At 38.8% G+C, this 72,089-nt stretch overlaps 2 protein-coding genes, 1 long non-coding RNA gene and 1 pseudogene across 3 annotated transcripts; 3 read left to right on the forward strand and 1 right to left on the reverse strand.

Annotated features, from left to right (window-relative positions):
* Window positions 1-11,436: 11,436 nt before the first annotated feature.
* Window positions 11,437-13,332, forward strand: LOC130471714 (uncharacterized). Its single transcript, XM_056841985.1, has one exon. The coding sequence runs from the start codon at window positions 11,437-11,439 to the stop codon at window positions 13,330-13,332; it is 1,896 nt and encodes a 631-aa protein (XP_056697963.1).
* A 5,186-nt stretch (window positions 13,333-18,518) lies between these two features.
* LOC130471715 (protein DETOXIFICATION 43-like) lies at window positions 18,519-21,110 on the forward strand (annotated as a pseudogene).
* Window positions 21,111-37,795: 16,685 nt separating this feature from the next.
* LOC110778704 (uncharacterized) lies at window positions 37,796-46,814 on the forward strand. The gene is made up of 3 exons (XM_021983258.2): window positions 37,796-38,158; window positions 40,702-40,725; window positions 45,948-46,814. Exons 1-3 carry the CDS (start codon window positions 37,927-37,929, stop codon window positions 46,292-46,294), a joined length of 603 nt encoding a protein of 200 aa, XP_021838950.1. The 5' UTR covers window positions 37,796-37,926; the 3' UTR covers window positions 46,295-46,814.
* On the reverse strand, window positions 38,835-40,003 carry LOC130472459 (uncharacterized). The gene is made up of 2 exons (XR_008932768.1): window positions 39,752-40,003; window positions 38,835-39,643 (listed from the first exon to the last, which is right to left on the reverse strand). It is a non-coding gene; the product is annotated as an uncharacterized lncRNA (long non-coding RNA).
* Window positions 46,815-72,089: the final 25,275 nt, after the last annotated feature.

Genomic DNA, 72,089 nt, shown 5'->3' on the forward strand with positions numbered 1-72,089 from the left:
CTTGCCTGTGACGATCTCAGCTCCCACTGAAACCAAGATCCGTCGGTTCCGAATATCCATAGATAGAGTATTTAATGCCATTAAATACTTGATCCGTTTACGTACTATTTGTGTGACCCTACGGGTTCAGTCAAGAGTAAGCTGTGGATTAATATCATTAATTCCACTTGAACTGAAGCGGCCTCTAGCTAGGCATTCAGCTCACTTGATCTCACTGAATTATTAACTTGTTAATTAATACTGAACCGCATTTATTAGACTTAACATAGAATGCATACTTGGACCAAGGGCATTATTTCCTTCAGTCTCCCACTTGTCCTTAGGGACAAGTGTGCATTTTCCTAATTCCTTTGTCGCTCGATGCTTGCTCTTGAACATAAGGTAAGAGTTGTCATCCTTATTATGTCCAGAGGTGTTCCTCGGTTTCAGAGTTCAACTGATCAAATAAACAGATAATCATAGCCTATGATTCATCCGAGCACGGCCATGCATTTCACAGTTTCTAGCTCTCCGAGTGGCCTTGTACAACTTTTAAGCATCTCATCCCGATTTATGGGAGGACAATCCCAATCTTGCGATCTTGAGATTAGACTTCGTTTGATAGGTGATTATCTGAGCGTTGCCTTTATAGCCTCCTTTTACGGTGCGACGGTTGGTCAACGTCAAAGCAACCAGTTCTCAAACAAGTAATCTCAAATCACTCAGGTATTGAGGATTTAGTGTCTAATAATTTAATGAAATTTACTTATGACAGACTTTCATCTCTTATAGTAAAGTTTCATAGGTCTTGTCCGATACTAGTCTTCCCAAAGTAAGTATCTATGCAAATGATTATGACATTGCCATGTCCACATAGTTCAAGAAACAGAACTACTAGTCATCTTGCATTCTAATCGTCTAACGTTTTCTATGCGTCCAATTTTATAGAAAACTTCGATTAGGGACCATTTTCAACCTTTGACATTCAAGTTCACTTGATAGACATTTCTTAGTCACAGGACTGGTCCTGACAGTCTATCTTGAATATATCGTCAAATTGAAGGGACTCATCATTTAATAAACCACAAATTAAATGGAAAAATGAATTCTTTTCATTTATTGTGAATGATTAACCAATAATGTTTTACAAAGATTTAAACTCTAAAACTTTAAAACATTAAACAGAGACATCAAAGCCATTCTCCAATATGCTTGATTCCCATAGCTGCAGTGTGCGAGTTGTGCTTCGCTTGCGGCAGAGGTTTAGTTAATGGATCTGATATGTTGTCATCAGTTCCAATTTTGCTTATCTCGACTTCTTTTCTTTCAACGAACTCTCGTAGAAGGTGAAATCTACGAAGTACATGCTTGACTCTCTGGTGGTGTCTAGGCTCTTTTGCTTGTGCAATAGCTCCGTTATTATCACAATACAGGGCTATTGGTCCTTTAATGGAGGGGACTACACCGAGTTCACCTATGAACTTCCTTAGCCATATAGCTTCCTTTGCTGCTTCATGTGCAGCAATGTACTCCGCTTCAGTTGTAGAATCCGCAATGGTGCTTTGCTTAGCACTTTTCCAGCTTACTGCTCCTCCGTTGAGGCAGAAGACAAACCCAGACTGTGATCTAAAATCATCTTTGTCGGTTTGGAAACTTGCGTCCGTATAGCCTTTAACAATTAATTCATCATCTCCACCATAGACCAGGAAGTCATCTTTGTGCCTTTTCAGGTACTTCAGAATGTTCTTGGCAGCAGTCCAATGCGCCTCTCCTGGGTCTGACTGGTATCTGCTCGTAGCACTGAGTGCGTACGCAACATCCGGGCGTGTACATATCATAGCATACATTATTGAACCAATCAATGATGCATATGGAATCCCATTCATTCGTCTACGCTCATCAAGTGTTTTTGGGCACTGAGTCTTGCTTAGAGTCATTCCATGAGACATGGGTAGGTAGCCTCGCTTGGAGTCCGCCATCTTGAACCTATCAAGCACCTTATTGATATAAGTGCTTTGACTAAGTCCAATCATCTTTTTAGATCTATCTCTGTAAATCTTGATGCCCAATATGTACTGTGCTTCTCCTAGATCCTTCATCGAAAAACATTTCCCAAGCCAAATCTTGACAGAGTTCAACATAGGAATGTCATTTCCGATAAGTAATATGTCGTCGACATATAATACTAGGAAAGCAATTTTGCTCCCACTGACCTTCTTGTATACACAAGATTCGTCTGCGTTCTTGATGAAACCAAAGTCACTGACTGCTTCATCAAAACGTATATTCCAGCTCCTGGGATGCCTGCTTCAATCCGTAGATTGATTTCTTTAGCTTGCATACCTTCTTAGCATTCTTTGGATCCTCAAAACCTTCAGGCTGTGTCATAAACACAGTTTCTGTTAAAACGCCGTTTAAGAAAGCAGTTTTGACATCCATCTGCCATATTTCGTAATCGTAATATGCAGCGATTGCTAACATTATTCGAATAGACTTTAGTATTGCAACTGGCGAAAAGGTTTCATCGTAATCCACACCGTGGACTTGCCTGTAACCTTTTGCAACCAATCTAGCTTTGAAAACTTCAAGTTTCCCATCCTTGTCCTTTTTCAGTTTGAAAACCCATTTGCTTCCAATGGCTTGGTAGCCATCTGGCAAATCGACCAAATCCCATACTTGGTTTTCAGACATGGAGTCTAATTCAGATTGCATGGCTTCTTGCCACTGCTTGGAGCTAGGGCTCGTCATAGCTTGTTTGTAAGTCGCAGGTTCATCACTTTCAAGTAATAGAACGCCATAGCTCTCGTTCGTCAAAATACCTAAGTACCTTTCCGGTTGAGATCTATATCTTTGCGATCTACGCGGGGTAACATTTCTAGATTGACCATGATTCTCACCAGATTCTTCTAAAGATCTCTGAGTTTCATCCTGAATGTCATCTTGAGCATTCTCTAGAGTTTGTTGTTCGACTCGAATTTCTTCGAGGTCTATTTTTCTCCCACTTGTCATTTTGGAAATGTGATCTTTCTCCAAAAAGACACCATCTCGAGCAACAAACACTTTGTTCTCGGATGTATTGTAGAAGTAATACCCCTTTGTTTCCTTTGGATAGCCCACAAGGATACATTTGTCAGATTTTGGATGAAGTTTGTCTGAAATTAATCGTTTGACGTATACTTCACATCCCCAAATCTTAAGAAAAGACACATTTGGAGGCTTTCCAAACCATAATTCGTATGGAGTCTTTTCGACAGCTTTAGACGGAGCTCTATTTATAGTGAGTGCAGCTGTATTTAGTGCATGTCCCCAAAATTCTAATGGAAGTTCGGCCTGACCCATCATTGACCTGACCATGTCTAGCAAGGTTCTGTTCCTCCGTTCCGACACACCGTTCCATTGTGGTGTTCCAGGAGGAGTCAATTCTGATAGAATTCCACATTCTTTCAGATGGTCATCAAATTCATAGCTCAGATATTCACCGCCTCTATCAGACCGCAGTGCCTTAATCTTCTTGCCTAATTGATTCTCTACTTCACTCTGAAATTCCTTGAATTTGTCAAAGGATTCAGACTTATGCTTCATTAGGTAGACATAACCATACCTACTGAAGTCATCAGTGAAAGTGATAAAGTAGCTGAAACCACCTCTAGCATTTGTACTCATTGGTCCACATACATCTGTATGGATTAAACCCAATAGTTCATTTGCTCTTTCTCCAACTTTAGAGAAAGGTTGCTTTGTCATTTTGCCAAGTAAACATGATTCGCATTTACCATAATCCTCTAAGTCAAATGGTTCTAGAATTCCTTCCTTTTGAAGTCTTTCTAAGCGTTTCAAGTTTATATGGCCTAATCGACAATGCCACAGATAGGTGAGATCTGAATCATCCTTTTTGGCCTTTTTGGTATTTATGTTATATACTTGTTTGTCGTGATCTAATAAATAAAGTCCATTGACTAATCTAGCAGATCCATAAAACATCTCTTTAAAATAAAACGAACAACTATTGTCTTTTATTAAAAAGGAAAATCCCTTAGCATCTAAGCAAGAAACTGAAATGATGTTTTTAGTAAGACTTGGAACATGGAAACATTCTTCCAGTTCCAAAACTAGCCCGGAGGGCAACGAAAAATAGTAAGTTCCTACAGCTAATGCAGCAATCCGTGCTCCATTTCCCACTCGTAGGTCGACTTCACCCTTGCTTAACTTTCTACTTCTTCTTAGTCCCTGTGGATTGGAACATAAGTGTGAGCCACAACCTGTATCTAATACCCAAGAAGTTGAATTAGCAAGTATACAGTCTATAACGAAAATACCTGAAGATGGAACGACTGTTCCGTTCTTCTGATCTTCCTTTAGCTTCAAGCAATCTCTCTTCCAATGCCCCTTCTTCTTGCAGTAGAAGCATTCGGATTCAGAAGTGGGTTGACTGACCTTCCTCTTTGCAGATTTGGCGCCAGTTTGCTTAGTTGGGCCGGCCTTGTTGCCACCTTTCTTAGCATTCCTCTTCTTTCCAGATTTCTTGAACTTGCCCCCACGCACCATAAGCACATCCTGCTTATCACTTTTGAGCGTCTTTTCAGCGGTCTTCAGCATACCGTGAAGCTCAGTGAGCGTTTTGTCCAGACTATTCATACTGTAGTTCAGTTTGAACTGATCATACCCGCTATGAAGAGAATGGAGCATGGTGTCTATAGCCATTTCCTGAGAAAATTGCTGATCCAGCCGACTCATATTCTCAATGAGTCCAATCATTTTGAGAACATGTGGACTTACGGGCTCGCCTTTCTTAAGTTTGGTCTCAAGAATTTGCCTATGAGTTTCGAATCTTTCGACTCGAGCCAGATCTTGGAACATGTTCTTCAACTCACTGATGATTGTAAAAGCATCTGAGTTGATGAACGTTTTCTGCAGATCCGCACTCATGGTGGCGAGCATTAGACATTTCACATCCTTGTTGGCATCAATCCAACGATTGAGGGCTGCCTGAGTGACCCCGTCGCCTGCAGCTTCGGGCATCGCCTCATCTAGGACATACTCCTTTTCTTCCTGCATAAGAACTATTTGCAAGTTCCTTTGCCAGTCAAGGAAGTTTTTCCCGTTCAACTTCTCCTTTTCGAGAATTGATCGAATGTTGAATGAATTGTTGTTTGCCATATTAAAAACTACAATTGAAAAGAATAAACAAATAAATAACCATTCACAGTTTCTCTTAATAAACTTAAATTCTAGCATACATGCATAATTCAATGTTTATTAAGCATTTTATTCAAGTTATGTGTTCCGGCAGGTGTGAATAAAATGATTCCAAGATCCTAAAATCATTGAAGAACTAAGCACAGTTTGTCGACTTAATCCTAGAACATCTTAGGTAAGCAAAAAGCCTTTTGCTAATAGTCTAGAAACTATTCTTGGTTGATAGGTACGTCTAAGAACTTATTAGGTAAACCTATCGATTTTGCCACGACATAAAAGGACTCCTTACTTATATCGTTGAGTTTCACCAAAACTAACATGTACTCACAATTATTTGTGTACCTTGCCCCTTTAGGACCAATAAGTAACACCTCGCTGAGCGAAAACTATTACTAGATTGATGTAAAGGATATCCAAGCAAGTGTATATTTTGGCATGGCACCTTTTAATTCAATTTTTAAGTTTGGAACTTAAAGCTCTTACTATGTTGGTTAGATTTTAAGTGAACTAAAATCCTTAATCATGCAACATAATCAAGCTTTTGATCTCATGCATTTTAAGACATATTTAAAAGCAATAAATAACTTAAAACATGCATAAGATATTTGTGATCTAGTATGGCCCGACTTCATCTTGAAGCTTTAACTTCAAAGTCCGTCTTGAAAATCTCCGTGGGAGGCACCATTTTCTTCAAATAGGATAAGCTATAACTAATTACAACTGTTTGATGGTACGCAGACCGTATTTGAATTGAAAAATAACTTTGGTACTTCAGACCAATTACATTCAAATTAATGGTACGCAGACCATATTTTCTATCCTATTTGGGCCATACTAGTCACTTCATAACCTGCAAAACAGTACATATACAATATATACCATTCACCCATTCATTATCATGAATGGCCCACATAGCTGGTTAGTAAAACACATTATGCATCACGTAAACATTTGCAGCAATTAATCAAGGGCACCAATAATCTACCAATTATTCAGTCCTTATTAATTCTAATCAAGTTGTTTTAACCTTAAGGATTTGTAGACCTAATCAAGAGTTTATGACTAAAAGGCGCTCCCACTTAAACCAATAAATTCATATGCTTTACCAATTTTAAACATAAAAATGTATTTCTAGTCTAACCGGAAACATACAAATTTAATTAAAATTTAAAGCTCATATAAATTTATAATTGAATCCAAAAAGTTTAATTTAATTTCAGTCGTTATTTAAATTAATTCATGATTTTAATTTTAGTAAAATAATTAGAATAAATAACATTTATTATAATTACAATATTCAAAATTAAAATCCAAGAAAATAATTTAAATTATTAATTTTAAAAATTAATTAAAATTACGTGAACTGAAATTTTCAAATTAAACATTCAAAACGATCTAATCGTAACGCAAACACCCTACGCATTGCACGCCCATGGGCCGCACGCACACAGCCATCGCTGGCCATGTGCGCGCAGCCCATGCGCTCGTCGCATAGCTGCTGCATCTCCATCGCAAGCCATCGCACGCTGCGCGCGCGCCAGCGCTCGTCGCACGCGAGCCATCGCTCGCAGTGCGCGCGAGCCATCGCTCGCTGTGCGCGCGACATCGCTCGCTGTGCGTGCGAGCCATCGCTCGCTGGGCGCGCGACATCTCTCGCTGGGCGCGCGACATCGCTCGCTGTGCGCGCGAGCAACGCTGGGCGCAGCGCTCGTGGCACGCGAGCTTGCGCTCGCTGCGCGCGAGGCTGCGCGCTCTTGCGCGAGGCAGTGCGCGTTGTGGCGCAGCTCGCTTGCTGCCCACACGCGACTGCCTTGGCTCGCCCTTCGCCCATGCCCATTCGTCCATTGCTCGTGGCCCACGACACAAGGCAGGGCTGCTGCCTTGTGCTCGTGCACTACGCCCTTGCTCATTGCATTCGTGCCGCACGGGCGACGAGCTCCCTTGCTCGTCGTCGCATGCCCGCACTATACAACACCCCTTAAGGGTAACACGAAGCGTCCATTGCTTTGTGCGTGCAAGTTATATGAACGAATCGCATAAAAAATTTAAAATTTATAAAATTAATGACAAATTAATAAATATTATTAATTTCATAATTTTAGGGCGAAAAATCGAAAATTTATTATTCAATTGATTTCCGATTTACATGGATTCAAGTCTAGGTCATAAAAATTTAAAATTTATCATAAATTTACAATTTTTATGGTGGTTTTTAATCATAGGTTTCTAATTAAATTATAATTAATTATGAAAATCAAATTAATTCTAAATTATTCTAATTTTCAACAAATTAATCATAATTACAAATTAGATTGCATAATTAACAAGGCTAGGCATTCAAACTTGTTAAACATATACAGTAGGTCAATCAAAAATTCAAGATTTATCAACAAGAATCGCAAATATTTAATTTAACATCTTAAATTTACGAAATTTTGCATTCGAAAAACTAAAACCTTCGAAAAGTCATAGTTAGGCTTCGAATTTGAGAATTCTGGGTTCGGCAGAAAAATACTAATTTTTGTCAAAATTTTAGAATGCCTTTTACATGCGGAATTGACACAAAAATCACTCGATTTGGATGAGTAACGAAGAAACTGCCGAAAAACTGCGTACGTATAATTAAATAAACGCAATTTGCAATTAATTAACAATTACGAAAATTAATCACCCCTTTTAATTCTTGCAAATTTGTAATATTTAACCATGTTTATGCAAATTAGATTATGAAAATAATAAAGGGCTCTGATACCACTGTTAGGTTATGATACATATGATATTACATAAATCATGCGGAAACAACCATTAACCCAGGATTACATATTATTTACACATAATCATATAGCATAATTTAGATGCATACTCTTTGTTGCGTGCCCTCCCTAGCTGCGCCCGAACCGAACAAGAACAAGTCTTTAGGACTCCAAGTGTCGTCCCTCCGTAGATAGTCCACAGCACGTCCGGATCCGCCTTAAGATTGACCAACTAGAATCGCCCTTAAGGTACTAGAATTTTCGGCACTTTTGAGCAAGATGTGTGGCTGAATTTTTCTCTCAAAAACTCACTTTGAATACTTTTAAAACTCGTTATAAATTGTGAACCCAGGCCACATATTTATAGGGGTATGGAAAGGGAATTGGAATCCTATTCAGATACAAATTAATTAAACCTAGAATCCTACAAGAACTCTAATTTAATTAATTTATCAAATAGAATTAGGAATTTAATCATTAACCGAACTCTGCACGTTTTAGGAAACGTGCACGAACACAAACACTTACACACGCACACATGGCAGCCACGATGGGCCGCCCATGCGTGCGCACGAGCAGCAGCCCACGCAGCGAGGCCTGTGCGAGCCACAAGCCCACGCAAGCACCCGCGCGCGCTGCGCGCGCTGTGCGCGCTGCCACGGCCTGCTGGGCCTGGCCTTGCGCTGGGCCTGGCGTGGCTGTTTGTGTGGCGCGCTTGGCTTGCTGGGCGATGGCCTGGCTTCGTGCTGGGCCCTCGTCCGGCAGGCCTCGTCCGATGCTTATTCGTACGATACGCTTCCGATTAAATTTCCGATTCCGGAATTCATTTCCGATACGAACAATATTTAACATTTCCGATTCCGGAATTAATTTCCGTTTCGAACAAATATTTAATATTTCCGTTTCCGGAATTATTTTCCGATTCCGGTAATATTTCCGATTCTGACAATATTTCCGTTTCCGGCAATATTTCCGATTCTGGTAATATTTCCATTTCCGATAATATTTTCCGATACGTACCATGTTTCCGTTTCCGGCAACATCTACGACTTGGATAATATTTATATTTCCGATACGATCCATATTTCCGTTTCCGGTAATATCATCGTTTCCGGAGTATTCATTTCTTGCCTGTGACGATCTCAGCTCCCACTGAAACCAAGATCCGTCGGTTCCGAATATCCATAGATAGAGTATTTAATGCCATTAAATACTTGATCCGTTTACGTACTATTTGTGTGACCCTACGGGTTCAGTCAAGAGTAAGCTGTGGATTAATATCATTAATTCCACTTGAACTGAAGCGGCCTCTAGCTAGGCATTCAGCTCACTTGATCTCACTGAATTATTAACTTGTTAATTAATACTGAACCGCATTTATTAGACTTAACATATAATGCATACTTGGACCAAGGGCATTATTTCCTTCAGAAAAATCACTCCGAGCAGGGGCGCCGATACGTAGATCAACTCACGCATTGAAATTCAGGTACTATAATCTTTCTTATCATTTTGCTGTATTTATTTGTAAATTGATTAATTGGATGTTAGGATTAATTTCTCTCTGATTTTGACCATGTTCTTGTTGTTACTGTTGGTTGTTATTCGCACTTACTTAATCTGGTAAGGATATTCATTGATTTTTTGGGTTTATTCAATTGGGAGAATTAAACAAAATTTTGGGAGTATAAGGATGCATAATTAAAATTGAAAATCGACATTCAAGAGGCATTGATAATTCGGGAGTATAAGGCTGCATAATCGGCATTCAAGATTCTTTGATTTTCTGGCTGTATAATTAAAATTGAAAATCGTATAGAATAGGAATATAGGATTTTCAACTAGTTTTGTTTTCAGTAGCAATCAGACCCAAATATGAGAGTCTAAGTTCCTTTAACCAGACAAACTGAACATATAGTTATGCCTTGGCTTAGTTGGTTTTGATGCTTTTCTTTTTTCTTTTGCTCTGTTTTGTTGTATGCCGTGGATTAGGTGACTTAGGGGGTGTTTGGTTAGCTATGGGTGGGATGGAAAAGGCAGATTGTGATCGGTGACGATGGTATGTTATTAACTGAGGGTGGGCTGTAAAGAAATTTCAAACACTATTGTTATACCATTAAAAAAAAAGTTTTATGCAAGAATTACTCTGTTAAGAGATTAAACGAAGGTTTGCCATGAGATTAATGTTGTCCCTGTGTGGTTATGATCAACTTTTTAAATTGTTATATCACTACTAAATTAGGAAATAACCCCCTCAAAAGAAACAAAAAAAACTCTGGAAATAGGCCTAGAAATTTTAGCAATCAAGCGCGTGCAATCTGAACTGGAGTCTCATTGTTAAATAATAATGGAATATTTGATCAGTTTAACGATAAAATTCATTTACTTGAGGCAGAATACTAATACAAAGTACGTCATAAGATTTATTAGTGTAATTTAATTAATTATCAGGGATAGAAATAACCATTGGACACCCATTATGGTGAGCAAACCACTATTGCATTTCATTGATGTGAAATAAACACCAATAGGCAAATATCTTCAACAACTAAAAACAACCTATCTTATTCTAACTATCAGAATAAATATGAAATCATGTAAGATACTAAGATGATATAGAATATAATTTTTTTTTACAAAGATATAGAATGAGGATGATATAGAAATTAATTAGGGTAGTAGAAGGATGATTAGTGGAGTATGTTCAACAAAAAAAAAATGAGCAACATACGAATATACGATGCCATGGTGGATGATAGGCAATAAATCTGATTGTTTAGGTCAAAATGCATCTCCATTCTCCAGCAAAATCCCTTCTCTTGTAAGATCAAGAAATCTGATTTAACGAAGATAGTGTTAGCATAATGAACTAATACATTATACAAAAGTTTTAAAAGAAGGAAATAAATTATAGGAGGGAGTTTGATGAGTTTCCTTTTTCAAACATACAGAGGAACTAAACTACTTGTAACATGATGCTCAAGTGGAAGACTATAACATTGATGGTGATTAAAGGATGATGATGTTGGCGTTGGGCTTCATTGTTGGTTGGCGATCGTCATTTTTGCCTCGAATGAAAATAACAGCATACAATGGATAATTTAAGTTAGATTTATTTCATTAGAAATTTTGATTGAGCAAGATATCAATATAAAGCATAGAAGATTAGAACAAATTGCAAAAATGACGTACTTAATAGATGATAGATGCAAAAAATCTGAAAATGTAGTGGACAGAGGTTTTTTTTTTCCTCTTGATGGGGTGGTTTTTAGGATCCCGTAGGATTAGGGGTATGGTGGTGGAGGTTAATTTATCAATTTTATGGAATGAGAAAGCTTGGTTGATTTGGAGCATTGTGGTGAAAAATGACATTCTTATTATTATATAGGATAGGATATGTCAATAAAGTTTGTGACTAAAAACCCTAATTTCCCTGAATCTTTTTTTTCATTATTATTTATTATGATCCCAAATATTTGTTTGTTTATGTGTGGACCTAAACGATATAATGGTTATGTACTTATGTGTAGACCTAGAGATGAATCTCGATCGTGATTGGATGTACAAGAGACTTGATAGTGATAATTATCTTAGGGAAACGTTTGTTGAAGGGGTTAAAGAGTTTATAATGTATGCTTGTGAGCAAGAATATTACAAACAATCTAAACTAATGAAATGTCCATGCATCAAATGCAAGTTAGTGCCATATAAGGATGTCGATACTGTTAGGATTCATTTGTACATGCATGGATTTCGTCCGAATTATTATTGTTGGAGTTGTCATGGAGAAGAATACTCTGAGGGCACGAGAGAAGGTGTTGAGTCAAGCTCTAGTGGATTGGATTCGAATCCTTATACGGACATGATAATGGATGCATTTGGCCCTCAATTTGAAGGTTTAAATGAAGAGAGCTTCCAGAATTTAGAAGAAGAGCCACATCCAGAAGCAAAAATGTTTTTTGATATGCTACTAAATGCTCAGAAGCCTCTCTATGATGGGTGCAAAGAATCTTTATTGTCGGTAGCATCGAGGGTTACAAATTTGAAGTGCGAGTATAACATTCCTCATCGAGCCGTGGATGGTTTCACATCATTAATGAGAGACATATGTCCCGACAAAAGTAATATGACAGACACTTTTCGTGCCACAAAAAAATTGCTCAAGGGTCTTGAACTTCCGCATCAAAAGATTGACGTATGCCCTAATGGGTGTTTTTTGTTCTGGAAGGACCAATCACATCTTCAAAAGTGTCCTGTATGCAACGAAGATCGATACAAGAAAAGAGCTAAAGGGAAGCGTGTCGCAAAGAAGCAACTGATATACTTCCCTGTCACACCAAGGTTACAAAGGTTGTATGCTGTTAAGGCCACCGCCACAGAAATGAGATGGCATGTAGAGAATCCACGAGAAGAGGGTATTATGGCTCACCCTTGTGATGGAGAAGCATGGAAGCATTTCGATAACACCTATAAAGAGTTCGCCGCCGAACCTCGCAATGTTCGTCTTGGGTTGTGTACGGATGGTTTTTCCCTGTTTGGCAATTCAGGGAAAAGTTACTCATGTTGGCCTGTTATTCTTACACCTTATAACTTGCCACCGGGTTTGTGTATGAAAAGACCTTTTCTATTCTTGAGCTTGATTATCCCAGGCCCAAAGAGTCCTAAAGGAAAGCTTGACGTATACTTACAACCTCTGGTGGAGGAGTTGAAACAGTTGTGGAATGTTGGAGCTATGACTTATGACGTGTCAAAGAAGCAAAATTTTAACATGAAGGCAGCTCTATTGTGGACTGTGAGTGACTTTCCAGCTTACGGTATGCTATCCGGGTGGAGTACTGCTGGGAGGTTGGCATGTCCTTATTGCATGGAGAATACAAAGTCTTTCACTTTGAAACATGGTCATAAGCAAACATGGTTTGATTGCCATCGTCAATTTCTACCTGAAGATCATGTTTTTCGAAAGAACAAAAGTGGTTTCACCAAAAATAAGGCAGAATACTCCCCACCCCCAACAAGGTTGAGTGGTGATGAACTGTGGGAGCGTGTGTCACACTTGCCAAAAACAATTGATCATTGTGAGTTAGCTCGAGATAAAACACATAATTGGATGAAGCAAAGCATTTTTTGGGAACTTCCTTATTGGGGAAAGCTTTTGGTTCGGCATAACTTAGATGTGATGCATGTCGAGAAAAACTTTTTTGATCAATTAATCCATACAGTTATGAATGTTAAGGGAAAAACTAAGGATAATAAAGAAGCTAGGAAAGATTTGGCTCTACATTGCAAACGACGACGACTACATCTGCACGATGATAGTGGTGCTAGTAGTAGTAAAACGGGAGATAAGATGCCTGATGCTTCTTTTACACTTAGCAAGGAGAAAAGGAAAGCTTTATGTGAGTAGATCAAGAAATTGAAATTCCCTGATGGATATGCATCCAACCTAAGCAGATGTGTAGATTTAAATGAGGGAAAATTATTTGGCATGAAAAGCCATGATTGCCACGTGTTCATGGAGAGGTTGCTTCCAGTTGCATTGAAAGAATTGCTTCCCGTCAATGTGTGGAAGACAATTACTGAAATAAGCCAGTTCTTTAGGGATATAAGCTCATCACTGTTGAAAGTGGAGGATGTGGATATGTTGGAGAAAAATATTCCAGAGATCATTTGCAAACTAGAGAGAATTTTCCCACCCTCGTTCTTCAATGTTATGGAACATTTGCCTGTTCACTTGCCGTATGAGACAAAAGTCGGAGGACCCGTCCAGTATAGGTGGATGTATCCATTTGAAAGGTAAATTATAACTTTCTCGATCACCTATTCTAAAAAACTCTATAATTATAATTTTCAAATTATTAATCATACGTTTTGGGTTTACAATTACTACAGGTTCCTCCATCATTTAAAAAGAAAAATTGGTAACAAAGCTCGAGTGGAAGGTTCTATTTGCAATGCATATCTTACGGAGGAGATATCTAACTTTTGCACCCATTATTTTGAGCCAAACATTGACACAAAGGCTAACGACATGTGTCGAAATGTATATGAAGGTGATGAAGGGCAAGTGGATGTAAATGTTCCTGAGTTGTTCTCTTGCAATACAGGACACACCTCTAAAAAGGGAACTAAAAGCTTTTTGGTTGATGTTGACTATCGTGCGGCCCATGGCTACATCCTTTCAAATTGTGAGCTATTACAAGATTATGAAAGGTAACCACCATTATAACTCACTTAAGAACTCACTTGAAAGAGAAATTCCTTCTTAATACCTTAAAAGTTAAAGTAATTATTCTTTCAAGCAGGTTGTTTGAAGAGGAAATGGTTAAACAAAATCCACGTGTTAGTGTTAATGATGTGTGGAGGAAGTTTGAGCATAAATTCCAAGAATGGTTCAAGCAATATGTAAGCAGAATCTTATAAATCATGGTATTTTTTTAATTTTTTTAATTTTTAGTTAACTCCACAAATTGAAACGTACTTAATATTTTGGTAGGTTTTGAGTTCCGATAATGAGAAAGGAATAATTAGGACTCTTGCTATTGGTCCATCAAGAGCTGTTCAGAAATATAAGCATTATTATGTCAACGGCTATAATTTTCATACTTATGAATATGGGAAGGATAAGTCTACTATGAATTATGGAGTTTGTGTGAAGAGTTTGGAGGAGGTGAGCTATTATGGAATACTTGAGGAGGTGATTGAGTTGATGTATGTGGGGCCAACACAGTGTTATAAAGCCATGTTGTTTAAGTGTTCCTGGTTTGACTCGGGAAATGGTACAAATGTGCATCCGCAATATAAGCTTGTCGAGGTTAACCATACAAAGAAGTATCCTAGATATGACCCTTTTGTGTTAGCCTATCAAGCAGAACAAGTATATTTTGCACCATACCCGAGCTTAAAAAGGGATCGAGATCAATGGTGGGCCGTGTTTCAAATGAAGGCTAGATCAATAGTTGATGCTCCTTTGGACCCATTAGCATTTCAGGAGGAGCGAAATGAGAACCCACCGCAATTATCTGAGCTAAATGAGGATGATTTTGTCCATGCTCACACGAATGAAGATGAAATGGAAGGTGTGAGTGAAGAGGATGAAGACTTGGATGATAATATTGAAGAGGAAGAGGATGAAGACTTGAATGATAATATTGAAGAGGAAGAGGAGTTCAGTTCCGAAATGTCCATAGATGATGAAGAAGATGGATATGAAAGTGATTTAAGCACTACAAGTGGTGATGTGGATTCATAGTGATAGTTGATTTGATTAAAACGTGATTGCTTATATGAGTTTTTGGATAATGTGAAGCTTGGCTAATTATAATCTATTTCATTTACTTTTGTAGTTTCGATAATTGAATCTTATTTATTTGTTATGTCCTTTAGCTATATATTTTTGAAAGTTTTTTTAAGTAGTTAGTTAGATGCCACTAATTATAATAATTATATCAATATGTATTTAGTCATCTTTGGTTTTAGTAGATATGTCTGCAGGAAGAGGTCGTTTCAGGCTTAGAGGAACATCTAGCCAGAGAGCCGACGAGCCTAATGATGAGCCTAATGACGAGAATCCAGAGCTACATATGGAAGAGCAAGAAAATCATGATATCCCAAATGACACTCTTCCTACACTCGATCCTGATGCATTATGGTTTTATCAACTTGCATTGCTTTTACCATTTATCTAAAATTCTTTAAATTTATGATTTCTCTAACTTATAATTATCACTTGCAAATAGGTTTGATCATTACTCTGTTTCAAGTACCATCACAAAAGTCATACAAAGCTTCTATGATGAACCATACACATGCTGGACCAACGCAAAAAAACATGCTAAAGACTACTGGTGGTTTTCATTTCAGGTACTCCCCTCCCCTCCCTTCCCTTCCCCTTCCCTCCTCCTACACCAGCAACACTGTTAGCACCTTCATGTCTGTATCGGCAGCACAACAAGCATCATTCAGCATCTGCATTAGTCTATTTATCAGTTTATGTACTAATGTAGTCTATTTATCAGCATCTGCATTAGTCTATTTATCAGTCATCATCTAGTTTAGATTCTTCATTAGTCCTAACTTAAGCTTTAATCTAATCCTGCTATCATAGTGATAGCAGGCCATTCTTAGTTCCACTAAACTATAGTAATTCAACAAATAAGGGCTTTCTTTGGCTATCTTGTTATGTGATTGGTCTGATGGCCAGGTTCCTGCTCTCCAAACACCTGTCCAACGTAGAGGGATTACTCAACTAGCTATAGATGATTCTCTTGTTTTAGCTAGCAGATTCGAAAATTTTCCTTCATGTTTTGTTTCAGGGAAAGTAATGAAGTATTTGAGAAGTACCATATTCCATATCCCCCCTCTTGTAATTCTGTTGTGTTTAATTTAGGTTTTGAATGTGTTCACTACACTATTGAATCGTGACTCTGTAACGAGTGTATTGTAGTTGTAGATATTGGTAAAATCGTACAAAATAAGATGACATTCATGCTGTCATAATATTGCATTCAGAGCTGTCATAATACTGCATTCAGAGCTGTCTTAATATTGCTGTCATAAAAGATCATAGAAGTCTTTCATCCAGGCTAAGAAAATTTCTAGCCTTCTAGTTCGTAAGGATACTAGATGATTATTGTTGTTCACTGCTAATTATCAGTACATGCTTAGTGTCAATTATCAAAAAAAAGAAGGAAAAAAACACAATGTTCTGTTTAGAAAATAATATTGGCAGGCATATGAACAAGTAAATTGTGAAAGAAACAATATATAGACAGATATACTCACCGAAATTTCAAGATCCTTAACGTGAGGACAACTCTGAATGATCAAGATCAGCATCTGCATTAATCTTTAGTCAATTTTATTATTTCTTATTCTGAGCTAGTGATCGATTTTCTGAGGGATTCTCATGGGTAGGCAGGAAGATAAATGAACTTGGCTTCTTTTTTCAGTTTCTTGTTTGAACTGTGACATGTTGTAAATCAGTTGAGAATGAGATTCATATGTCAGAGTAGCAAAATTGAACAAATAAGTCCAGTTCAGGAATCTCTACAAGATACGAGTCTCGCTCAGATTTATATGGTTTAGATAAGTTCTTTAGCTCTTCTACTCTATAATGTAGCATTAGTGTATTTGCGTGTGTTTTAGCACTCTTCTTCTTTACTAGACTCACTCATAATCTCTCTTGCAATTACAGGATTATATCTTAAACTACTTCTGTACATTGAAATCTGTATAAATATATATCTTATTTGCAGCAAAGTTACACGTGGGATAAGAAACACGCATCATCAGTTGAAGTTAATTTTAGGAAGAAAGCTGCAATATCTCTTAAAGGCATGGCCTCTAGGGCCGGCAAGGCAAAAAACAACACAATTATACCTTGGTTGTCTGCAGAAGTTAGGAGTGAGCTTAAAATTCTTCGAGAATCAGACGATTTTAAGAAGAAATCACAACAATCTATTCTAACTAGGTTGGAGGGAGAAAAGAAAGGTATAAAACATAGTCAGGGATCAGTCTCAGCAACTGAGATAGCTAAACGAGAGGTATATAATATATATGTCATTATTGTAAGTTCCCAAATTTTTTTAATTTTATTTTCTAGTGTCTAATTAAATTTTATGCACATGTAAATATAATGTATAGATAAAAAAGAATGGAAAGATCCTTTCTGCTCCTGATCTGTACTTGAAAAATCATACAAAAAAGGACAATACTATGACAAGTGAGGCGGCACAAAATATATGGGTATGTGTTTCTTTCATACTTTTTTAATTCATAGTATTGAAAGTTTGTTGTTTGGTATTGGTTCAAGTATGAAGATCAATGCCTCTTTTGAACACTCTACAAAAATGTATAACCAGCCATTCTCTTGTAGCGTTAATAACCTGGTAAATACATTTACTTAGCACTGTACACCTGGTCGATGTGAAAATAAAATACTCCGTATATATTACTTGTATACAATAAGTTTCTGTACTCTTGTGTGGCTAAATGTTACTAGCAGACTTCTTATAAGAACTTTTCATCTTTAGTTCTAGCGGATTTCTTATTTTGTTTTCGTTGTTTGAATGATATAAATGTATGAATTTACGTATAACTCTTGGGCTTATCTTCTAATAATGTCACTTGTACAACATTCTTGTGGCAGAATAATTTTCAATCCAAGAAAGCTGCAGCACAAGCAAGTGGCTCGACTAAGGGAGATGATGAAATATTTTATGAAGCGGTTGGTGGATATTCAAAGAAAGGAACTTTTTTTGGATTAGGAAATAGTGCTGGAAACTATTTCACAAGGCCAGGAAAATCAATTACCAATGATATATCAACACCTTCATCGAGCATTGTCTCTCAACTCAAAGGTCAACTTGAATCTACAACTAGTGAGCTCACTGAAACAAACCAAAAACTCTCAGATGCTTTAAACAAGATAGAAGTGCTTGAAAAAGATGAGAAGAGGAACAAGGAAATGATCTTGGAGCTTCAAAAGAAATTCTCTGAATTTTCACAATCTCAAGCTTAGATTATTTCATTTCTGAATAGACTATATTTAGCACCTTCATGTGTTAGGAACTATGTTTTGGTTTTCGTCCTATGCGGTATTTATTTATGTTTTGGATATGGTTACTTTTAGTTGTGAACATGTTGAGAAACTTTGAGTTATTGAATTATTAATTGCGTGTTGAAGAAGCAGGCAGCCTTGTTTGTTTTGTTTGAGCTGCTGTCCAGCTATTCTGTTGCATTTTATAGGTTGAAGTTGGTCTGGTGGTAGTGCTCCTGTTTTGCAGTTGTTGTTATGATGTTCTGCAGGTTTCTGTTTTGCAGTTGGTGTTAATATGTTCTGCAGGTTCTGACATTCTGGTATGCTTCTATACAACCTTGGTTGTATCAGTGTGTATCACCATTGGTTGGTTTTGTGTTGACTCATTAGCTTGTTTGATGGTGTTTTACATATATTCTTTTGGGCTTGTAACAGGGGGAAGAAAAAGATGTCAAATTCAATCACGTCATCTGCGATTTACATGGATGATACAGAGGTAAGATATGGAACATATCTTTGATTTAATATCTCAATATTTTCTTTTATTTGTTACAACGGAAGGAGTGTTTTTTCTTGATTAATTATCATCATGTCACAAAGAAACTATGGAAATAGCCAAGGTCCAATTCTTGAGTGATATATATTGATGAGCTTTGTACTTAAAAATTTAGTATCTGATTTTATTTAAATTTACCTATTTTATCAGTTAGTTAGTGAGTTTGTGAGTTAGAAATATAGGATTTTGTTTTGATCTGGATTTTTCAAGTAATAGCCATTGATCTGGAAGCATTGATCTGCATAATCTTCACTCATGTTCTTCAACTGGTTGTTGTCTGATAAAGCGTAGTTTGAATATTTGTTGTGGTATAAGTTGAAATTTTAATGTCCTCTTGTTTAGGCTCTTTGTAGTAGCCTATGTTTAACATTTTAAAATTTTGATATGAATTCATTACCGACACTTGGTAGCAAATATGGTAGTTTCCCCTACTTGAGACTTGAGATATACATGTAATTCATTTGGGGCTGTAAAGCCATATCATGTGGTATAAGTCATTTTATTGCTGTAGAGTCATAAAATATTATATCAGTCATTTTATTGTTGTAAAGCTATATTATACAATCCTTGGCAAACTATCTTGTAAAGCCATTCATTTTGTTACTTTCAACTCCGTGCAGCTTTGGCTTTAGCTGCTGCTCCTGTTGCCTCTCTGATTGACACCGTTTTTATTGGCCACATTGGTATGCCGCACCTTTCTTTTCCTTGTATTCTCTTTCTCTTTAACTATTTACTGCAACATTAATTGCTAATGCATCATACTTTAAACTATACGGAAACCTTTCGATCAATCATACAAATGTTTGGCTCGTTTATTGTGTGTGTAGGCGCGGTGGAACTTGCAGCAGTTGGAGTTTCCATAGCTATATTCAACCAAGCATCAAAAATTACTATATACCCACTTGTTAGCATTACAACTTCTTTTGTTGCCGAGGAGGAGACAGTGAGTAAAATGAACGCAGAAGTCAAAGATGCTGAAAATCAACATCAGCAAGAATCTGCTGAAACTGGTAACTCTAAAGAGATGATGTCTCAAGATGATGTACTTGGGAAACTAGAGGAGGGTTCTATCACAAATATTAAGAAAGATGACTCTCTTCTCAGAGAAGGTCCTTGCTACATCAGATATTTAACATTTTATCTTCTACAAACTTTTTTTAACATAATCTTTCCATGATTCTGACATTTTTCAGATTACATGGAAGTCAACAAAAGACAAATAAAGTCTCAATCAGTAGTCCTGAGAAGGTTAAAGTAGGAGGAGACAAGCGGCATATCCCGTCAGCTTCTACTGCACTTGTTCTTGGATTGTTCCTTGGTGTGTGTCAAACCATATTCCTTTTCTTTGGAGCTAAAATGCCTTTAGGAATCATGGGTATAAAACATGTAATAAGTTTCTTTGAGCATCATCTTGTTCAGTATATGTTTTCTCACCCACGTATAAACAGTTGCTTAATTAACCCTCATTGATCACTATGATTTTCTGCTGAGTTCTTTCTGTGTTTGGTTATTCTGCAGGACTTCCCGATGCTACAACCAGCTCTTAAGTACTTAACACTAAGATCCTTAGGTGCTCCAGCTGTGCTTCTTTCTTTAGCAATGCAAGGTGTTTTTCGAGGTTTTAAAGATACGACAACTCCCCTTTACGCTACAGGTAAAAAGTCTTATAGTTATAAACATCAATTGCTACTCTTGACAGTAGAAATATTATGTAATTAATGAAGTAGATTTGAATAAGTACTCTGGCTCTCTTCTATTTACCATTCCGAGTTTTGTTTTACAGTTGCAGCAGATGGTGCAAATATTGTACTGGATGCAGTTCTTATCTTTGCATGTCATTTGGGTGTGAGTGGTGCAGGCGTGCAGCCATTGCTCATGTGCTCTCAAAGTAAGCGCGCTGCAATTGAAAGCATTGGTTATCATACTTAGTCTTGTAACTTTTTTTTGTTAGTCTCAGACATTGTTTCGGTGTTATAGGTACTTAATGTCATTTATACTCTTATGGAGGTTGACGAGGGAAGTTTATTTGTTGCCCCCTGGTCTAAAAGCTCTGGAGTTAGGTCGATTTCTCAAAAATGGTGAGGAATAACTGAATTCAATAATCCGTATTCTTTCTCAAAAATGGTGTGAAGCTCTATGCTAACAGCTTTTAATTTACTCGGTTAGCCAGGAGCCGGGATGCAACTCCATAGACGTCGTAAGCCAAATTAAAGCTGCAGAGAAGTAGGGAATTCATAGTAGCTGTTGAAGACCTTAGTTGAAGACCTTATCTGTTCTGTTTGAGCTCAGGCATTTTTTTTTACCATAGTTGACTATGGTTAACTTTGCTAAGAGTTGTATCACCTTTATGGCTTTCAAAGTGTTGTTCGCTAGGTGTTTGTTTGTTTTCACTTGTACAAACGCCATTTTCTTTGAGTTTAATACAATGATTTTTTTACAACAAAAAATAGAACTCATTGGGTTATATAGAGTAATATATATTGCAAATATTATTATCTTAAAAATTCTTCGTCACCAATAAATTAAGAAGGTGGCTAATTTGCAACCGACTTTTTTAGTTGCCACATAGAAACTAATACATTTAGTACCAATTTAGCGACTAAAATCACTTAGTCACTAAACTACGACGGAATTAGCCAGTACCAATTAGTACCAATTTAGCGACTGCTTAAACGTTTGTTGTTAATTTGTCACTATATGATACAGTTACTAAATTGTCACGAGATCGTTGGTTGTTAATTTGTGACCACGTGATACGGTCACTAAATTGCCGCGAAATTGGTGGTCGTTAATTTGTGACTGCGTAATACGGTCACTATATTGTCACGAAATAACCATCACCAATTAGGTACTAATAAAATGTCAGTTGCTACATAGTAACTAGAAAATCCGGTAACAAAATAGCGATGATTACTAATCAGTCATCAAAAAAGCACAGATTTAGTGGTTACCATTTGGTGACTGATAATATTGTCGGTTGCAAAACTGAGACAGTTAAAATTTTGCGACCAGGTCTTTAGCGACGGATCAAATCAGTCACAAATCCGTCGCTAAAGACGTTTTGCGACTGAATTTTAATGTTTAGCGACTGATTTTTCCGTCACTAAATGTCAGTTTTCTTGTAGTGGATAGAAACCTGTCAGAATTAGGTGTTGCACTCCAACATAAATCCTAAAAGAGATAGAATTTGCATTCCTGGAATAATTCGAAAATAAGAGTTACGTATTAATTAAATTCCTAACGAACCTAGAGTTCGTAACGGGCCCAGACGCATTCCGTCATAAGTTAATACGCACTAAAAGACTCGGATAAATCTCAAAAGCTCCGTATTCTAAGAGTCCAAATCTGACAAAGAACTCGGCCCAGATCCCATTTTCAACGCCTGGATCTGGGTGCTGAAATCTTCGGCGCCCAGCCCTAGGCACTGAAAATGCCTGGGGTCGTTTTATCTCCGGATTCTTTTTGGATTCGTATCTTAAAATCTATCTTTCCACACACCCTTTTCCTATAAATACAGCCTAAAATCGACGTGAAAAGGAACACAATTCCAAAACCTGAGTATTGACTCTAGCCTTAAGCCTAAGCCTCACGCTGAGAAATTGATCCAGCGTTCTGTCGCAATCGACCCAAAAGTCGAACAGAGCGCATCCTGCCCCTTGTAGCTTGATGAATTAAGCCTAAATACTGGAACATTGATTAGAAACCCGAGATTCGTTAAATAAAAGGAGAAATAGCAAATCCAAGTGGTTAGTTTTCTGAGAACCACAACGCACCTCTCAAGGGTGCGTTGTAATGTGTCCCTCGTATGATTTAATCGCTTTCATCACCCTTTTATAAAATTGTCAAACTATTAACTTGATTGATCTATCACGCCTAATAAGATAATACCTTGGACAATTGAATTATCATGCTAGGTACCTTAAATCAATCTAAACAAGATAATCATGATCGATTTAGTATTATGTGTTGCATATTGCTAAAATCATTTCAGAATAGTTTAATAGTTTAACGCATGTCCCTTCAATTATTTATGCTGAGCTAGTAAGGATAACCTGCCTCTGGAGTATTATCGATGAGCACTCCTCTCGGTAGCTACAGTCCCCCGAACTCTCAATCTCTTCCCTGCGGGTGTACGTTGAGCGATCCCCACACCAGGGATTACAAGGGAACCTATGGCCGTCGTGGTCGAACATAATTGCACTCCCTTTATGTCACGATAACCGGGTTTTGTCAGTTTTTCTCATTGTCGTTAAAAACTGAATGGCGACTCCTACATTACTAGTCGATTGGGTGTAAACTCACAGGAAATACAATTACACTTGATCTGACGATGTCACGCCCACGAGGGACTAGGTCACGCATTAGCCTCGTGCTTTTTCGACCCCCTCACAGTGGCCTAGATTAATTAGCAATAATAAAGACGTAAAAACGCAAACAAGACTCAACAAAATAGTCATTCAAGATGGACGCCCTCTTCTTTGATGGCGTTACAAAAGACTAAGCGGTTGACGGCCTAAGGAGTGGCCTAGATTAGCGCTCCAAATTAGGCTGATCACCTAAAACACTGGGGTAACCGTCCACAATTGGGCAAGAAAGCATGTTCCTGAAAAGTCACTATGAAACTGAGATGGAATAAAAACATAAGTGTACAGAAGGCACAAAATATTCATACATACGCACAAGGCGCAACAAACCCAAATAAAATAATTCCTAGAGGCATCAATGTTATTACAATCGCCTACGGCGCCACGGAAACCAGCACTAAAATACAGCAGTCTACGGATGAGGGCCGTCGAGCTTCCGTTCTGGACGTCTTGATCTGCAGGAGAGTTTAACCCCTCTTCCTCCGCGTCCTCATCCTCCCCCTCACTAAAAACCTCGGGGGTATCAAGACCAAGGCGTCGAGCGGCCGAGACGGCCATCTGGTACGAAATCCGGCGTCTAAACCAGGAAAAGTCTTTCCCATCCATCGACTGATCCCAAGCCCGCCGAGCATTCTCCAGAATGGCCTCCTCCCCAAGCTTGAAGGAACTAGCGGCTTCCCCACGAATAGTTTCAATCTCATCTTGGGTGGCCTTGAGCTTCTTCTCCAGGGCGTCCACCTTGGTAGAGAAGTTGGTGACTCGGTCCGAGACGGCAGCATACCCAGTCCTAAGAGCAGTCAACCTCTCCTCATGCTCCATCAGCTTCTTCTCATAGTTCTGGGCATCCTCCTCAATCTTTCCCAGGGCAGCCGTCTCTGACCTGATCTAGACATCCGCGTCCTCATTGATCATTCTAGCATTTTTCTCAGCGTACTGCTCATGATTCTCAATCTGGTCCTTGTGGTTCAACATCTCTTGGTGCATGTCAAAGCGGTACTGTCTAACCTCGGCACAACGGATGAAGAGCTGCCATGAACCAAAACAGGTTTAATTCACTGCAAAACATTAGGAGAAGAATTAAAGAGAGTGTAAAACCAAACTTAATAAAATACTCACGTCAAGTACGAGAGACTGCATGGCTTCAAAGTACCCCTGGTCAATTCCAGGCAGAGAGTTCACATACTCCTTGGGAATAGCATCATAGACGGTAGAAAGGATCATGTCCTTTTCCTCGGAGCTGAACCCGCCAGATGGGGGAATATGCGCCACCTTGGCACGCCTCATCCGCTCAAACATATCACCTGAGCCAACATCCATACATCAATCAAACTACTAAACCACTGAACTGTCAAGACGTCCTATGTATTAATAAACTTACCAGTTGACGAAGCAGGCGGAGGCATCGACGCATCCCCAGCAGGAGAAGGGTCTCTGAACTCCCTGCTCTTCCTCTCTCTAGACGAGGAAGCAGCAGCACGGCCAACATCTGCAGCAGCACCAGATGCATCAGCCTCACCAGTAGCTGTCCTAGTAGCGGCCGCCTTGGCCGCTGAACCACCCTCGCCTCCTGTATGGGGAGACGCCTCCTTTGGTTCAGGAGGAAGGTCTGCCGTTTGTGGAACAAAATTCCCTCTCCCCCAGCCAGAACGACTGGCGGTTTCATGGATGACAGCTTCACCGCAGCATCAGTACTGCTCAACGTTTTGAATAAGGGTCGCTTGGGTTTAGGGGCCACTGACGAAGGGGCAGAACGCTTCCCCGTAACCGATGAAGTAGGCCCCTGCAAATGAAAAAGGTGAAAAGCCGGAATAGATTTTAAAAACTCAAGAAACGCATCCAACTGATTAAAACGTACCTTGGGAGGGTCACCAGTAGCTGCCTCATCCGACTTCTTCGAAGATTCTTTCTTCTTGGCCTCCACGGCTTTGAAGATGTCGTCTGTGTACACCTGGGACAACCAGGTACGCACGTCCACTAATCCCTTGTCTTCTTGGGACAGACGACTCATAGCATAATCTACACAAGCCAAGGGGATTAGTGAAGAACAAGCAAAACAAGGTTATTAGTGAAAAACAAACGCAATACTACCGCTATGTAAATAAGGGAAGAGACCAACGGCCGCAAGAAAGACCATGTTGGTGAACTGTCCCACGTGGGGAAGCCAATTATTAGGCACCCACGCGTGATTCTTTGCAGACAGCCGATACCTCTCGGCCTGAAATAAAGGATTTATGAGCCTCCATTCCTTTGAAAGAAGGCGAGGATAGGCGTCAGTTTTAGACAAGAAGCAAGGCCGGTAACTCCACCGAGAAAGACGCTCTGAGAGGGGAAGGTCCTCCATTCGGATAATAAACCACTTGGTCCTCCACCATACCCAGCTAGAAGATTTACCCACCACCGCCTTATAACCCCGCCGACTATACAGGGTAAACCACCCCTGGGGAGAACGAGAAGAAGGAGCGATATCTATGTTGCGATTAAACCAAAATTAGAACATACTTATCTGATTCGATGAACTGAACGAAGAACAATTTTTGCGTCGTGGACACCCACTGTCCTAAAAGACGATTCCGCGCTACCTCCCGGTGCAGTAGAACAGAATGCGGTCGCCCTCCAGGATTAGCGCAACCCCGACGTTGTGTGCACTCACAAAGCCGGATGGAGTCAGAATCTATGCCCAAAACCGAAAGCAAGATTTTTGTTAGAGAAAGAATGTGTTTTCGGCTTTTTGGGAGTAGTGTTTGAATGATATTTTTTGTGTGTTTTGGAATCCGAAATTCTGATTTAAGTAATCAGAATCAAAGCAAGGCAATAGACAGAAACAGCTGAAATCAATGAGGATTGCAACAGCCAAAAACGGTCAGAAATAATCAATGTTGTAACTAACACAATTAATGATATTTAATCCAACGGTTACGTAATCAATACAGATTCCCGTAACAATGACTTAACCAAAACGGTCCAGTTACCAAAAAGAATAGGGTTGACCCACAAAACCCACCCCACGCCCGCGAACCGCATTTCCAAGTCCCAAGTCCCAAGTCCCAAGTCCCAAGTCCCAAGTCCCAAGTACCAAGGCCCAAGGCCCAAGGCCCAAGGACCATGGCCCACGGCCCACGCCCGGCGCGCGCGCGCGTGTGTGTGATGTGTCCACCCATACCACTCTCACACTTTCTTAAACAAGGGTTACACCCATTCCCCAATTAATAAACAAGGAGAATCTGAAGAGTTTTTTCCATGTGGGACTCTTTTATTTTCACTCTCTTTTACCTTTGAGTTTCTTAATGAGAATTTCCAACAATCCCCCACAGGTTCGAATATGCGGAAAAGAAAGGAAAAAGAGAAGGATATTGGTTTTGGGCAAAACAAAACAATTGAATAGGTGCCAATGTCTTTCGACTTGAATTAACACTTAGTGACATTTAGGCTATGATCTCTTTCCTACCAAGTGACTTTCGTATTGAACTTGATAGGGAGTTATAAACTCGTCACTTAAAGCACGCAACTGAATATGTATGACATTCTGACTCCGCGAATAAAGTGACGCCTTATACTGGCCATACGTCCGACCTGGATATGCTCATAGGTGCTCTAGAGAATAGCCCACATCGCAATTCTCATAGGAAGCGGCCACACTTCCACACCTACGTAGGTGAATCCCATCAAGTGTGCTAAATTCACACTACCAAACATATGGTATGGGTTCATTAAGAGCCGTATGCTCAACCTCTTTCCGATTGTAGCAAGCACATTATAACATCTAAGGGATGGACAAAGAATAAAATTTTGTGCTTCCGAATTATAACATAATGTCGTCCTTTGAACTCTGTGAGTAGGAGTTCATTATTTTACAATTCATTCAAATGGGCTTCAGGCCCTTCCCTTCCGATGTTTCCAAAACTAGTTTTCTACACATGCCTTTAGTTAACGGATCCGCAATGTTCATTTCAGACTTTACATAGTCTAGTGATATCACCCCACTTGACAGCAATTCTTTGGCGGCCTTATGCCTCAAACGAATGTGCCTTTTCTTCCCATTGTATGCATGGTTGTTTGCCACAGCAATAGCCGCTTGCGAATCACAATGAAGTGCAACTGAAGGAGTTGGCTTCCCCCACAACGGAATATCTGCAAGCACATTTCTCAACCATTCTGCCTCATCAACCTGCCAATTCAAGAGCAATAAACTCAGATTCCATATTAGACATAGCAGTACAAGATTGTTTACAAGATTTCCAAGACACAGCTCCACCCCCTAGGGTGAAAACATAACCACTGGTAGAGTTAATTTCATCATTGCCAGAAACCCAGTTGGCATCACAATAGCCTTCCAAAACTCCTGGAAACTTGGAGTAGTGCAAACTCCAATCCATGGTACCCTTAAGGTACCTAAGCAATCTCTTCAAAGCATCCCAATGTTCATGACTTGGGTTATGAGTGTACCTGCTCAATCTACTCACAGAATAAGCGATGTCAGGTCTAGTGTAGTTCATTAGAAACATGACACTGCCAATAATCTTAGCATATTCAGATTGACTAACAGGATCACCATTATTTTTCTTTAAGTGGATGCTTGGATCATAGGGAGTCCTAACTGGATCGACGTCAAAAGAGTTAAACCTTTTAAGTAATTTTTCAACATAGTGAGCTTGGCTAAGACAAATTCTATTTGGAGTTCTCTTGATTTTCACTCCTAAAATCACATCTGCCTCACCCATATCTTTCATTTCAAATTTAGAACTTAGAAAACTTTTTGTCTCATTTACTCGATCCAAGTTAGTCCCAAAAATTAACATATCATCCACATAAAGACAAATAATCACACAACCATCAGAATCATGCTTAGAGTAAACACAAGAATCACCTTCATTTACATAGAACCCATTACCTGTCATAGTCTTGTCAAATTTGTCATGCCACTGCTTTGGAGCTTGCTTAAGCCCATACAACGACTTGACTAATTTACAAACCTTATTCTCTTGACCAGGAACAACAAACCCTTCTGGTTGAACCATGTAAATTTCCTCATCCAAATCACCATTTAAGAATGCAGTTTTAACATCCATTTGATGCACAACAAGATCATGAATGCAAGCAAGAGCAATCAAAGTTCTAATAGTATCAATATTAGTGACAGGAGAGTAGGTACCAAAATAATCAACACCATGCCTTTGGGTGAACCCCCTTACCACAATTCTAGCCTTATACTTGTCAATGGATCCAGTGGATTTCAATTTTTCCCTAAAGATCCATTTACAAGTAATGGGCTTGCAACCCCTAGGCAAATCAACCAACTCCCAAGTATTGTTACTTAGGATTGACTGAAGTTCACTATCTATTGCCTCTTTCCAAAACACTGCATCAACAGATTTCATAGCCTCTTCATAGGTCCTAGGATCATCTTCCAAAATAAAGACATAAACAAAGTCATCATCAATCAAGTAAGGTTCAGTTAAGAAAGCAGTAATGAAATCATCACCATAACTGGTTTCCTTTCTTGCCCTCTTGCTCCTCCTTGGCTCCAATTCAGAATTCACATTAGAGGTGGGAGGAGCAGCAACAGGCATACTAGAAGAAGTGCTAGAAGAAGGCACATCATTGATACAAGATATTTTCAAAGGAAATACAATTTCAAAAAACTCGGCATCTCTTGCCTCATTAATGTTACCACCTGCATAAGAATTGTTAGCACCCTTAACAAGAAAACGATATGCAGCACTTTGGTAAGCATAACCAATAAAAATACAATCAACAGTTTTAGGACCAATCTTGTCCCTTTTGAAGCTGGGTATAGCCACCTTTGCTAGACACCCCCACATTTTCAAGTAACTTAGGTTAGGTGCACGACCCTTCCATATTTCATATGGAGTCTTGTCTAGCTTCTTGCGAGGTACCCTGTACAAAATATGACAAGCAGATAATATAGCTTCCCCCCACATGTTATCAGAAAACCCAGAACTAATAAGCATAGAATTCATCATGTTCTTCAATGTTCTGTTCTTCCTTTCAGCAATCCCGTTCTGCTCGGGTGTGTAGGGAGCCGTTGTCTCATGAATAATCCCATTCTGCTCACAAAATGCCTTAAGAGTGTTAGGGTCATACTCACCACCCCTATCACTCCTAAGTCTCTTGATCTTCCTATCAAGTTGGTTCTCCACTTCGGCCTTGTATTTGAGGAACATTTCCTCAGCCTCATCTTTTGACCTGAGAAGATAAACATGGTAAATCTTGAGCAGTCATCAACAAAAGTAATATAATACCTTTTACCACCCCTGCTCTCATAATTTTTAAAATCCCCCAAGTCACTATGAACAAGCTCTAGTACTTCAGTTTGTCTATCTATTGATTTAAATGGCTTCTTTGCAAACTTGGCCTCAACACATACTTCACATTTTGCAAAATCAGTTTTAGAAAAACTGGGAATCAAGTTAAGTTGTTTAAGCTTTTTAATTGAACCAATGTTGAGATGACCCAACCTTGCATGCCATAAATCAATAGACTCATCAATATGAACAGAAGAAGTACTAGCATTCTTATTCATAATTTCAAGTTTGACATCAAGAGTAAATAAACCCCCATTACAGAAACCCTTTCCCACAAATTCCCCATTGTGAGTAATAAAAAGCCCATCAGAATCAAATGAAAGCTTCAATCCATCCTTCATTAGCAAGCTACCAGAAATCAAGTTCCTGCGCATTTCTGGAACATGCAACACATTGGTAAGAGTAATAAGTTTTCCAGAGGTAAGAATGAGAACTATCTTCCCTTTGCCTTGAACAGTTGCAGAAGCTGAATTACCCATGAAGACATTTTCACCATCAATTTTTTCGTAGGTAGTGAACATGTCTTTGTTGGTGCAGATGTGTCTCGTTGCTCCAGTATCAACGATCCATTCAGCAACATTACCTGTCAAGTTAGCTTCTGAAACAACAGCAATAAAATGGTTAGGATCAAAAACTTCATTAGCTTCAGCAAGGTTGGCTTGGTTCTGATCCGGCTTCTTCTTGGATCTGCAATCCACAGACTTGTGACCAGTTTTCCCACATTCAAAACATTTCCCCTTGAACTTATACTTCAATGGTTTCCCTTGAGGCTTTAAAGGATTTCCCTTTCCCTTAAACTTTTCAAAATATGCATTAGGCTTAGGTTCTACAAGGTTAGCCTTAGAGGAACCGGAAAACACAGATTGACCCTTATCCTTAATACGATTTTCCTCCTCAATTTTCAGGTGACCTACAAGCTCCTCTAAGGTAAGGTCCTTTTTCTTATGCATTAACTGATTACGAAAATCTTTCCAAGAGGGTGGGAGTTTCTCAATTAAAACTATAGCAAGAGTAATATCACAAATACCTAAACCCTCGGCAGCCATAGCAATGCAAATATTCTCACAAGCATGAATCTGATCAATAATTGGTTTATCATCTTGAACTTGAAAACCTAACCACTTACTGACACAATAACGCTTAGTACCAGCATCATCAGTTCCATAATTCTTTTCTAATGCATCCCAAACATCCCTAGCATGACCAAACCCCATATAGATATCAAGCAATGCATCCGACATATGATGCAGCAACATGCCCTTACATGTCCTAGCATCTTTAGCAAATTTCAACTCAAAGGCATGCAATTCAGTTTCATCATCAGGTTTGACAACATCATCAAGCACATAAGAAATCTCAATTTGTTCTAAATAGAATCGCATCCTAACAGCCCAACGTTTATAATTCTTGCCATCAAGAGGTTCTAACTTAGACATATCAGGAATCATGAATTTTGAAGTCAAAGCCATAAATCGTCTTTTAGATTGTTGCGATTAAACCAAAATTAGAACATACTTATCTTATTCGATGAACTGAACGAAGAACAATTGTTGCGTCGTGGACACCCACTGTCCTAAAAGACGATTCCGCGCTACCTCCTGGTGCAGTAGAACAGATTGCGGTCGCCCTCCAGGATTAGCGCAACTCTGACGTTGTGTGCACTCACAAAGCCGGATGGAGTCAGAATGTATGCCCAAAATCGAAAGCAAGATTTTTGTTAGGGAAAGAATGTGTTTTCGGCTTTTTGGGAATAGTGTTTGAATGATATTTTTTTGTGTGTTTTGGAATCCGAAATTCTGATTTAAGTAATCAGAATCAAAGCAAGGCAACAGACAGAAACGGCTGAAATCAATGAGGATTGCAACAGCCAAAAATGGTCAGAAATAATCAATGTTGTAACTGACGCAATTAATGGTAATTAATCCGATGGTTACGTAATCAATACAGATTCCCGTAATAATGACTTAACCAAAATGGTCCAGTTACCAAAAAGAATAGGGTTGACCCACAAAACCCACCCCGCGCCCGCGAACCGCATTCCCAAGAGCCCAAGTACCAAGGCCCATGGCCCACGCCCGGCCCTGTGCGCGCGCGTGTGTGTGATGTGTCCACCCATACCACTCTCACACTTTCTTAAACAAGAGTTACACCCATTCCCCAATTAATAAACAAGGAGAATATGAAGAGTTTTTTCCATGTGGGACTCTTTTATTTTCACTCTCTTTTACCTTTGAGTTTCCCAATGAGAATTTCCAACAATCTACAAGTCTAACAAAAGAAGAAAAAGAAGGGGTGACGTCACTCAACGGCCAAAAACATTCGCCCAAGAATTAGGGGTCGGCTGGGCCAGGCTAATGTCAAAACCCTCCAAAACGTCCATTACAAAAGGATGCAAGGGAAACCTAAGGCCCAACCGGAAGGCGGCCGTATAGACAGCAACTTCTCCCAAAGAAAGACGGTCTACAGTACTATGAGGACGAGGACACCTAAAACTAAAACCACGAGGCAAGAGCAAGAAACGCTCAAAGTCACGTCCTTGCTCCTTTAGGTACCCCATCCATTTCCTGCTTGGGAGGATGTTAGAAGGAAACAAGTCCACGTCCTCTTTCCCGCGAACCATGGGAGGAAGATTTTTAGCGAATTCCTCGTCCGAAGAACTGAAAGAGTCATCTTTGAAATCCTCACGTGGGATACGAGGACGGCAAGCCACACTCTTTCTCCTCCTTGAGGAACGGGCCGCCTTGGAGCCCCTGTCTCCTGAATGATGTGAGGAACTGACTCCTCCCCTATTTCCATGGGACGGGTTCGAAAAAGGAACCCTGTTGTCCCTCTCTTGTGGTGCTGCCCATGCACCCACATTGGTCGTTTGTTTAATACGTGCCATGCCGCCCTACATAAGGAACAGGACGTCCGACTTAAGAAAAGAGGAAACAGCAAAGAGCGGGTACGCCATCCAGATACAAGAGAAGCGGCGACTGACAGGACGTCTCCCCAAGAAATAGGAGCATCAAAAGAAAAACTTCAAATACATGCAAAACTGAAGAAATAGAAAACTAACAAGAAAGCTTACCAATAAGTGATCAAACTGCTGAAACTATCAGGCAAAATCGTCCAAGCTCCAAGAACAACGAACTAGGATCCAAGAACACCCAATGCAAGCGCAAGAAGATCTTCGAAGTGAAATTGCTTTCTCTCTCTAAAAATCTCTCTGAAATAACAAAAGGAAAATAAATGATTTTTGGAGGTTTTCAAAGAAGAAACCAGGCTCTAAAAAGCAACCACACGTGGCACTCCACCAGGTCAAGAAGACTACCCCACCTGGGCGAGGGGCACCCTCCTTGAGGGGCAAATGATGTGGCCTAAATTGAAGAGTGCCACATGGATTCACTATGATAGCCCAAAGAGGAGGCCTAGAGGCCCTCCAACACACATACCTCAAATCCGTACAGAGCCTATGCTCGCACCCAGATCCAAGGCCCATCACTTAAGCCCATGAGGCCTCTTTGCTTGGTAAGATCCCTAATCAATCATGTCTAAAATCCCAAAATGCAAAAGGGCCAATAGGTTTAATCCGACCTCCTACTAATTGGACACATGTCCCAATCTCAGAAAGCATCTAATCATGCAGCCAGGGTTTAGGGATCAAATCCAAGAAACCCTAGCACTATAAATAGTGCAAATCCCTAGGTAAAAGGGGACATTCAATACATTCCCACCTACCTAAAACTACCTTTGCTCTGCCTTCTCTCTACAATTTATTTCTCTCTCTAGCCAATACTTACTTAGGCATCGGAGAAAATATTCCTACGGGAATATTCTTGTTTTGCAGGTTACAGGAAGATCGTGCCAGCGCATACTTGATACCTCCGAGGAACGCGTGACACGTCATCACCACAAAAGATCCCACCACAAAAACCACCTAAAATTTACAAGAACTTTTTTTTCTACATATCAAAAAAAAAGAAAAAGAAGCAAAGGTTATAATTCAAGTAAGAACAGCATAATGTACTACTAACAAACTCTTAAGAACAAAGATTAAAAAAACGTAACTAAAGATTTTCACCATAAAAAATTAAACGAAAGATAAATGAATATAAGAAAATAGTGGAAAAAAGTAATCGAAATAACTCATCTAACCTAATTAGACCAAAACGGTATGTTCACTCATCAAAACAAAGTACACAAGTAACTAATGGGTCAGGATTCGAAAACAGGCAAATTGTACAACTTAATCTCGCTTAAATCAATGGAGCAAGAATTTATTTTGAAGTTACTTATAGATTTTTCTATCTAAACCAATATGTAGTATTACGTTGAGGATATGGGGTCCCTTCCCTTACCGGGACGAGGGTGGTAGCCCCTCAAATCACCCCTCAAGGTCATGCCTGATTTGGAACTTGTGTTATAGAAGCCCTTCTATTGGGAAGTAAATCCATCATACTTTTAGGGGATGGTCTCACATTAATGAAGGTCTTTCTTTCCCAATGGCTCTTTCTCGCTCCCCTACCTTTAATCCAGAACAATGGGGCATGTTTGTGCTAAATTTTGTGTCATTGATTGCGAATGTAGTTTCATGTTTGGGGATTAAGTTGTCTTATTGTGGTTCGTCGGAGGCTGATTTTATATATTATTTCTTTCCATGTGTGGAGTATCATCTGTGTTTTGTGTTTTCGTTTCAGAGGTTTGAGTAACCTTGTGGCCCATGATTAGAGATTGAAGGGTTCTACAAAATTTAAGGAATTTTGATTACGTGTAGTGTATGCGGGTACATGGAAACCTCTCTTTGCATTAAGATGTGGCTTTTTTAGATCATGTATAACCACCTTCATTTCATATTTCTCGTTTACTAATGCATTCTATGTTGTATTGTTACATTAATTATTTCCAAGGGATAACTGATCTTAGATTTGATATTTGCAAGTTGATATGTTCCATGTATGGAAAAATATAATAGCATTCACACCGTTGATCATAATAGCTTTTTTCAAGATGTTGTAATAAATAAGATAGAGAATTGGAAAGTTTGAAAGATAAGGCGTGAAAGTAATGCGGACCTTAGCTCGCAGATTATTGGACATATGCTATGCAGCTTATTGATTACCACAAGATGAAATTTCCAAATTCAAGGAGAGATTTGAAAATTGTATATGTATGAATAGGCTGAATCAATTTGCTTCACCTAAGACTACATTGCTGTTATGTACAAGTTCATTTATGCAATGTGCATGCGTCTTGTTTAATATAGAGTAATAAGGTAAAATGCTTGTTGATGTGTTTTGAGTTGCTATGATGTGCAAGCTTCATCTACTCTCTTGTGATAGTCGAGACTTTCTAAAGATACTTGGTGCTTTGCTTTGTACTTGTTTTGTTTCATGTCTTTCTTCACCTATTTGTTTCTTGTGCTCTCTCTAAACTTATAAATGTAGTATTCACTATATTTACTAAGATTTCAGTTTTTGAATTCAAAGATGATTAGGAGGTTAGAGACACGTGCTTGTGTAAAAATAGAAATACACTTATGGGAATATTGAGCAGAGTTGATGATTAGTGATGGCAGGTCAAAGAACAAATATTGTTCACTTAATTACCTGATGGAAATATTTCTCCCCTTGATATTGGTCTTCTTTATTCTGCATTTAGGTGTAATTCTTCAAGTGTTATTCTAAATTGGCAAATTTGTTAGAAACCACCTTTTATAATAAATCTTTTGCGAGAAACCACCTTTTTAAAAAAATTGCGAGAAGAAACCTGATTTATAAATATTTTTGCGAGAGACCACCTTTAGCCGGATTCCGGTAGTTGACCCATTTTTCCGGCGTTAGACCTGCACGTGACCTGCACGTGACATGTTAAAATAGAAAAATTATATAGTTTTTTTATTATTTCCCCCTCAATTTCACTCGATTCTTTTTCTCTCACCTCTCTAACTCTAACTGCGCCATTCTTTTTCTTCCATTGAAGTTGCTGGGCTTCAATTTAATCAGCAAAGCTCAAAACTATTCTTGCACTAAACTACAATTGAAGGTACGTAAGTCACGTGCATGTCTAACGCCGGAAAAATGGGTCAACTATCGGAATCCGGCTAAAGGTGGTCTCTCGCAAAAATATTTATAAATCGGGTTTCTTCTCGCAATTGTTTTTTAAAAGGTGGTTTCTCGCAAAATCTTTATTATAAAAGGTGGTTTCTAACAAATTTGCCTTCTAAATTTGGTCTTCTTTATTCTGCATTTAAGAAATTTCACCTTGCTTATTGCTACTTTTGTTTATGGGCTACAAAAATAGAACAAAGAAAAAAGAAGTTACTATTGGTCTGATGGGTTTGGCTCCCTTTTTTTGTTCTCAGGAGGAAAATGCTACTAGATAATAGAGCTGGAGAATGAGAATCCTTCAAGCACTAAAGTAGACTGCGAAGAATTGTTCCATGGTAGAAGAACTCGGTCAAACTCCCAGTTTAAAGCATAAATGGTTCGTTATGTCAACACCAGCCATTATGCCATGCCTTTCGTGTTTTGGATTATGGAAATACATACAAAATGGTCCTTTCTTTCTGGTTCAAACAACCCTTTATAAAAGACATGAATTCACTTTTGTCTAATCATCTATTGATTTTTTATTTCGTTTTGGCAGGTTTTAATTCCGAGCGTGCTCATTCTAAGGGGTTAAGTTTGTTCCTTTGACGTAGGTCTCCAATAATCTCTCTTGAGACACATGCATGTAAATGACCATGTTTATTTAGTAGATCTTTATGTGGTGTTTCGTATGTTGTGTTGGACTGTATCACCATATGATTGGCAATGCTTGTGCTGGTTTAGTGGTGGGTTTTGGCCACTCTTTTTTAGTTGTCCAACGACCAAGTTAACTTCTGAGAATAGTATTGGTTCGGTTAGGTTCTTGATTAATGGAACATCTTATGGCATCTATATTTGTCATCCAATTCATGTTCAAACTCGTTTATGGCATCTTTATTTCGTGTATCACAGTTAAACCGAACTTGATTGTTATGAATGATGATTTCGTGTTGACGATATGTATGCATTTGCCATAATTTTTTTTCCACTGATTTTTGACATAAAACATTTTTATATCTTGGGGGACCGTGCAAAGACGGAGAAAGAAACGAAAGGACCAAAAAACCACGAGATGGTTGAAACGACCCTGCGAGCATAAGCTCACACACCAAATGAGCCACAAAATGTGACTCGGTGTGTGAGAAGTTCACGGTGGCGTTCGGGAAAGCTTTGGAATGTGACTCAGAGTATCCATTCAATGAGACACGGGGGCGTTCGGGAAAGCTTTGGATTGTGATGACTATTTGTTGCAATTGGATCTGAGAAGTTCCTCCCCACTTTGCACCACGACAAGGTGAATCTACTACGCAAACAAGCCGCGTGATTTAAACTACTGTCGACGACACCTCAAAGGTACTGCAGAGGGATTCGACCGCCCTCCTCCTACCACCAAAAAATTGAAGCCCAACACCTAGCTTCGGTCCTTGGTCGAAAACTTTGTCGCTAGCTACATACGCCGACGAACAACCTAGATACCTGTATGTTACAGATGCTCGCTGGGGACCCAATTTGAGAGGCAATCTCAAGCCGCAGGCAAGCTGCAAAAACCTAGGGTTTGGGTTTTGGTTATTTAGGCCCTGTTCGGCGAAGTCAACGGTAGCGGGTAGCGTTTAGTAATTGAGTAGCGGGTAGCTGTTGGAGTAACGGATAGCGGTGAATAATAGCGGGTACGTAACAGTTAGTTGTCAAAGTAGCGAATAACTAGTATGAGTGTTTGGTAAAATTAGCGGCTGAGAATGTAAAATACTAAAAACTATATATTTTGTTTAAAACTTCATTATAATTTTATCAAACGCTATCCGCTAACTTCAAACTCTATTATTTTTAACGTTTGACAAAAGTTACTCTACCGCTAACCTCTATCTAAACCGCTACCTTATCAAATACTTACAAATTTTACGAGTAGTGTATTAAATTTGTCAAAATGTTACCGCCGAACACGTTCTTACGGGGAGGGGAGGGCGTTTAGAGAGAAATATATATATATATTTTTTTAATTTTTTAGTTGAGATTATTAGTTGAGCAAACGAAGAAAATAAAACTAAGAAGCATTAAATTATCTGATATACACTCTCAGTGCCCACCGACGCTCTTAAGTGACGACCCCTCTGGTTGCGAATCGCAAAGCAGCAGAGCTCCGTAGGACAACAATGGTGGCCAACCACCATAGATTTTGCAGTCCGAAAGCATTGAAGCTAACATCAGGGTTTATCGCTCTCTCCATTGCTGCCTACATCGTAGGACCTCCACTCTATTGGCAGTTCCTGGAAGGCTCCGCACCCGTTTCTCTCTCCTCTTCAACGTCGTCTTCTTTAAACTCCGTTTCTTGTCCTCCTTGCTCCTGTAATTGCGATTCTCCGCCTCTGATTACTATTCCCGATGGTAAGCTCTTCAGATCTGGATCAAGTTTTTTGGTACCAATTTCAGTTGTTGTAGCATTCGGATTGGAGTTTTAATCTGTATTATAGTTTGATTTGGTATATACTCTGTTAATATGAATTATTTTGTTCATTTGATCATTGGCATGCTTTGAAATCTTGCCTTGGATCATGGGAAACGGAAAAGTTTAGGTTCTGTTTTTCTATCTGTCTGCGTTCAGTTGAATTTTAAGTTCTTTGCTGTTGCTTTAATAAGAAAAAATAGTAATTGGTGATATCAAAAGGGTTTTAAGTTTTGGAAGCTGAAACATTGAAGAATGATCATTTTGGTCATTATTGTATTACGATTATGATTCCGGCTTTTGAAATCAAAAGATGCTTGATTAATCTTAGCATAGATGTAGGGGAAATTGAAAATCGATAACTGTGATTTGTAAATAGCATGACATTTTCGTAATTGAACCGGTAAGAAAAACCAAAAAAAGGTGGAAATAAAAAAAACGAAAAAGTGAATTAAATTAATAACTTGAGATTAAATTGAGATTAAAACGAAAAATTGAATTAAATTAACGGATTTTTCATGAAATACCCCTGAATTTTTGCAAAATTCACCAAATGCCCCCCGACTTTCAGAAATTCACCAAATGCCCTCCACTTTTTAACAAATGCACAAGATACCCTTATTCATAAACTTAATACACAATATGCCATTAATGAAGATTTTCCGTCAGCTCCGTTAACTTTTCCGTTAACTTTTTTCTTAACTAAACTAATTAACTCCTAATTAATCTAATTTACTATTAAAAAAAATCAACTGCCAACCCACCACTAACCTTCCTCCTCGCCCCTTTTATCTTCCCTTTCTCTTTCTTCCATGGATCTTCCCTTTCTCCTTCTTCCATGGATGTCTAATCCCTGCCACACCATCGATATGTCTACTGTCGTCTCCTACCTCGCATGTGCCTGCCTCTGCAACTTCTCTGATTTTCTGAGCTTCCTCTCCTCTTTCCCTTACAAATTTTGGGGAAAAAAAATCAAACAAACCCTCACAAGTTCAGGGAACATATGGAGAGAGAACTAAAATTCTGGAAATTAAATCAACCATAAATACAATTGGAGAGGAGGAGTGCAATTGGGTTACTTCAACTAATTAATTTACCCTTAGTCCCTTTCAATAACACTGACAAAATCCCTCTCATCAATTCCACAGACATTCGAGAATTTCATCTCCAAATTAATCTTCCAAGATATACCTTCACAATAATTGATTTTGATTTCTTGAAATTAATGAAGAGGTGATTGAAGCAACAACAACTCATACCGACAACCAACCTGCTGCGGCGGTGCCGAAAAATTGAGAAGGAGAGGAGGTGCATCGGCGGAAAAAGCAGGGGAAGACGAAAATCGATCGGAGCACGGCCGTAACAGCCGCGGCAAGCGGGTCTTCAATGCAGCCCCACCTCCAATTTTAGTATCACTGTTACAGTTTCTGGCAACATATTCACCACCGCAAACTTATAAGCAACAACCATGAAAACAACAACATATGGAAATTCACGATTAACGATGGTGATGATACAATCAGAGGGATGAAGACCTTGTTTGATGGAGTTGTGATGCACCAGATCAAATCCCGTATATAAGGCTCTGCGAATTGGGTCTGTTTATTTTCATAGGTTGGTGAAGGGGAGAGGAATAGGAATAGGGGTAGTGAAGGGGATGAGGAGAGAGAAAGGGGATGACCATGGTGGTGACTGCCATGGCTGCCATGGTTTTCATTTGGGAAAGAGAATGAACGGTAGAGAGAGAAAAACACAAGGGATTTTTTATTTTCTATTTTTAATTTAATTAGGATAATTAGATAAGTTAGGAATAATAGAGTTAATTAGGGGTAAAGTTGACGGTAATCTAACAGAATTGACAGAAAATGCTCATTAAGGGTATCTTGTGTATTTGTTAAAAAGTGGAGGGCATTTGGTGAATTTCTGAAAGTCGAGGGGCATTTGGTGAATTTTGCAAAAATTCAGGGGTATTTCATGAAAAATCCGTTAAATTAATAACTTGAGATTAAATCAGTAAAATTGGACCTTAAATGAATAAAACTTGAGCTTAAATGAATAAGCATTAGTTTAAATGAATATCTTGAAAGTCGATTTGTTTATAATTATGCTATGTGATTTGTACTATTCATCAATAACAGTTACTGATTTGAAATCACCCTGTACATAGTATACGTATTATTTTCTTCCTTTGCTTTGTTCCATGTTGTGGCATTTCTTTTCTGTTGTTTCAAAAAATATGAAAAGGGCAGTTTTGGTTTTTGGAAACCCTCCCTACAAGGTGTGCAATGACCTTTTCCGCCTAGGGTGAGCGTATGCCCTCTAGACCCTTGTATTTGTGTTTTTAATGAAATTTACCTTTTTCAAAAAATAAAACAAAAAAAGAACCAGTAGTATGGGGTTTCGATAATGTTGGTTTTTACCTGTTCTTTGAGCTTTGATTTCTTCCTTTGGTTAATTGTTCTTTATGTTTGTTTGGCTATTGCAGGGTTGAGCAATATTTCCTTTACAGGTTAGTCATTGTTCGTTATTTAAGTCATTATTTATGTTAGTCATTCTTCTTTGTTATGGTTTTATAAAAGCATGTATTGGGTGAGAATATGTTACTTTCTCTGTCTTTAGTTCTCTGCCTTGTTGATATTTTTATTATACATGATAATGTGTTGTGGCATATAGAGGGGGTGTATATCATGAAAAGCGGCCTTTGGTATGTATCAAAACTCAAAAGCAATACTTGGAAGATGATTATTTGGTGGTACTGGTACCTCATATTGTTTCAGCATGGTACTATCTGATTTTATGTGGAAATTTATTGTACTACCTCCCCCACAGAGACAAGGGCCGCAGTTACTGTAGCGATAAACTCATTAGCTTTGTCAACTAGTTCTCAAGGTTTATTTTTGTATGCCATAATTACGTCTCTCTCTTTTTTCAATGTGTCTGTATATGTGTGTGTGCGCGCGTGCGCTACAACATGCCATTTCACTAGAGAGGTGGCCCCTATACTTTGTCTAGGTCATTGGAATCCTTCCTAGCTCATTTTTGAAATATGAAGTGTCATCAAGGCTCACACAAGGGATTAAAAGTTTGTGATCAACGAAGAAGGAGAAAACACCTATTTTATCCTCAACCTCCTAAAGCTCTTGGAACATTTACAAACCGAGCACACATCATACCATTTATTTGAGTTGTGCTCTTGTCATGTTCAGTTCTCCTAGTTTGATGCGACCATTTCTTATACGGGTCTTAGCTCCGTAACTTGCAACTCATTCAATAAATTATCTAGGCTGGTATAGGAAAGTTATGTGTCACAATAAATAATTATATTATCTTTCACCTCACACTCCGCTGTTATCATCCTGTAGTTTTCAAAGGATGTACATTGTTTTCGTATCTCCGAAGAGGGAGTATGGAATGAGGTGTAACTAAAAAGGGGGTTTGGAAGGAAGTAGGAGTCATGATCAGTAGATTACATGCTCTATAGTCTCAGCTAAATAATTATAAGTGGGCATATAGGATATAGCTTTTTGTCTTTTGTTCTCCATCACCGGGGAGTGTGTTTCATTATGCAGATAACTCTTGTGTTAGTGTAGCTACCAAACTGATGTTGGGTTGTTCCTAATGTTTCAATTTCCTACACCCAGGTGCAATTTCATGCCCTTTCGCATTTGCCTCAGCCACGTGCTTTGTAAAGAGCACATGGGGAGAAGAAAGTGAGAGGTTTTAAATTACACACCAGGGTAATCACATCTTCTTGTAATAATCACTAGTTTTACCACCAGTTTGGCCTTGTCCTACTTGCCATTCCTCCAAGGTGATAATTCTCTTGTTTGAACCTTCTAGGCATGCTGTTTTAGTATTGTGGAACAGTCCAAAGTCTCGAATGATGTTGTATTAATGATCTAATACGCACAAGGATAAACTCTAGATTTATTCTCTAAAGGCTAAGCCATCAAGAACAAATATTGGAACAAAAACGATTTTTATTACCTTATTAAAGAAACTTACTCTCAAGTTAATAATAACCTCACAATTAAGCATACAATACCTTTTTAACAAAAACACTGAATACTTTATATTAAACTTCAACCATCTCTGAATAATACGACTAATTTGACGTCAACTAAAATACGTAAAACAAATGTATGAATAAAAGATAAAACTAACTAGGAAAACAATTAAAAAGTCCAAGTGCCCCTCTACTCTAAACACTTTCTTGAGAGTAGGATATCCAACAACTTTCCGTATTTTCGTTCGCATCATCCTCCCTTTCTCCGGAAGACTTTGTCCTCAAATCTCTGTTCCACTAGAGTTCACGGAACTCTTCATGTAATTGCTGCAACATTAATCCCACTAAAGAACTAAAGAACATTCTTTGCTAATCATTCATGAACCATTTGAAAGTAAGACAAATTGAATTACATGATTAATTCCTCCCAAAATGCTTCAAGCTGCACGCAGCACATGAAACGCAAAGGTGCAGCATACCAAAGTCCGTCTAGTACTCATAATTTGACGAACCAAATTGTACCAAATTACTAGTGGTTACCTTAATCTGTAAAATTAACCATACCTAATAATTAAATAGATCATTCAATTTAATTATTTTGAGTAGACGGTATGCACACGGATTAGCACCAAAAGTATTAATATACCTGGGGTGTAGGGTCAAAAATAGTATCAAAGATCCGTACATGACTCTTCTTCTACACATTTGTGCCACAAAAAATAGTAAAACTCACACCTTTGACACCATGAGAGATTAAAAACATGATGTTCTATCTTTGTCTTAGCATTTATCGATCGAATCTGAAGTATTTTCCACCTCCAACTTGCTAGCCATGTCTACTGTATCTTCTCCTTCAATCTACAAGCTTGACTCTTCTGAATTTCTGCAATAAAGTTCTCAACAACAAAACTTTCCTGATCAGAAGTACCTGACTCAAGTACGAATTGATTTTTGAGTAGGTCAATATCTTCATTTACCCATTGTAGTCACTGTTCTATTGAAATATGTTTTGAATTAATGCACTGAGAAGAATTATTTATGACCGAACCTTTGACAAAAAGAACATCTGCTAAATATATGCATCAAGCCGTAACATCGATCTATAATATTGAAATAATTCATCTGAACCATATTTATCACCAATTGTCTCACACAAGTGAAATTAATACTGTCTCAATTAACTTACAGCAACAAAATAATGTACTCTCAAACTTAAAGACGCCAAAGTTAATCAGACTACTTGCCTTGCTATGCACGGTTATATGTTTTAATTAAATAAATCTACATAATGACATACGTTGATATAGAAGTTGAAAGGACAATGAACTAATCAATTTATTCTACTATTGATGAAATAGGGTGTTATGAATGTAAATTACATTAATGAAAAATATACGGATAGTCATTCAATATTCATTAATTTTTTTAAATAGGATTTAAAGGGTAAATCAATTAAAAAAGAAAAAAAGAAAAAAGAAAATCAAGGAGTAGACATTATGTTTTAAAATATTACGGAGTAGTATATGTCCACACGTACGTAGCAACAGACTGCAATTTAAAGAACAAAATCCCAAATTAAACACCACGGCCAAGCAAACCTAATACAAACTTCACTTTTTTTCTTTCTCTTTTGTGGATTCAAACCTCGATCATTTGGCTACCAGGAGGAATCACAAACTTTGCTTTGATACCAAGTTGATGTGAATATTAGTGATCTAAATACGCCCAAGGATTTACTCTAGATTAATTCTCTAAAGGCTAAGCTACCAAGAGCAAATGCTAGAACAAAAACGGTTACTTGATTAAAGAAATTCACCCTCAAGTTAATACCTCACAAGCATGCGATAGGTTTCTAACAAACACTTGAAGCTTTATAATATTAGACTTCAATAATACAAAACCGAAAGTTTACTTTTATAAGGGTAATACAAATTTTACGTCAACTAAATATGTAAAACAAATCTATGAATAAAAAATAAAACTAATTAGGGAAGAAATTAAAAGAGTCATACCCAACAACTTTTGTGTTTATGTTCGCATCATTGAGTCTTGACTGATGTAGGTCCACTGCTCTTAGGTTCATCTCACGTGTTGCATGTGAAGTAGTTTTTTGAACCCGGTTGAACTACAAACCAACTTTTTCTCTTTGAAAACTGAAGGAAAGTTCCAGTAGTCATATACTTCTTCCTTGTTTGCTGTATTACACACACAAGTGAAAGTAAATTATGTTTGCATAATCATGGTTGTTTCTCATTTTACACTTTATGAACCCCCCAAACGTATGTCTTGTGGTCGAGAGATGATAAATACATCTTAGAGATTGGGCCTTTTGTACACTCTCATAAATCCAACTAGGTTGTAAGTTATGTTTGTTATGTAATATTTTCTGTCATTCTGTTATAATGTTTTTGTCTAAGATTAGATTGTTTGCCGGTTTGCCCAATACCGGAGATAGGGCACTAGTTTTCCTTTTGTGATTTGTATGTATTCAGTCAGCTTTCATTAATCTGTATGACTATCTATTAAAGTTGTTATCCCTCTTTTGTATACCCTTCTTGATCTCTATGTGCTGTGGGTCTGTGGGATTGTCTCACTAGAGAGTAGTACACTACTGAGCTTTACCTTTTATTTTTTTATCAAACTGTTAGGAAATCTACCATATCCAATCTCTGAACTCACCTTCTCTAGTTCGGCTTTCATGTTCTGCACTTTCAAGTGTTTTACACCTAAACCAAGTCATGCTTCAGTTTCAACTTCTTCATCTTCAAGCCATTGGCTGAACCAGAAGAGTTCATAAATCATAACTAGATGCATTTTGTGTTGTCGATTGTCTCTCCTTATAGCAAATTTGAACGACTATTGCTATTTATCTATCCCATCTTTATCTTTGTATTATAATAAAGTGACTGCTGCTGATGCTAGTTTTCCCTCCTAAATTTCCTTTGAAAAATATTCTTCATATTAAAGCCATTTTAATAAATGCGGTTATATGATAAGTCTAATCTCTTGATAAAATTACTGTATTGGAATTAGAGTATAAATAATTTATGTCCGGCTTTTTTTTTATATATATTTTTTTCATATTTTATTTATAAACCCAACATGGCTTTGGTATTATGGAAATTACCTATTTTGTTGCAATAACACTTCTCCCTCGTGCTTGAGCCGCTTGGCAGTGTTGGCACTGCTTGGATCATTCTAGATGTTCACAAGCATTGCTTTTGAGGCGTTTAATTGTGTTATGAACTTTCAAGGGTTAATATTTTTGGGTGTTTTTTGACCTCATTATGCTACTCTCCCGAACTACTTGAGCTCCGTGCTGCACTTAAATAAATAAAGGACATTAATCTGATTACATTGTTTTCTGACTTCATTATACTAGTCTGAGTACTTTTCCAAACTACTTCAGCTCTGTGCTGCACTTCATATTTATAAAGACATTAATCTGATTTATAAACGAGACCGCAGGGCTTTAACATTGTGTTGCCTGCTCATGGTGGCAGAAGTGCCCTTTTGTTGAACCGTTGAACTGTTGAAGGACTATGTAGTCTGAAGTCATGAGTGTATCTAGTGAAAGCTTGGACAATTCTATCTAGAATAACTACTAACTAGCTGGTATAAATGCTGTTAGAGAGTATTTGGGACAGGCTATTTGTTAAACTTCTCTGCAGTAATTTGTCCTGGTGTTGTCATTGATGCATTTTCGTTTTTTTCATAATAATCAGATTGTTCAAAGCATGATCCAGGGGTCAGTGAAGACACTGAAAAGAATTTTGCTGAACTACTAGCTGAGGAACTGAAATTACGAGAAGCTGAAGCTGCAGAAAATCAAAAGCGTGCTGACATGGCTTTACTGGAAGCTAAGAAGGTCACTTCTCAGTATCAAAAGGAGGCGGACAAGTGTAATTCAGGGATGGAAACCTGTGAGGAAGCCAGGGAGAAAGCTGAAGCAGCTTTGGTGTCGCAGAAGAAAATGACTGCAATTTGGGAACAACGGGCTTTCCAGAAAGGATGGAAGGATGGGGTTACTAAAAGCGGTGCTCAGTTGCAGGGAAATGTTCAGTCTGTGTAGTGTACTACATGTAGTTATTTTGAAAACTTACACCTGAACCTTCTATCACAAATACTGATTTTCAGGCAAAGTGCTCATTCAGGCTGCGTGACCCCCAAAATCTGCGAGCTGCTTGTTGTTTACTGTCACTTTCCATTGAAAACCCGTTGCGGAGCTTGGATGGTGGTCTATACACGTTCATCATAACAAGATGTGCATTGATTTGCTTACTTCAAATTTAATCTTTAACACAAGAGCTGATTGACTTAGCAAGGTGTGTTTCCAAATATTTTCAGAAGGGGTTCCGTTACCTTTTATTTTAGGAATATTAGTTTTTGTTACTAGTGCTAGAAATATGTTTTAGGGAAATTCTCAACCGTAAGTTTTTCTTTTTGTTTGGGAATTCTTAATGATAAAAGATTGGTAAGCCTGTGTTTTGTCTGCTTATGTGGTAAATGGAACAAAAAAGTTATTTATTACGAACAATCGTGTGTTATTGTTGAAACTTGCTCCATGACGTTATACAAATACTTTCTCATTTTTTTTTTAGTTGATACAATTTGACTTTTGGCGCTATTTATATAATGTACTTTGATTATTAATTATGTTATGTGATGTGAGAACTTTTATTGGTGCTGATATGTCACCCTTTCCACGGAGGTATCAAGTATGCGCTGACACAGTTTTCGTACAACTTGCAAAATAAGAATATCCCGTAGGAATATTCCCTCCGATTCCTAAGTAAGTATTTTATAGGGAGAAAAAGTGTTTTAAAAAGAAGTTAGAGCAGAATACTTAAGGTAGGTGAGAATGAATTAATTGCCCCTTTTCCCTTGGGATATAAACTATTTATAAGGCTAGGGTTTTGGGATTTGTTTCTAAAACCCTAGTTATCTGATTGGTTAACCTTGAAGATGAGGACATGTGTTCTTATCAAATTATGGAGGTAGAGGATTCCAGTGACGCGGTTAGTATTTGGGCCTTCTCTTGTCTTGGGCCATTCTTACCATGTAATCAAGTTACAAGGTTTATGTTATATCCAGAGTGTATGACACAGGGCATGGAAGGTGCCACATGTCGCGTTACAGTTGGTCCAAGGAGGACAAGTCTTTTTAGCCACATCATTTGCCCCTCAAGAAGGATGATCTGTACCGTTAGTGCATTTTTCTTGACTTTTGCTGACTTGCATGAGCACCATGTGTTGACATCTGCCACCCTTTATAAATCGTGGTAGGGGTTCATTCTACTCTTTCATTTCCTTTTAATAACTTCAGAGAGCTAGAGAGATTTTTGAGATTTTTGAGAGGATTCTTCTGTTTTTGAAGATCAAACTGCTCTTCATGCGTTCTTGTTCATCATATTCTTGGGAGCCGAATTTTAGTAGTTACCTTGCCTTTTTGATCGTCATACGTCCCCTTCTTTAGCCACTTCTTTGTTTTTACTTGTCTTTTCTTTCCTATGCATTCTTATTATCAAATGTTGGGGAGGCATATTACCATGGACGTGTTCCTCGACGGTTTTATTTGACGAGGCCTCCGCTGCCTTACTTCCCTTTTAAGTTAGACGTCATGTTCGTTATGCAGGAAGTCATGGATCGAATTAAGCAAACGACCAAAGTGGGTGTATGGGAGGCACCCTAGGAGAGCCATGTTCTCTTTTCAAATCTTCCTTACGTAGCGAGGAGGGGGGCTGAATCTTCACAGTGCCCCGAGAGAGGAAGTGCTAGAACGACCCATCCTCCAAGGAGACGCAAAAACGTGGCGCGCCGTCCTCGAGTTCCGAGAGAGGACTTTGAGGACGATTCGTCTAGCTCCTCGGATAGTGAGGTAACTAGGCGGCCTCCTCCCATGATCTCTGGGAGAGAGGATTCAGATGTTCTACCGTCTGACATATTTCCTAGTGGGAAATGGCTTCGGTACTTGGTTAGCAGGGGTGCAACTTTGCACGATTTCTTTTCTTTTCGCGGCTTCAACTTCAAATGTCCCAATGCTCGTAGCACTGTGGACTGTCTATTCCCGGGCGAGGTCGCCGTTTATACTATCGCCTTTAGACTTGGACTTAGGTTTCCCTTACATCCTTTCGTGCTCGATGTTTTGAAGGGTTATGACACCGGCCTGACCCAACTAACTCCTAACTCATGGGCCAACATCTTTGGCTTTATAGCCAAATGTGACTTAAGTGATGTTGTCCTTTCTTTCCCGTCATTCATTAGACTGGTGGACATGCACCTTCCACCCGTTCACCACAGGGATGGTTCATTCTTTACAGTCGGAAAGGCTTCAAAGCAGTGGTAGGAAAGTCGTCCAGCTGGGTGTGATGGAGGACAAAATGGTCCATTATCCATATGGAGGACACCACCCTTTGTAGACGTCTTAAACGCTGGAACATTAAGCCGCGCTTCATCTCAAACAACGAAAGTCTTCCACGTCTTTATTAGAGAGAATGGAGGTTGATAAGACCTTTGTTTCAAGCGGAGATGTACAGGATGTCTCCCAATCGTCATGCATGGGTGTCGAATAGTTGGCTCCCTCATGTGGCTCAGTTTATTAATAGAGTATTTCTCTCGGCCACTGGCCTGTGTCCATATATGCCTAGAGGTAGCCTAATCTCGTGTTCTATTATGATTTTTAAAGTGTTTTCTTATTTTCTTCTCTTACTGTTCTCCTTGGGTTATGCAGAGCTAGCCATGAGTCGATTGTCCCCAGAATACAAGGGGAAAGTTGTCGTACCTGAGTGGCTGTCTCAGGTGTATGCCGACGAAGTCATTCGTGCCGTTGAGGCCAAGAAGAAAGAAACCTCAAAAAAGAGTGATGAGGCTGCTCCCGGTGATCTTCCCAAGGTATGCCAGATGTCGCTGACACATTTATGTTTGATTGATTATAAATTTAGCGGTATGCTGCACTTTATCTTTCGTTTTTTTTTGTAGGGTCTTGCGACGTCTGCCTCCACGAAACGCCCGTGATCCACCATGGCGCCGCCTCAAGCTAAACGACCTTCTTTCAAGAAGAAACCAGGTCCTCCAAGCATTTGGGCGACTGGTGCCACTCCGACGACACCACCCGTTGTCGTGGACTTGGGGAATTCTTCGCCCGAGAAAGGAGTCTTTCTTCTACCAAAGAGGTTGAGGATATCAATCCAACTGTGGTGGAAGAAAAAACCGCGGTGTCCCAAGCGGGTAGCGTAGACGTCGAGCAGATGTCTGCCGAGGCGGCGGTAGATGCCAAATTGGCTGCTGATGCCGCCAACAAAGAGGTGGTTGAGAAGGATGTTGGCCAGTGTTCCAAGGTAGGGGAAGACCTTCACCAGGAAGAGGGAAAAATGATACCCCGTTCTCCCTCTACCTCTCACGCGGCGGCTCAAGGTGGTAAGTCTCCTTAAGCAAAGCGTGTTTTCCATGGTTAGTAAATGTTTGCTAATATTGATTTCTTATTTTTACGCAGGTAGGTTCAATCCTCAGAGGATGAGGAGGGCTGAGATTGCGGAGATCCCATCTTCCGGTGGTTTTAGCTCGGCGGATAAGGATAAAATTCTTTCCTCCGTGTATGCTTCAATCCCCAGGGAGTATGTGAAGTCTCTCCCTGGAATAGAGGACGCCTACTTTGGGGCCATGCAGTCTCTTGTGTTGGACGTGAGTTTCCAATTATTTTATTTAATGTCTGTTGTCCCGACTCCATACTAACAGTCATGTCAATGCTGTTATTTATTAGGCTTGCAGAGGCTAGGCGGTACCGTGGAGACATGCACCTTGAGCTTCTCAAGCATAAGGACGCAATACATAACCATGGGAGGTATGTTGAAAACAAGGCCGAGGAGATCCGGGCCGATATGCAAGCAACTATCAATGCACATGTGTTCGCTCTACGCTTCGCTGAGGTCAACGTCGAGGAATACGAGAAGAATCTCAAGGAGCATGAGGAGAAGCTAACTACCCTGATATCTAAGTATGCGGACGTCTCCACACGAGTTGCCAATTTTGCAAAGAAGGTTGACGTCCTCTAGAAGAAAGTGCAAGAGACTCAAGAGGAGGTGGGCACTATTCGGCGAGAGGCATCGAACTCTTTTGAGCTCGGCGAAGAGGTCGTGAAGGAGGGTGCTCGGCGAGGTTGGGACCAAGAGATGGAAGTTACAGACTTTCAGTGGTTTCAGGCTCGAATCTCTCATCAGATGGTCGTTTTGGCGGCCCAACGTCTTGGAGTGGACCCCCCTAAATTCCATTATGATGGTGATGAGGAGGAAGTGAACTCCACGGTAGAGCAGGACGCTCAGGATGGTAACTCGGCCGCCCCCTGTCCTTAGTTTGCGTTTGTTTTGATAGTTTTCTGCGCTTTGAGCGCATGTATTAACATTGATGCCTTCTGAGCACTCTTTATTTGATTTTCCTGCGCCGTGAGCGGATTTAATAACATTTGTGTCTTCTGAGCACCCTTTGAATGTTTATTTTGTATGTTTTCGTTTTATGATGTGTCCGTCTATAGTTCCGATAATATGATTGGTTGAATTAGTTGTCCCTGGATGGGTATGTGAGCTAAGGTTTATGTAAGAGACACTTTGGTGGTTTTTAGGGACGCTTCACCGCTTTAAGGTGAGGATTTTGCTCAAATTATTTTGAGTATGTCCTATAAGGCTAAGTTTGAAAAGTAACCCCTGTGTTTAGGTGATCAGTCTAATAAGGGCGCTAATCTAGGCCACTCCTCAGGCCGTCAATCGATTAGTTTTTTCTGACGTTGGAGTCAATATTTATCGACGTCCTTTGTAATTTGGTGAATAACAAATATTTAGTTAAGATTTGCAAATATTTAGTGAACTATTCGGTACAAATGTTTGCCCGTTTTGGTTGGCTCTTACAAGGGTTTCGGCCGTTTAGTTGGCGCTTACATAATATTCTATCAAAGACGACTTTTAGCCACTTTTTTCATGAAGGAAATATGTCCTCCACCCAAGGTGCATTAAGTCTAATATCAAGGTTTAGATTAATTACGAACAATTAATTCAGTGAGATCAAGTGATCGGAACAACTAGCTGGAGCAATGCTTTCGATCAGTGAGTTCTAATCTATATTAGGCTCACAGCTTACTCTTGACTGAACCTATAAGGTCACACCACTGGCATGTAATAGATCAACGGATTAAATGAATCGGAAATTCATTTAATAGCTTTTCGGGAATTAGTTCGGAAAAACATAATATACGATACAACCTTGCATCGGAATCGTTTATTGTATCACGAAATATTCGTAATCTAGGCGAAACGAATAATCGTATCTTATGACGGTGATTCGTCGTGTGTACGATACGATAAATAATAGTCATAAGGAGTTAGTCGCGAATACGAGCCGCAACGAAGCTGCTGGCCCGTCGAGCCAAGCGCGCATGCGCGCAAGGCCCAACGAGCCAGCAAGCTTGCACGCAGCAAGCAAGCCAGCCCGCGGCACAAGTGTGCGCGCACAAAGGGCAGCAAGCAGTGAGCAAAGCAAGCGAGGCCCACGGCCCATCGCTGCTGCTCGGCTGCTGTGGGCTTCGCCCTGCGGTGGGCTTCGGCCTGCGGTGGGCTTCCGTGTGGATGTGGCTCGCGATGAGTGTGAGTGTGTGGCCGGTTACACAAATATAACCTTAGGGTTATATTCCACACTCACTAATCAGTTTTTCCAACCCAAAACCTAATTCTAAAAATTACATAGTTTCAGTTTTGTTCTCTACACAAAATTGTTCTTCCCGAGAAAGCAAACACTCTTGAATATTGTCTAAGCTACGATTATCAAGACGGATCTGAACGTGTCGGTAAACCAATTAGAGGAACGACAATTGAAGTTCTTTGTTCGTGTTCGTTGATTTCGACAATTGAAGTTCTGAACGTGTCGGTAAACCAATTAGAGGAACTCGGGAAAACTCGCTTCAAATGTAAGTATGCTTAATCTGTGCTTTATACATGTTTCCTGGCTTTGGGGATCTTCCGCACATGATTATATGTATTTAACTGTATTCCCCTACAGTGGTATCATGAGCCTAAGGTATTAAAGCATTTTTTTTGCATGATTATATGTTTTTGTATGTTGTCGAATTTTCTTATATTTTTCGTAATTTTTTCGAATGTTTCTGGATTATTGGATAGATCGCAGGAAACAGTTCTGAATTCGAAAATTGTCGAAATTTCAATTTTTCTGACCCTAATCGGATTGAAAACGATTTTCTAAGATCAACTCATGCGAACAGAATTGCAAAAACAGACCTCGAAGTATGAGTTTTTGGGCGTTTTTGTTAATTAACGAATTCAAATGAACAAATTCGGAAAGATTTTTCAAATAATTGGTCGACCTAAACTACTCGGAATTGATTGAAATTTTGCCCTACTATTCTTGGGTATATTTTAAAATTATGGTAAAATTTTCGGCCATAAATGTTAAGTAACAACAACAACAACAAAAAAGCCTTAGTCCCAAAAGATTTGGGGTCGGCTAACATGAATCGTCGTAGGAGATCGTCATTGTCACCAATCAAATCAGAAAGGAGCAGGAAGTAAAAAAAAAAAACAAGGAAGAGGAAGTGGAATTGTTGTAACATATATATATATATATATATATATATATATATATATATATATATATATATATATATATATATATATATATATATATATATATATTATAGAAGAAATATTGTAAGAGATAATAAAAAATAAGTAAAGTTTAAAATAAATGAATAAGTAAATAAATACATTTCAAAATAGCATGTAAATTTTTGAAAAAACAAATAAATAATTTTTTTTTTAAAGAATTTTAAAAATAAAATAAAAAATAAGAATAAAACATAAAATAAAAAAAGAAAGAAACAAAAACATGAAAGTTGTATAAGTCAAATGAAGTCATCAATGTATATTCTCTCCCTCTACTCTGTCCTATCCAACGCCATATTTTCCTCAATCCCAAGAAAGCTCATATCGTGCTCAATCACCTTCCTCCAAGTTTTCTTAGGTCTTCCCCTACCCCATCACTTTGCCACCCTTCTATCCTCCTAACCGGGGCATCACTTGATCTTCTACTTAAATGTCCAAACCATCTTGAACGATTTTCCATCATCTTAAACTCAATCGGTGCAACCCCTACTTTCTTCCTAATAATCTCATTCCTCAAACGATCCTTTCTTGTATGCCCACACATCCAACGTAACATGCGCATCTCCGCCACATTCATCTTGTGCAGCATTCCGTGCCGTATAACAAAGCCGGTCGAATTGCCGTGCGGTAAAATTTTCCCTTCAATCTTTGGGGCTTGCCTGAATCACATAGGAAACCTGTGGCACCTTTCCACTTCAACCAACCTGCTTTGATTCTATGGGCCACATCGCCATCCAATTCTCCATCCTTTTGGATAATAGATCCTAAATAACGGAACATTTTAGAGCTTTAGACAATTTTCCCATCTAAGGTAATCCCCCCTGTCTCTCTATCTTGGACTCCACTAAACTTACACTCCATATATTCCGTCTTGTTTCTACTCAGCCTAAAACCCCATGATTCCGAAGTTTGTCTCCATAACTCCAACTTACTTTCCACTCCTTCTTTTGTTTCATCAATCAACACAATATCATCTGCAAACATCATGCACCAAGGTATACCATCTTGGATTGACCTCGTCAATTCGTCCATGACTATAGCAAAAAGAAACGGGCTAAGTGAGGAACCTTGATGCACTGCAATCGTAATGGGGAATTCTTCGGTCTTACCAACACTAGTTCTCACACTCGTGCCAACTCCCTCATACATGTTCTTGATGATATCAATATACTTCCTCGGAATTCCTTTCCTACTTAATGCCCACCAAAGAATTTCCCTTGGTACCTTATCATACGCCTTCTCCATTAGTTGCCTTATAAGATGAATGGCCTGCATAGTCGATCTCCCAGGCATAAATCCAAACTGGTTCTCCGAAATTTTCACAGTTCTCCTCAATCTTTGCTCAATAATCCGCTCCCAAAGTTTCATAGTATGACTCATTAGTTTGATTCCTCGATAGTTGGCACAATCCAGAACATCACCCTTATTCTTGTACAAGGGGATGATAGTACTTTTCCTCCACTCTACCGGCATCCTATTACTTCCCCAAATCTTGTTGAAAAGAGTTGTTAACCATACAACCCCTCTCTCTGCCAAACATCTCCAGACTTCGATAGGTATACCATCGGGCCCCACAGCCCTCTTGCGTCCCATCTTTTTCAGTGCCATTTCGACTTCTCTCTTTTGAATTCTTCGCATAAAGTCTAGGTTAACCATATCCAGAGGGATATTTGTATCCCCAATATCGCGCCCTTGATCCCCGTTGAACAAGTTATCAAAGTAGAACCTCCATCTATCCTTGATTTCCTTATCTACCACCAAAACTTTTTGATCAACATCTTTCACACATTTAATCCTCCCGATGTCTCGTGTCTTTGTATCTCTCATTCGTGCAAGCCTATAGATGTCCTTTTCCCCTTCTTTTGTATCCAATCTTGCGTAAAGATCCAAATTTCACTTTCCTCAAATTCGTAAATTTTAGATCGCTAATTGATTTTTAAAATAATTTAGATCTGGAAATTTGGTTACTTGGGAAAGGGAATATAATTTCATATAAAGTGGCAGTTTAAAAAAATTATTGGATTAAAGTTTTGATTAGATTCGTTAATTTTAATCAACACTTAAACCAAATTGGTAAAAATCTGAAATTTAAATGTTTAGAACGATTATCAAAATGATCAAATTTTTGTTGACATTGTTCGTTCGTTAAAATTTGAATATTGTTATCCTAGATTTAATAAATTTTGCAAAATTGGATTGTTGTAAAAATTAATTAAATCGTAAAGTTGTTATTTTTCGAAAATAAAAATTGTTAAATTTGTGAAAAATAACTAAATGCAAATATGTTTCGTGAAATTGAAAAATTTATTTATTTTTAATTAGTTGGTTCGTATGACACGAACCAAAGGCATGAACAAGGGGTGTGCGATGCGTGTGGCTCGTCGTAGCCCATGCGCGCTGCCTCCCCGCAGCACAGGCACAACAACACGGGCAGCAACAAGCGAGCTGCGCGCCGCGCGCGCTGGCAGAGTGAGCGAGCGAGGCAGGCAGGCCTTGGCTTGCGAGCTGCGAGCAAGCAAGGGGCAAGGCTGCCTTGCCTTGCGCGTAGCGACGAGCACAGCGTGCCACGAAGCAGCGAGAGTTGCGACAGTGTGTGAGATGGCTTGCGGGGCATGGGCGACGAGCTCGTGGCCTCGCAGGCCACACAACACGTGGCAGTGCTGGGCTGGGCGCAAGCCTAGCCCGCATTGCACAATTTTTGGCATTTTTTGGTTCATTGGGCTTTAAATGTAATATTTGCATTAAAAATGGCTAACGGGATAATTAATTGATTATTTTATTTAACTTAGGCCAGACCGTGAGTTTAATTCAATATTTAAATATTTAATTATCCGGAATAAATATTGGTTTGAGTGGGAGCCTCTTAATGAAATTAAAATGAAATAATTATTTTAATTATTTTCGTAGGGCGCTTTATTTTTAATTAAATTAAATTTTGATTAGAATAAATTCTAAGGATTAATAATTTGAAATTGATTAATCTTTTAGGACGCGTTTATGTGAACGTGATTTTAAATAATTCACGTACATACTTGCATATTTAATTGGGCCATTCGTTTTAGGATACGAATGGATGAATGCATAGAATGTATATTTTATGTAATGCAGGTACTCCAAGTGACTAGTATGGCGAATCTAGGATAGTTAAATACGGTCTGCGAACCGTTTTATCTTTGAATGTAAAGTTTTAAATATGGTCTGTGCACCATTGAAATTTTGATGTAATTTTTATTATTTAAATTATTTCTAGTTTAGAACTTTAAGTTAGCATTGACTGAAGATTCAAGACGATGCCAAGCTAACAAGATGGTGAAGAAGATTGGATGCTTCAAGACAAGAGTTTTGGGCCATACTAGTTCACCAATTTAACTTATGCACTATTTATTATGCTTGAATGAATATATTATGCATGAATGTTGTTTGTATGCTCGATTAGATTTAGTTCACTAAATAATCGAACTAACATAGAATCAACTAGGTCCAAAGTAATATTGAGTTTAAAAATTGCCTTCCAAATCAAGCACTTACAAAAATCTAGGATCTAAGGTAGTAGGTTTCCGCCAAAGCGAGGTGCTATTTTAGTTGACTTAGATGGTAAGGTATCCCAAAGGAACACGTTGATTGTGGTTTTAACTCAAACAACAATGACATATGTTGTGGCAATGGGATAAATTATGGTATTAATTTATTAACCAAGAGTAATTTGGAGATTATTAGCAATAAGTTTTGCTTACCTAGAATCTTAAAAGACTTAAGACATGCCAAAGCTTCTTAAGGATTTAGGACTTTTAGGGTCTTGGAATCGTTTCATTCATTTTTGGACCATGTTTTCATTTTGCATGAATGAAATGTTTAATAGCTTTAATGATTGCATGTTAGCATTTATTTTAAAGTTATTAAAGTTATGAATGGTTATTTATTGCAAATTCTTTTCGAATGTAGTAATCAAATGGCCGCAAACAAAACAACAATCAAATCATCGGAAATTCTGGATGTCGAGTTAAACTTGACTAACTTTCTTGAATGGGAAAGGAAACTTATCGAAGTTTTAAATGTTAACGACATGCGCTATGTCATCGAACAACCTTTTCCTACCTATTATCCTGTTAGGTTATGATACATATGACAATTCATAAATCATGCGGAAACAACCATTAAGCCAGGAATACATATTATTTACACATAATCATTTAGCACAGTTTAGATGCATACTCTTTGTTGCGTGCCTTCCCTAGCTGCGCCCGAACCGAACAAGAACAAGTCTTTAGGACTCCAAGTGTCGTCCCTCCGTAGATAGTCCACAGCACGTCCGGATCCGCCTTAAGATTGACCAACTAGAATCGCCCTTAAGGTACTATTAATTTTCGGCACTTTTAGGCAAATGTGTGACTGAATTTTTTTTCTCAAAAACTCACTTTGAATACTTGAAAACTCGTTGTAAATATGTGACCCTAGGCACTTATTTATAGAGTTTACGGAAAGGAATTATAATCCTATTAGAATACAAATCTATTTAATTACAACCCTACTAGGATTCTAATTAAACAAAGTTTATCTATTAGGATTAGATTTAATCATATTACGAATCCCGGTAGCCTTAGGATTCCGAGTAACACACACGAGTGGCGCACAAGCACCGCACGCCCGCACGCAGGCCTTGCGGCCCACGCCGAGCGCACAGCGCAAGGCCCACTGCCGCAGCCTTGCCCGCGCGCGCGCCTAAGCTACGGCTGGGCCTGGCTTTAGCGCTGGGCCTGGTCGTATGCTTGGCGTGTGGTTGTTGCGCTTGGCTTGCTGGGCGATGGCCCGGCTTCGTGCTGGGCCTTCTTCTGGCAGGCCTCGTCCGATGCTAATTCGTACGATACGCTTCCGATTAAATTCTCGATTCCGGAATTCATTTCCGATACGAACAATATTTAATATTTCCGATTCCGGAATTAATTTCCATTTCGAACAAATATTTAATATTTCCGTTTCCGGAATTATTTTCCGATTCCGATAATATTTCCGATTCTGACAATATTTCCGTTTCCGGCAATATTTCCGATTCCGGCAATATTTCCATTTCCGATAATATTTTCCGATACGTACCATGTTTCCGTTTCCGGCAACATCTACGACTTGGATAATATTTATATTTCCGATACGATCCATATTTCCGTTTCCGGCAATATCATCGTTTCCGGAGTATTCTTTTCTTGCCTGTGACGATCTTAGCTCCCACTGAAACCAAGATCCGTCGATTCCGAATATCCATAGATAGAGTATTTAATGCCATTAAATACTTGATCCGTTTACGTACTATTGGTGTGACCCTACGGGTTCAGTCAAGAGTAAGCTGTGGATTAATATCATTAATTCCACTTGAACTGAAGCGGCCTCTAGCTAGGCATTCAGCTCACTTGATCTCACTGAATTATTAACTTGTTAATTAATACTGAACCGCATTTATTAGACTTAACATTGAATGCATACTTGGACCAAGGGCATTATTTCCTTCAGTCTCCCACTTGTCCTTAGGGACAAGTGTGCATTTCCTAATTCCTTTGTCGCTCGATGCTTGCTCTTGAACATAAGGTAAGAGTTGTCATCCTTATTATGTCCAGAGGTGTTCCTCGGTTTCAGAGTTCAACTGATCAAATAAACAGATAATCATAGCCTATGATTCATCCGAGCACGGCCATGCATTTCACAGTTTCTAGCTCTCCGAGTGGCCTTGTACAACTTTTAAGCATCTCATCCCGATTTATGGGAGGACAATCCCAATCTTGCGATCTTGAGATTAGACTTCGTTTGATAGGTGATTACCTGAGCGTTGCCTTTATAGCCTCCTTTTACAGTGCGACGGTTGGTCAACGTCAAAGCAACCAGTTCTCAAACAAGTAATCTCAAATCACTCAGGTATTGAGGATTTAGTGTCTAATAATTTTAATGAAATTTACTTATGACAGATTTTCATCTCTTACAGTAAAGTTTCATAGGTCTTGTCCGATACTAGTCTTCCCAAAGTAAGTATCTATGCAAATGATTATGACATTGCCATGTCCACATAGTTCAAGAAACAGAACTACTAGTCATCTTGCATTCTAATCGTCTAACGTTTTCTATGCGTCCAATTTTATAGAAAACTCCGACTAGAGACCATTTTCAACCTTTGACATTCAAGTTCACTTGATAGACATTTCTTAGTCACAGGACTGGTCCTGACAGTCTATCTTGAATATATCGTCAAATTGAAGGGACTCATCATTTAATACTAAACCAAGATTAAATGGAATATGAAAATTCATTTCATATATGATAAATGTTCAACCCCAATGTTTTACAACCATGGGCCTCGAACCCATCTTTAAAACATTTCATGGAATTCAAAGCTATGCTTGATTTCCAGTGCTACAATGTGAGTGTTGCTTTCTCACTTGTTGCATAGGTTTAGTTATCATGCTTTGCCAATCTTAATATCTTTTTCATCGAATGATATTCGAGATAGGATGATAAGATCTTTTGAGTTTGTTTATTATGTGATCTATGTTAGGTTATGATACATATGATATTACATAAATCATGCGGAAACAACCATTAACCCAGGATTACATATTATTTACACATAATCATATAGCATAATTTAGATGCATACTCTTTGTTGCGTGCCTTCCCTAGCTGCGCCCGAACCGAACAAGAACAAGTCTTTAGGACTCCAAGTGTCGTCCCTCCGTAGATAGTCCACAGCACGTCCAGATCCGCCTTAAGATTGACCAACTAGAATCGCCCTTAAGGTGCTAGAATTTTCGGCACTTTTGAGCAAGATGTGTGGCTGAATTTTTCTCTCAAAAACTCACTTTGAATACTTTGAAAACTCGTTATAAATTGTGAACCCAGGCCACATATTTATAGGGGTATGGAAAGGGAATTGGAATCCTATTCAGATACAAATTAATTAAACCTAGAATCCTACAAGAACTCTAATTTAATTAATTTATCAAATAGAATTAGGAATTTAATCATTAACCGAACTCTGCACGTTTTAGGAAACGTGCACGAACACAAACACTTACGCACACACACACGGCAGCCTCGATGGGCCGCCCATGCGTGCGTGCGAGCAGCAGCCCACGCAGCGAGGCCTGCGCGAGCCACAAGCCCACGCAAGCACCCGCGCGCGCTGCGCGCGCTGTGCGCGCTGCCACGGCCTGCTGGGCCTGGCCTTGCGCTGGGCCTGGCGTGGCTGTTTGTGTGGCGCGCTTGGCTTGCTGGGCGATGGCCTGGCTTCGTGCTGGGCCCTCGTCCGACAGGCCTCGTCCGATGCTTATTCGTACGATACGCTTCCGATTAAATTTCCGATTCCGGAATTCATTTCCGATACGAACAATATTTAACATTTCCGATTCCGGAATTTAATTTCCGTTTCGAACAAATATTTAATATTTCCGTTTCCGGAATTATTTTTCGATTCTGACAATATTTCCGTTTCCGGCAATATTTCCGATTCTGGTAATATTTCCATTTCCGATAATATTTTCCGATACGTACCATGTTTCCGTTTCCGGCAACATCTACGACTTGGATAATATTTATATTTCCGATACGATCCATATTTCCGTTTCCGGCAATATCATCGTTTCCAGAGTATTCATTTCTTGCCTGTGACGATCTCAGCTCCCACTGAAACCAAGATCCGTCGATTCCGAATATCCATAGATAGAGTATTTAATGCCATTAAATACTTGATCCGTTTACGTACTATTTGTGTGACCCTACGGGTTCAGTCAAGAGTAAGCTGTGGATTAATATCATTAATTCCACTTGAACTGAAGCGGCCTCTAGCTAGGCATTCAGCTCACTTGATCTCACTGAATTATTAACTTGTTAATTAATACTGAACCGCATTTATTAGACTTATCATAGAATGCATACTTGGACCAAGGGCATTATTTCCTTCAGTCTCCCACTTGTCCTTAGGGACAAGTGTGCATTTTCCTAATTCCTTTGTCGCTCGATGCTTGCTCTTGAACATAAGGTAAGAGTTGTCATCCTTATTATGTCCAGAGGTGTTCCTCGGTTTCAGAGTTCAACTGATCAAATAAACAGATAATCATAGCCTATGATTCATCCGAGCACGGCCATGCATTTCACAGTTTCTAGCTCTCCGAGTGGCCTTGTACAACTTTTAAGCATCTCATCCCGATTTATGGGAGGACAATCCCAATCTTGCGATCTTGAGATTAGACTTCGTTTGATAGGTGATTACCTGAGCGTTGCCTTTATAGCCTCCTTTTACGGTGCGACGGTTGGTCAACGTCAAAGCAACCAGTTCTCAAACAAGTAATCTCAAATCACTCAGGTATTGAGGATTTAGTGTCTAATAATTTAATGAAATTTACTTATGACAGACTTTCATCTCTTACAGTAAAGTTTCATAGGTCTTGTCCGATACTAGTCTTCCCAAAGTAAGTATCTATGCAAATGATTATGACATTGCCATGTCCACATAGTTCAAGAAACAGAACTACTAGTCATCTTGCATTCTAATCGTCTAACGTTTTCTATGCGTCCAATTTTATAGAAAACTTCGATTAGGGACCATTTTCAACCTTTGACATTCAAGTTCACTTGATAGACATTTCTTAGTCACAGGACTGGTCCTGACAGTCTATCTTGAATATATCGTCAAATTGAAGGGACTCATCATTTAATAAACCACAAATTAAATGGAAAAATGAATTCTTTTCATTTATTGTGAATGATTAACCAATAATGTTTTACAAAGATTTAAACTCTAAAACTTTAAAACATTAAACAGAGACATCAAAGCCATTCTCCAATATGCTTGATTCCCATAGCTGCAGTGTGCGAGTTGTGCTTCGCTTGCGGCAGAGGTTTAGTTAATGGATCTGATATGTTGTCATCAGTTCCAATTTTGCTTATCTCGACTTCTTTTCTTTCAACGAACTCTCGTAGAAGGTGAAATCTACGAAGTACATGCTTGACTCTCTGGTGGTGTCTAGGCTCTTTTGCCTGTGCAATAGCTCCGTTATTATCACAATACAGGGCTATTGGTCCTTTAATGGAGGGGACTACACCGAGTTCACCTATGAACTTCCTTAGCCATATAGCTTCCTTTGCTGCTTCATGTGCAGCAATGTACTCCGCTTCAGTTGTAGAATCCGCAATGGTGCTTTGCTTAGCACTTTTCCAGCTTACTGCTCCTCCGTTGAGGCAGAAGACAAACCCAGACTGTGATCTAAAATCATCTTTGTCGGTTTGGAAACTTGCGTCCGTATAGCCTTTAACAATTAATTCATCATCTCCACCATAGACCAGGAAGTCATCTTTGTGCCTTTTCAGGTACTTCAGAATATTCTTGGCAGCAGTCCAATGCGCCTCTCCTGGGTCTGACTGGTATCTGCTCGTAGCACTGAGTGCGTACGCAACATCCGGGCGTGTACATATCATAGCATACATTATTGAACCAATCAATGATGCATATGGAATCCCATTCATTCGTCTACGCTCATCAAGTGTTTTTGGGCACTGAGTCTTGCTTAGAGTCATTCCATGAGACATGGGTAGGTAGCCTCGCTTGGAGTCCGCCATCTTGAACCTATCAAGCACCTTATTGATATAAGTGCTTTGACTAAGTCCAATCATCCTTTTAGATCCATCTCTGTAAATCTTGATGCCCAATATGTACTGTGCTTCTCCTAGATCCTTCATCGAAAAACATTTCCCAAGCCAAATCTTGACAGAGTTCAACATAGGAATGTCATTTCCGATAAGTAATATGTCGTCGACATATAATACTAGGAAAGCAATTTTGCTCCCACTGACCTTCTTGTATACACAAGATTCGTCTGCGTTCTTGATGAAACCAAAGTCACTGACTGCTTCATCAAAACGTATATTCCAGCTCCTGGATGCCTGCTTCAATCCGTAGATTGACTTCTTTAGCTTGCATACCTTTTTAGCATTCTTTGGATCCTCAAAACCTTCAGGCTGTGTCATAAACACAGTTTCTGTTAAAACGCCGTTTAAGAAAGCAATTTTGACATCCATCTGCCATATTTCGTAATCGTAATATGCAGCGATTGCTAACATTATCCGAATAGACTTTAGCATTGCAACTGGTGAAAAGGTTTCATCGTAATCCACACCGTGGACTTTGCCTGTAACCTTTTGCAACCAATCTAGCTTTGAAAACTTCAAGTTTCCCATCCTTGTCCTTTTTCAGTTTGAAAACCCATTTGCTTCCAATGGCTTGATAGCCATCTGGCAAATCGACCAAATCCCATACTTGGTTTTCAGACATGGAGTCTAATTCAGATGCATGGCTTCTTGCCATTGCTTGGAGCTAGGGCTCGTCATAGCTTGTTTGTAAGTCGCAGGTTCATCATTTTTAAGTAATAGAACTTCATAGCTCTCGTTCGTCAAAATACCTAAGTACCTTTCCGGTTGAGATCTATATCTTTGCGATCTACGCGGGGTAACATTTCTAGATTGACCATGATTCTCACCAGATTCTTCTAAAGATCTCTGAGTTTCATCCTGAATGTCATCTTGAGCATTCTCTAGAGTTTGTTGTTCGACTCGAATTTCTTCGAGGTCTACTTTTCTCCCACTTGTCATTTTGGAAATGTGATCCTTCTCCAAAAAGACACCATCTCGAGCAACAAACACTTTGTTCTCAGATGTATTGTAGAAGTAATACCCCTTTGTTTCCTTTGGATAGCCCACAAGGATACATTTGTCAGATTTTGGATGAAGTTTGTCTGAAATTAATCGTTTGACGTATACTTCACATCCCCAAATCTTAAGAAAAGACACATTTGGAGGCTTTCCAAACCATAATTCGTATGGAGTCTTTTCGACAGCTTTAGACGGAGCTCTATTTATAGTGAGTGCAGCTGTATTTAGTGCATGTCCCCAAAATTCTAATGGAAGTTCGGCCTGACCCATCATTGACCTGACCATGTCTAGCAAGGTTCTATTCCTCCGTTCCGACACACCGTTCCATTGTGGTGTTCCAGGAGGAGTCAACTCTGATAGAATTCCACATTCTTTCAGATGGTCATCAAATTCATAGCTCAGATATTCACCGCCTCTATCAGACCGCAGTGCTTTAATCTTCTTGCCTAATTGATTCTCTACTTCACTCTGAAATTCCTTGAATTTGTCAAAGGATTCAGACTTATGCTTCATTAGGTAGACATAACCATACCTACTGAAGTCATCAGTGAAAGTGATAAAGTAGCTGAAACCACCTCTAGCATTTGTACTCATTGGTCCACATACATCTGTATGGATTAAACCCAGTAGTTCATTTGCTCTTTCTCCAACTTTAGAGAAAGGTTGCTTTGTCATTTTTCCAAGTTAACATGATTCGCATTTACCATAATCCTCTAAGTCAAATGGTTCTAGAATTCCTTCCTTTTGAAGACTTTCTAAGCGTTTCAAGTTTATATGGCCTAATCGACAATGCCACAGATAGGTGAGATCTGAATCATTCTTTTTGGCCTTTTTGGTATTTATGTTATATACTTGTTTGTCGTGATCTAATAAATAAAGTCCATTGACTAATCTAGCAGATCCATAAAACATCTCTTTAAAATAAAACGAACAACTATTGTCTTTTATTAAAAAGAAAAATCCCTTAGCATCTAAGCAAGAAACTGAAATGATGTTTTTAGTAAGACTTGGAACATGGAAACATTCTTCCAGTTCCAAAACTAGCCCGGAGGGCAACGACAAATAGTAAGTTCCTACAGCTAATGCAGCAATCCGTGCTCCATTTCCCACTCGTAGGTCGACTTCACCCTTGCTTAACTTTCTACTTCTTCTTAGTCCCTGTGGATTGGAACATAAGTGTGAGCCACAACCTGTATCTAATACCCAAGAAGTTGAATTAGCAAGTATACAGTCTATAACGAAAATACCTGAAGATGGAACGACTGTTCCGTTCTTCTGATCTTCCTTTAGCTTCAAGCAATCTCTCTTCCAATGCCCCTTCTTCTTGCAGTAGAAGCATTCGGATTCAGAAGTGGGTTGACTGACCTTCCTCTTTGCAGATTTGGCGCCAGTTTGCTTAGTTGGGCTGGCCTTGTTGCCACCTTTCTTAGCATTCCTTTTCTTTCCAGATTTCTTGAACTTGCCCCCACGCACCATAAGCACATCCTGCTTATCACTTTTGAGCGTCTTTTCAGCGGTCTTCAGCATACCGTGAAGCTCAGTGAGCGTTTTGTCCAGACTATTCATACTGTAGTTCAGTTTGAACTGGTCATACCCGCTATGAAGAGAATGGAGGATGGTGTCTATAGCCATTTCCTGAGAAAATTGCTGATCCAGCCGACTCATATTCTCAATGAGTCCAATCATTTTGAGAACATGTGGACTTACGGGCTCGCCTTTCTTAAGTTTGGTCTCAAGAATTTGCCTATGAGTCTCGAATCTTTCGACTCGAGCCAGATCTTGGAACATGTTCTTCAACTCACTGATGATTGTGAAAGCATCTGAGTTGATGAACGTTTTCTGCAGATCCGCACTCATGGTGGCGAGCATTAGACATTTCACATCCTTGTTGGCATCAATCCAACGATTGAGGGCTGCCTGAGTGACCCCGTCGCCTGCAGCTTCGGGCATCGCCTCATCTAGGACATACTCCTTTTCTTCCTGCATAAGAACTATTTGCAAGTTCCTTTGCCAGTCAAGGAAGTTTTTCCCGTTCAACTTCTCCTTTTCGAGAATTGATCGAATGTTGAATGAATTGTTGTTTGCCATATTAAAAACTACAATTGAAAAGAATAAACAAATAAATAACCATTCACAGTTTCTCTTAATAAACTTAAATTCTAGCATACATGCATAATTCAATGTTTATTAAGCATTTTATTCAAGTTATGTGTTCCGGCAGGTGTGAATAAAATGATTCCAAGATCCTAAAATCATTGAAGAACTAAGCACAGTTTGTCGACTTAATCCTAGAACATCTTAGGTAAGCAAAAGCCTTTTGCTAATAGTCTAGAAACTATTCTTGGTTGATAGGTACGTCTAAGAACTTATTAGGTAAACCTATCGATTTTGCCACGACATAAAAGGACTCCTTACTTATATTGTTGAGTTTCACCAAAACTAACATGTACTCACAATTATTTGTGTACCTTGCCCCTTTAGGACCAATAAGTAACACCTCGCTGAGCGAAAACTATTACTAGATTGATGTAAAGGATATCCAAGCAAGTGTATATTTTGGCATGGCACCTTTTAACTCAATTTTTTAAGTTTGGAACTTAAGGCTCTTACTATGTTGGTTAGATTTTAAGTGAACTAAAATCCTTAATCATGCAACATAATCAAGCTTTTGATCTCATGCATTTTAAGACATATTTAAAAGCAATAAATAACTTAAAACATGCATAAGATATTTGTGATCTAGTATGGCCCGACTTCATCTTTAAGCTTTAACTTCAAAGTCCGTCTTGAAAATCTCCGTGGGAGGCACCATTTTCTTCAAATAGGATAAGCTATAACTAATTACAACTATTTGATGGTACGCAGACCATATTTGAATTGAAAAATAACTTTGGTACTTCAGACCAATTACATTCAAATTAATGGTACGCAGACCATATTTTCTATCCTATTTGGGCCATACTAGTCACTTCATAACCTGCAAAACAGTACATATACAATATATACCATTCACCCATTCATTATCATGAATGGCCCACATAGCTGGTTAGTAAAACACATTATGCATCACGTAAACATTTGCAGCAATTAATCAAGGGCACCAATAATCTACCAATTATTCAGTCCTTATTAATTCTAATCAAGTTGTTTTAACCTTAAGGATTTGTAGACCTAATCAAGAGTTTATGACTAAAAAGCGCTCCCACTTAAACCAATAAATTCATATGCTTTACCAATTTTAAACATAAAAATGTTTTTCTAGTCTAACCGGAAACATACAAATTTAATTAAAATTTAAAGCTCATATAAATTTATAATTGAATCCAAAAAGTTTAATTTAATTTCAGTCGTTATTTAAATTAATTCATGATTTTAATTTTAGTAAAATAATTAGAATAAATAACATTTATTATAATTACAATATTCAAAATTAAAATCCAAGAAAATAATTTAAATTATTAATTTTAAAATTAATTAAAATTACGTGAACTGAAATTTTCAAATTAAACATTCAAAACGATCTAATCGTAACGCAAACACCCTATGCATTGCACGCCCATGGGCCGCTCGCACACAGCCATCGCTGGCCATGTGCGCGCAGCCCATGCGCTCGTCGCATAGCTGCTGCATTTCCATCGCAAGCCATCGCACGCTGCGCGCGCGCCAGCGCTCGTCGCACGCGAGCCATCGCTCGCAGTGCGCGCGAGCCATCGCTCGCTGTGCGCGCGACATCGCTCGCTGGGCGCGCGACATCGCTCACTGTGCGTGCGAGCCATCGCTCGCTGGGCGCGCGACATCGCTCGCTGGGCGCGCGACATCGCTCGCTGGGCGCGCGACATCGCTCGCTGTGCGTGCGAGCCATCGCTCGCTGGGCGCGCGACATCGCTCGCTGTGCGCGCGAGCAACGCTGGGCGCAGCGCTCGTGGCACGCGAGCTTGCGCTCGCTGCGCGCGAGGCTGCGCGCTCTTGCGCGAGGCAGTGCGCGTTGTGGCGCAGCTCGCTTGCTGCCCACACGCGACTGCCTTGGCTCGCCCTTCGCCCATGCCCATTCGTCCATTGCTCGTGGCCCACGACATAAGGCAGGGCTGCTGCCTTGTGCACGTGCACCATGCCTTGCTCATTGCATTCGTGCCGCACGGGCGACGAGCTCCCTTGCTCGTCGTCGCATGCCCGCACTATACAATACCCCTTAAGGGTAACACGAAGCGTCCATTGCTTTGTGCGTGCAAGTTATATGAACGAATCGCATAAAAAATTTAAAATTTATAAAATTAATGACAAATTAATAAATATTATTAATTTCATAATTTTAGGGCGGAAAATCGAAAATTTATTATCCAATTGATTTCCGATTGTTATGGATTCAAGTCTAGGTCATAAAAAATTTAAAATTTATCATAAATTTACAATTTTTATGGTGGTTTTTAATCATAGGTTTCTAATTAAATTATAATTAATTATGAAAATCAAATTAATTCTAAATTATTCTAATTTTCAACAAATTAATCATAATTACAAATTAGATTGCATAATTAACAAGGCTAGGCATTCAAACTTGTTAAACATATACAGTAGGTCAATCAAAAATTCAAGATTTATCAACAAGAATCGCAAATATTTAATTTAACAGCTTAAATTTACGAAATTTTGCATTCGAAAAACTAAAACCTTCGAAAAGTCATAGTTAGGCTTCGAATTTGAGAATTCTGGGTTCGGCAGAAAAATAATATTTTTGTCAACATTTTAGAATGCCTTTTACATGCGAAATTGACACAAAAATCACTCGATTTGGATGAGTAACGAAGAAACTGCCGAAAAACTGCGTACGTATAATTAAATAAACGCAATTTGCAATTAATTAACAATTACGAAAATTAATCACCCCTTTTAATTCTTGCAAATTTGTAATATTTAACCATGTTTATGCAATTTTAGATTATGAAAATAATAAGGGGCTCTGATACCACTGTTAGGTTATGATACATATGATATTACATAAATCATGCGGAAACAACCATTAACCCAGGATTACATATTATTTACACATAATCATATAGCATAATTTAGATGCATACTCTTTGTTGCGTGCCTTCCCTAGCTGCGCCCGAACCGAACAAGAACAAGTCTTTAGGACTCCAAGTGTCGTCCCTCCGTAGATAGTCCACAGCACGTCCGGATCCGCCTTAAGATTGACCAACTAGAATCGCCCTTAAGGTGCTAGAATTTTCGGCACTTTTGAGCAAGATGTGTGGCTGAATTTTTCTCTCAAAAACTCACTTTGAATACTTAGAAAACTCGTTATAAATTGTGAACCCAGGCCACATATTTATAGGGGTATGGAAAGGGAATTGGAATCCTATTCAGATACAAATTAATTAAACCTAGAATCCTACAAGAACTCTAATTTAATTAATTTATCAAATAGAATTAGGAATTTAATCATTAACCGAACTCTGCACGTTTTAGGAAACGTGCACGAACACAAACACTTACGCACACACACACGGCAGCCTCGATGGGCCGCCCATGCGTGCGTGCGAGCAGCAGCCCACGCAGCGAGGCCTGCGCGAGCCACAAGCCCACGCAAGCACCCGCGCGCGCTGCGCGCGCTGTGCGCGCTGCCACGGCCTGCTGGGCCTGGCCTTGCGCTGGGCCTGGCGTGGCTGTTTGTGTGGCGCGCTTGGCTTGCTGGGCGATGGCCTGGCTTCGTGCTGGGCCCTCGTCCGGCAGACCTCGTCCGATGCTTATTCGTACGATACGCTTCCGATTAAATTTCCGATTCCGGAATTCATTTCCGATACGAACAATATTTAACATTTCCGATTCCGGAATTTAATTTCCGTTTCGAACAAATATTTAATATTTCCGTTTCCGGAATTATTTTTCGATTCTGACAATATTTCCGTTTCCGGCAATATTTCCGATTCTGGTAATATTTCCATTTCCGATAATATTTTCCGATACGTACCATGTTTCCGTTTACGGCAACATCTACGACTTGGATAATATTTATATTTCCGATACGATCCATATTTCCGTTTCCGGCAATATCATCGTTTCCGGAGTATTCATTTCTTGCCTGTGACGATCTCAGCTCCCACTGAGACCAAGATCCGTCGATTCCGAATATCCATAGATAGAGTATTTAATGCCATTAAATACTTGATCCGTTTACGTACTATTTGTGTGACCCTACGGGTTCAGTCAAGAGTAAGCTGTGGATTAATATCATTAATTCCACTTGAACTGAAGCGGCCTCTAGCTAGGCATTCAGCTCACTTGATCTCACTGAATTATTAACTTGTTAATTAATACTGAACCGCATTTATTAGACTTATCATAGAATGCATACTTGGACCAAGGGCATTATTTCCTTCAATCTAGTCTTTCTTACTTCGATAGTGGTTCTACGCATTTTGCAATGAAGAGCCATCAAGTTAGGAGACATGTGATCCACCAAAGTTCAATGAAGAACTCATTAATATAAACAACTCTGTTTTATTGCTTCTTAGGCAATAAGTACTTTTACTTCAACTGTTTAGGTTGCTAGTGATGCTTTGTTTGGATTTACTTATCCAAGCAGTTCACAGACATGTGGAAGACTTTCCAGCTGTATCTTATAACATAGAAATTAATATTTTAATTTCCCACGCAACAACTCATGGTCTCCAACCCATGTTGCCATTTCAAAACACGATGCTCTATAGCTCGTCCTTATCAATGGTTATCTCCAAGGGAATCTTGCTTGATCCTTTGCCAGTGTTTATGCGTGTAGCATCAATATTTAGCATATCTTTATTTCCTTGAATCAAGAACTATTCCTATGTACCTTTTTAAGTACCATAAGTTTTTCTTGATCTCAATCTAGTTGATCTTTACTTAGATCAATAGAGATTGGTATATGTTCGTCATGCCTAAAGTCATACGATACGTTTTTGGCGATCCTCATATTATATCATACATGATAAATTCTTTTGCAGAATAATTCCCAATTGAATTCTATTCATGTAACTTTAGCTTATCTAGTTTCAGTAGATACTAAATTCAGCTAAATTCTTTGACATATAATATAGGTTAAGAATCTCATTTAGACTCTTTGATGTTTAACTTAGTAAATGCTTATACATAGTTCAAACATCCTTTACTTAGATTTATTCACATGGGTCAAATATCTCCAATGGAGACTTTCGTGTTTGATTTAGTAAATGCCATTACTTAATCCAAAACAATATCATAAGATCTTTGTAAATAGATCTTAATACCCAGTATGTACTAAGTTTCGCCATGGTCCATCATTGATGAATAATTTCAAATCTAAGTCATTAGCATTTGAATGTTATTTCACAATAGAGAGATATGTGTGTAATACACATAGGACCAATTAAGTTTAAAGTACTCCCACTAAACTTCTTATATATCTATAAGAATCATGTATATTTTATGAAACTAAAATACTTATTAGCTTCATTAAAATATAATTCCAATTCCCAATTGCTTGCTTAAATCTGTACTTAGATTTTATAAGCTAGCTTTCTCTTTCAAGCATTTATTTGGATCCACAAATCCTATGACATACCATGTACATAGTTTATTCCAACATTTGATTGAGGAATACGTTTTGTCATCCAATTGCTATATGTACCAATATGCAATCATTGCTTGAATTATAGACTTGAGCATTACGATTATGCATGAGGTTTCAACACAATTCACACCATGAATTTGCTTGTAACCTTTAGCAACTAATCTAGCTTTGTGTGTGAACACAATTCCATGTTTGATGGTTTTTATCCTTAAAACAAACTTGCAACCAATAGGTGTGAAACTATTCTTGCAAATTAACAAAATTTCAATTTTGTCATCAAAACATTGAGTATGTTTTATGGCCTTTAACCAATTAAACATATAGTCTATATATGGCCTCTAACCATTTTAGGGAATCTATATTTCGTCATAGCTTTCTTACAAGTCACAAACTCATTAATCTATATGATAATAGTTTGACTGCAAGTTGTAGGTTTCTTTACTATTTAATAGAAGAATCTCATAGTTTCATTGACCTGATCTCTATGTTTCTTCACTATCTAATAGAAGAATCTCATAGTTTCAGTGACTTGAATTCTATGCCTCCTTGGGTATAGAACATCAAACAATAGAATATCAACAGGCACTTTGAGAGTCCTTTGAATATTCTATTCTCTTTGAATCACTTGTAAAGTCTTCTAAGAGATGTCTATTCTTTAAAGCCACTTCTAAAGTCCTTAAAGAATAAGTTCGGATTTTCTGAAGCACTTCGAAAAGCCTCCGGAATGTCCGTTTATGTTTGTTGTTCGCCTCGAAGACTTTCGAGGTCTATTTTCTCCCACTTGTCATTTTGGAAACGAATCTCCAAAAGGACATTATTTCGAGCAAACAAACATTATGTTCTCAAAAATTCGTGGTAGAAACAATACCCTTGTGTCTCATTTGAATAAATCACAATGAAACATATATCTATACTTGGGCCTTAGTTTGTTGAATAACA

The sequence above is a fragment of the Spinacia oleracea genome, chromosome 4 (genome assembly GCF_020520425.1).
Source record: "Spinacia oleracea cultivar Varoflay chromosome 4, BTI_SOV_V1, whole genome shotgun sequence".
Taxonomy (NCBI): Eukaryota; Viridiplantae; Streptophyta; class Magnoliopsida; order Caryophyllales; family Amaranthaceae; genus Spinacia; species Spinacia oleracea.

Excerpts from the sequence above, each read along its gene's own strand:
- LOC110778704 (XM_021983258.2), top strand. The coding sequence starts at position 37,927 with ATGGTGGCCAACCACCATAGATTTTGCAGTCCGAAAGCATTGAAGCTA. Across the intron at positions 38,159-40,701 it reads TCTGATTACTATTCCCGATG|GGTTGAGCAATATTTCCTTT; the intron begins GTAAGCTCTTCA and ends TGGCTATTGCAG. Across the intron at positions 40,726-45,947 it reads GAGCAATATTTCCTTTACAG|ATTGTTCAAAGCATGATCCA; the intron begins GTTAGTCATTGT and ends CATAATAATCAG.
- LOC130471714 (XM_056841985.1), top strand. The coding sequence starts at position 11,437 with ATGGTTATGTACTTATGTGTAGACCTAGAGATGAATCTCGATCGTGAT.